The sequence below is a fragment of the Eublepharis macularius genome, chromosome 1 (assembly GCF_028583425.1).
Source record: "Eublepharis macularius isolate TG4126 chromosome 1, MPM_Emac_v1.0, whole genome shotgun sequence".
NCBI classification, from domain to species: Eukaryota; Metazoa; Chordata; class Lepidosauria; order Squamata; family Eublepharidae; genus Eublepharis; species Eublepharis macularius.
The window spans coordinates 197,235,174-197,307,262 of record NC_072790.1 but is presented as its reverse complement, the minus strand read 5'-3'; the positions used below and the strand labels follow the sequence as shown (position 1 = coordinate 197,307,262).

General features: G+C 44.2%; 1 long non-coding RNA gene across 1 annotated transcript; it reads right to left on the bottom strand.

The window, feature by feature from the left end:
• Positions 1 to 36,566: 36,566 nt before the first annotated feature.
• On the bottom strand, positions 36,567 to 58,013 carry LOC129343140 (uncharacterized). The gene is made up of 3 exons (XR_008598277.1): positions 57,910 to 58,013; positions 48,575 to 48,670; positions 36,567 to 36,871 (listed from the first exon to the last, which is right to left on the bottom strand). It is a non-coding gene; the product is annotated as an uncharacterized LOC129343140 (long non-coding RNA).
• Between the last annotated feature and the right edge of the window lie 14,076 nt (positions 58,014 to 72,089).

Below are 72,089 nucleotides of genomic sequence, written 5' to 3'. Positions count from 1 at the left end.
ACCCCTTTAGGAGGAATCATGCTGCAGAACCCTATCAGGGCAAGAGCTGGTTGCCCCAATTTGAGGAGGCCAAGATGTTAAGGGGCCCCACAATCAGAGACTGAGCACCCAAAATGGCCACTGATCCCAGCTACAATATGGCCACTTGTGTCTCCTGCCTAAAATGGCTGCCCATCCATGCAGCTAATGCTGGGAAAATTGAAGCCAGGCTTCAAAGGAACCAGAGAAGGAGACAAACACCCTTTGCGATAGGGCTCCAGCAAGCCCCCAAGGCAATGGGGGATGTTGTACCCGCACTGGTATAGGGCTGAAGTGGCCCAAACATATCCACCTACAGACACTGCAGGTCCTCGATCTGACCTCCTGCTGAGGTAGGAGCTGCACGGGCCGCTAAAGGCGCACCCTCTTACAGGAACTGGGACACCTGCTGCCAACAAAAACCTCTGCAGAGGGTAACTTGGTGCCCAGAGGCAAAAGCCACATTGACGCCAAAAAGCTGCGCCTCTGCAGTTGGCAGAAAAAAGTGGCAGCAGGAGGAGCACCTCCATGGAGGGCGACCCAGTGCACAGAGCTTGGAGGCAAAAGCTGCATCAGCACCACCAAGCCATGCCCCAGCCAAAGCTGCACCAACCAATGCCATCAGCAGCCTCTGCAGTGGTCCAAAAAGAGTGTATTGGGCTCTGAGGTCTCGCCACCAGCTGAGGCCATGCAAGCAGGCTCTGCTCAACCATGCAACAGCAGGTGCTGTAGTGTGCGATCCTCATGTTGGGAGAGAAGAAATGCTATGTGTGACTCCCTTTCCCAAGCACAAGGCACAACTGATACACCATGGAGTGGCCTTATAAGGTCTCCAGCTCCGCCCTCTGTGGCGTACCCAGGGGGCCGTAAAAGCACCACTGCCTCCTCCTCCTCCAGGGAGACAAATCCCGGGGTGGCTGTTGCCACCAGCCGGGAGTGCCGCATTCTTCAATGTGCTTAAAAATTCTATCCTAGGCAACAGTTTCTACTAATTTGCCTAGGACAGGCATTAAGCAACTCACCTATTATTACCTGGATCCCCTCTAGACCCCTGTTAAAAAACTGATGTGACATTTATCACTTTCTAGTTGTCTGGCATGGAGGCTTATTTTAGAAACAAGTTCTACGTACTGGTTAGTTGATCAATCATTTCACATTTGAGTTGCTTAAGACATTTAGAGACAAATCCTAAGTTCATATACTTAGATGTAAGTTTCATTTTATTTAGTAGGGCTTACTTCCAGGAAAGTATTCTTAGGACTTCAGCTTTAGTGTATGTCTTCTGAATCAGAAGCGTTACTAGTTTTCAATTTGGCCAGTAGTCCTGGAACTTCATGTTTTGTTACCTCAATTTGAGCCATTTCTTTGAACACTCTTCCTGAAAACAGTTACTTTGGCATAGGTATGCGTCCCATATTTTCCTCAGATGTGCAGGATTCAGCTGGTTTCTCTTCCATCTCCATGCCTTCCTTAAGACATATTTTAATTCTTTTGTGATTCAAAGGCTCAACTGCCTTCCTAGCTTTTTTGGACAGGCAAGCAGAATTGGGTAAGGCATGATTTATTTATTTATTTTCAATTTTTATTCCGCCCTCCCCACATTTCCAGCAGGCTCAGGGCGGATGAGAGAGAGTCTCTCTTTCAACATGTGTATTACCTTATCCTAGAAAAATGGCTTTATTATTCCATAGGTTGGCTTTGCTCCAATTTCCATTCACTCTGATTTAAGTAGGATAATTTCTTTAAAGGTCCAATCTTTATTGTTGTGTTTTTATTGAGGCCCATACATTCATCAGTAAAATGCTGCATGGAAATAATGTTGATGATGCAATCATACATGGATGTATCAGCAATGTATGTGTGTGTGTTTATGGGGGGTGAAACAAATTAAGCTACAACAGATTGCATTTGCACAGCACTTTATACAAGATTCAGAATTTTTTTTAAATGGAACATTCTGAACAAAACCAGGTTTTGCAAAACTTCAAAATTCTAAGGAAAAGCTTGTATAGTAGCATAATATGAATCACAGAGTACCTGTTCTGGCCAGGGTCTGGCAACAGGACAAAAATATGACACATTTCTTGGTAATTTCATAGCAGGTCAGTACAAACAAATCAAATTTAACTGACTTTAAATTCAATACAGGAGAAAGGCTCCATGGCTTTACAACTCTTCTGCCTTTCCATTTAAATCTACCAGAACATTGCTTTATTAGAATCTTTGGCATATTATTAGAATCTTTGGCCTGTCTTTTCTTGGATGTTCAGAGAGAAGGCTTTGTAATTTTCTTTTATCATCTACCATATTTAGCACTTGCTTCTATGGTCTTTGGAAGACACAGCAACCCACCCTCTCACATCCCCTCCAGCACATGCAATTTTCAGGAAAAATTATGGGCGGGTGTTTTTTTTTTGCTTTGTTTTGTTTTCCTGGCTGAAATTCATGCATGCTAAACCATGCCAACATCAGCTGTGTTGACATCCAACCAAAAAAATAAATCAGAATTAGCCATCAGTGTTCCAACCACAGAATTAATATGTTCTGCATTTTAAAAGTAATAGCCAAAGAACTAAATCAGGGACACTCAATAAAATGAGTATGCACATCGTTTAAACAAAAGTTTCTGTCAACTTAAAAAATAAACTTGCCATTTGGTTGTGGTGGATTTGAGCTCTGTTCCATAAATTTAGAAGTAGATTGTTGGGGGGGAGAGCCCAGTAAAATCCACCAAAGATGAAAAATCATACAATATTGTGGGCCTCCCATTCAACATTCTCCAGGTGCCCCTTGGCCATCCTGATGGGTGCACATGGGGGAAATCTCACCAGGCCTCAAAATGAGGAGAGAGTTGCCTCACTGGGTTCCTCCTTTGGCCTCTGCACTGTCTCTCTCTTGCTATTACAGCCCAGCCACACCCAGCTTTTTCCTCCCCTACCCGTGTAGGTAGTCCCTCTTTTATGGAACCATCCACCTGCTCCCATGTGGCCTGGCCAATCTCTAACCTTCTACCTTTTCCAGCCCCCTCCCCCTATGCTGAAGGAACCTGGCCACTGGCTGCCTGTCTGGCCCTCCCTCAGTAGATCCTCCCACCAGCTACTCAGCAGCACCAGGGGGATTGTGCCCCTGCCCTCCCTCTTTCATGTTCCAGTTGCCCAGCACGACTACCGAGCTGGATGTGCACAGCTCTGGCCTGCTGGGCAGAGCCAGGCTTTCCCTTTCACTGGGATAGTATGTCCACTTGTCAATGGCTGCCCTCTGGGGCCAGCTGAGGATGTCTACATTAGGGAAGGGCAGCACTTGCAGTGGTTCCCTCCTTGCTCCTGTCACTGCAATGCCAGCTCTCTCATGGCCTCCACTGCTGCTGGTGGTGGCTGCTCCTGCAATACTTGCTCCACCAGTAAGTCACTCCAATGTGTGGAGGCTCTTTGGAGCACAGAGTCAGCATCTTGCTTACCCCTGGGAGGTGAGTTGGAGTCTGCCCTCAGTCTGGGGCAGGCAAGTGTCCTGGACACAATAGGCATGAAATTAGTTCAGAAAGTGCTCCGTTCCACCTAGCTAGACATAGGGTGAGGTGTTAGAAGATGGATAAACTAATTCCCACCTCTTTTTTAAAAAGACAAGCGAGGACCAAAGTCAGTTCTGTACTAGGGAACTAACTTTTCCTCTGGACTATTTTTCTCATCTCAGATCCTCCTCCGTAAGTGATATTTGCTGCATTGGGGAAAACATAAGACACCATACAAGTAAATATATTTTCCACAGTGGGGTGGAACCATTTGAATTCAGGAACATTTCTTTCTCTTTACACCATATTTCTGATATAAACTAAGGGTCCCCTTGTCATTAACAACAAGCAAACACTGAGGGCCAAGCTACAAGTGACGAATGACACTTGAACGGCAAGTGGATTGAGTGGAGTGCAAGTGAACAGGGAGAAATACACTTGCCGTTCAAGTGTCATTCGTCACTTGTAGCTTGGCCCTGAGTTTCCAGTTGTAAATCTTTCAGTGTTTTTTCCTGCATAACCTGTGGGAAGGAATGGGCCATCTCTGGGAGCTCTGTTATAAGCTACAACTGCTCATAACATCTCTTAGAGATCACAAAATTGGACATGGGAGGGTTGAGCTGATATATACTAGTCTTCAGCATCTTCTCTTAATACTTGGTTGTTTTGATCTAGCTATTCAGTGAACAGATGTTATTTATGGACCCCTCCTATGATGATGGAGCTTGATTGAAGTGGCTAGTTTGCTGCTTATTAAAGTGGATTTGTTTATTATACAAGAAATGTTTCCTACAGCCTTTGGAGGGCAATTATTATTTGTTATTATTTGTTAAATAGTTTTGGTTAACTAGTTTAGCAAGATTTGAGTTCAGTAGCACCTTAAAGACCAACAGGATTTTCAGGGTATAAACTTTCGAGAGTCAAAGCCATCTTTGTCAGGCATCTGATAAAGGGAGCATTGACTCTCGGAAGCTTATCCCTTGAAAATTTTGTTGGTCTTTAAAGTGTTACTGGGCTCAAATATTGCTGTTCTACTGCAGACCAACACAACTACTCACCTGAAATGTACTTTAGGATTTATTTCTTCATCATTTACTCTCCTTGGTTCCATGTTTCCTTCCTATATAATGGGTTGGATCCCAGAGATCGGTTTTGCAAATGGTAGTGCTGTCCCTCAGATCAAGAGGTATAGGAGACATTCCCCTGATGCAAGAGGCTCTATTAGATTTACAGATGCATGAGATTTAAGCCTTAAAATTGACTCTCAATTAACCATGATACACACCCTCTGTGATCATATGCTTTCTTTCTTGTGGTGAAAGGTCAACCACTGCTCTTTTAATTTCTGTTTTTCCAGCATTTTTCATTCATAGTTGTGGTCTTTCCCACTGGTCAGTTTAAAAGTATCTCTTAATAGACTAAGTAGATACAAAAACAAACACCTACCCGTTCTCTAAACCATTAAACCTTGTTAAAGAGTGTCTTCTTAAAGGAGAAGATTGCTTTTAAAAAGAGAAATTGATTTGAAAGAGAATTATTTTTAATGTTGCTCTATTAACGTTCTCTCCCCATCTCAGTAGTGCCATGTCCTATCCTCACAAATTAAAGGGGAGAATGCCTTGTTGCAGGCATGGAGGATGGGGTCATCTAAATCTTATTTTATAAAATAGAGATGGATATAGACTAACACTGCATTTGCACAGTGGGCAAACAAAAAATAGCAACATTTTATTTTTAATTTAGTGTAGGTTCCTGAAATTGAAGGGAGTAAATGAATTAAAGGAACAAAAAGCTACAGTAAATTAAACATGTCTAGTATACGATACAAAATTTGACTGAAAATGAGAATGATGAAAGATTCCTGATACATCAGTAGAATGTTTGAAACAGATAATCTAAAATTTCAAAATAAAGGGATAAATAATGAGAAGAGTTTCAGAAGCATCCTGACAGTACAATCTTATGCAGAGTTACTCCAGTCTAAGCCCATTGATTGGAATAACTCTGTTTAGGATTGCATTGTTTATTACACCAGTGAAAATAGTTACAATCGGCATCCCAACCTGTTTAGAACCTAATGGACAAAGCTAGAGGAGAGAAAAAGTTAGTTCTTGGTGTATTCTCACAATACACATTACTGCTTGAACCAACTAAAAGTCCATAATTGATTTTCAGTATAACAAGAAGTCAATGTTTATCCTGCTGCATGAAAAGATCTATCTGTTGGGACTTTCTGGCTCTGGGAACAGTTTATCTTTGATTGAGATTCTACACTTGTTTTTTCAATGAAAATTTTGAATGTTTTGAACTTGTATTGACTTTTTGTTATTGTTAAGGAGGGCACAGATTGCATTAATCTGAAAATTTATCTGCCATTTTGCATACTATAAAAATAAAATAAAGTCTTTCCAGCCAGCTGTGGGAGTATGAAGTAAAGTCTGTTTTCTGTTAACCATGCAGTACCTGCCCCAAGAATGTAATGTATTTGGCAGTTACAATCCACTGACCTCAGGTTTAACCTCCCACACAAATGCATGCAGGGATTGGTGTCTCTCCAGACAAGACATAACTATTCAACTACCAAGAGCAAAACATTTAGTCTGCTAATTGCTTACCATCCAAACACCATAATTAAAGTTTTGTTCTGTAATTTTACAACCAAAACAAAGCAGGACTGTCAGGAACCGAAAGAACAGACAAAGAGAAAAATCAAGGAGAATTGGGAGGCAATAGAAACCATGTGCTTTGGAAAAAATTATTTTTTAAAAGTCCAAGTTGCAAGGCAGTTGCTTTAGAACCTTGTTCCTGAAATAGCAGAGTCATGAATAGAGATGGGCACGAACCACATTACGAACCTCAAAACCCCACGAAAATGGCGATCATGCGATCGTGACCCAGCAGTTCGTGCTTGTCCACGGGCAACGAACCAGCGGTCGGGAGAGGCCTGGTTCGTTGCATTCGGGCGCGGTTCGGGAAGCTAGACACTCAGGCGCCAGCAATCTATTACCCTGGCAACGGAGCCAAGGGAATGCCTGAGCTCTGTCTGCCCTCCTTCTGTCGCCCTGGAAACCCGAATGGAAGCCCAGCTTTCCTTGATCAGCAGGGCTTCCTTCCAACCACGGAGCTGAAAAGCAGTTACAAGTTGGGAGAAGACAGCCAGGGGAGGGAGGAGGAAGGGGGTGTTCTGTAGCCACAGGCACTCCAATCTCATCCCTGCAAACCCTGATAGGCAGCTCTGATGGCCAAACACAGACCTCCTGTGTTGCTCAATGGGACCTGTGCTTATAAATAGCCATGGTCTCCCAGGTTGGGTTTCACTTTCTGCGAGCAGTGGAGTGGGACAGAGCTCTTGCTTGCCACTTGCTAGCCTTCGGGGAGAAAGACTGAGAGTACAATTGAGCTTGGCTTTGGTGGATAGGGATCTATCTCCTCTGGTTCCAGGGCTGCTGCCTGGCTCTGGGGCCAAGCTCAGTGGGCACCTCGGCTGAGGGCTCACATTGATTATTGATCAGAGCCTGATCTGGTCAGGTCTGTGGGAGTGGTGGGCTAGGGCTCTAGTCCCTCCCTCCCTCTGGTGCCAGGGCTGCTGCCAGGCCCAAGCTCGGTGGGCACCATGGCGGAGGGCACACAGAGTCATCTCCTTTCAAATCCTCCTTAATTCTAGTTTTGTGTCACAATGAGTCTTCCTCTTGTGTTGGCCGCCAAGGGTGGTTGTGGGGTGAAGTGTGATGGCAGTCCTCCTGGTTCAGTTGTGGAAAACAGTTTTGGGGGTGGCTCGGGGGCAGCAGGGAGTCCTCTTGCTCCTCCCAATTCACCTATGTGGGCTGTGGAGGCCCAAGAGGTCTTTGCGCAGGGGGGGGAGAGAATCTCAACATTTTGAGGAGGGGTGGGTGGGCGATGGATCCCTGGAGGAATGGTATATGTGTTATGAAAGATCCCTCCCGACCCCAGCCCAAACTCTTGGTGGTGTCCCCTCCTGCAATCCACTCCTCACCCTGTCATCCATGTCCAGCCCCGCAGCGCAGCCTGTAACCATTCGTCCTCCTTCCCCTGGGACTGTTAGCGGCCGGTGTTACAATGCCTCCATATGGAGGCATTTTCGGGCCCTTCCTGATGACCCCCATGTGGTGTGGTGCCGTGCCTGTGATGTCCTGCTGTGCAGGGGCAAAAACCTGAAGCACCTGTCTTCAACGGCCCTGACTTGGCACCTTAAGAGGCACCACCCGAGCCTGTCTCCCTCGTCACCCAATGAAAGATCCATTGGGGGGAGAAAGGGCGCCACCCGCTCTTCTTAGCGGGGGTCAGTGGGAGGATCACTTTGCCCTGAGGGTGATGCTGGTGAGAGCAGAGTGCTCCCGCAGGCTGCGCTGGCAGAGGTTGTACCATCAGTGTCTGGGGCAGCGCCGCTTACAACCTCGAGGCTGATGGCTCAGGAGGCGGCTGCCGCCGCAGTGTTCCTCAGTGGGACCCTCTGGTGAGGATCCGCAGTGGCTGGCGGATCAGGCCCCTGGTCCGAATGACACATCCTCTCCCTCCCACGCCGGGAACACCAGCGTGCTCCTCTTTGGCCTGCCGGTGATGGGGGGATCTTCACACTTACCCCCCACATGACAGGTCCTCTCCCTCCCATCCTTTCCGGCAAGGCAGGAAGGTGGGTGATGCTGCTGATGAACGCCTCCTTTGGGCACTTGCACAGCAGCTCAGGAACTGTTGCACATATAGTTCAGCTGCACTGTGCCCCCCATCCATCGCAAACGCAGAGCCCTCTGAGCAGGGAGAAATGGTTCACTCAACTGATGTCCTTTCTGCAAAGGTAGGAAGGTGGCCGATGTCAGCTGCTTCTGCTGCTGTCCCGTTTCTGTCTCCCCCTCTCAGGACCCACTCTGACCCGTCCAAACAATGCCTCCTGTCCTGCCCAGTCCCTACTTTCCTCAAAGGCAGGACAGCGGATCAGGTCAGCCCCTGCTTCACGAGGGACTATCTTGTTACTGTTCCCTCCTTGGTTACACAGCTCGGTTGCATTTGTGCAGCCAATTGTATTGTGTACGGATACAGTCAGTTAACAATGTGGCGGCATCCCTGTCAACGGGACTAACGGGACCTCTTTCAGCTGGGTGGGAATGTGTCCCACAACTCCTGTCCTTTCCATCAAGGCAGGAAGGTGGATACTGTCGGCTGCCTCCATCGCACTGTTCCTCAGTGGGACCCTTGGGTGAGGACCCACAGATGCTGGGGGATATTCCCCCTTCCCCTCCTCATGATGACATGTACTCTCCCTCCCATCTTTTCTGTCAAAGCAGGAAGGTGTGTACTGTTGGCTGCCTCTGCCACACTGTTCCTCGGTGGGACCCTCGGGTGAGGACCCGTGGATGCTGGGGGATATTCCCCCTCCCCCTCCTCATGATGACATGTACTCTCCCTCCCATCTTTACCGTCAAGGCAGGAAGGTGTGTACTGTTGGCTGCCTCCGCCACACTGTTCCTCGGTGGGACCTTTGGATGAGGACCCGCAGATGCTGGGGGATATTCCCCCTTCCCCTCCTCATGATGACAAGTCCTTGTTGGCGCAGCATGGTTTGAACTGTAGCTGAGCTATAAATAAGGCTTCCACACACTTATACTAGTAAAAGTGTATGTACATTTATTTTACAGTGACATATATACAGGACTTTGTTCTCACTGTCAAAGTGCTTCGCCAAGCACTTAATGGAACAAGCTCCACACTTACACCAGACACAGCTGGCTTATATACATCCATAGCACACCCCAGTGTCCAATCCCTGTTGAAGTTTTGCTTATGCTTGTGAATTTCAATGGCTTCCCTGTGCAGTCTGACAAAGTAGTTGGAAGTGTTGTCCAGTATTTTGGTGTCCTGGAATAAGATACTGTGCCCTGTTTGAGTTAGGCTATGTTCAGCCACTGCTGATTTTTCAGGCTGTCCAAGTCTGCAGTGTCTTTCATGTTCTTTTATTCTTGTCTGGATGCTACGCTTTGTGGTCCCGATGTAAACTTGTCCACAGCTGCAGGGTATACGGTATACTCCTGCAGAGGTGAGGGGGTCTCTGCTGCACAGGGAAGCCATTGAAATTCACAAGCATAAGCAAAACTTCAACAGGAAAGAAGAAACCTTAAGAATGAACAGAGCATGGGCTCCAGTTCTGAAAAACACCAGGCCAACAAAACACTCCACACCCGACAATAGCCCTGCAGAGAAGATTAGCACATCAAGCACCAATCCATATGCAAAAGAACCTCCTCAGGATACAGTGAAGCCTCCCGCCATTAGCATTCCACACCCTGGGAAACTCTTACAGAATGACTCAGCTCAACCCCACCCCTCCTGAGTAGATACAAATGACCTACATCTTTTCCACACTGTGACACTGAGAGATCTCTGTCTTTTGGTGCTACACCTCTGAAGATGCCAGCCACAGCTGCTGGCGAAACGTCAGGAACTACAATGCCAAGACCACGGCAATACAGCCCGGAAAACCCCCAACAACCATCGATTATAATATGTTTACTTCTGGCACGTATTGTTTGGTGTTGTGCCAATTGCTCTTCAGCAGAACTGTCACACTTTATTTTCACTGGCAATGGACATTGGATATTCAGATCTCCCAATAACTTTATTACCCATTCCAGTTGCAGAATACAATCACTTAATGAGGCAAATTCGGCCTCACACGAGCTAGTTGCCACTAATGTTTGTCTTTGTGATTTCCAACATACTAGTGCTCCTAGAACTTGTATAAGATACCCAGAAGTAGACCTTCCTTCATCATTACTCCATGATGCATCACTAAAGGCTACCACTTCAGTACTTTTTGTAGTGTTTAGTACAAGCCTGTGTTCAGAAGTTCCCTTCAAATAACGTAGCACCCTTTTTGCTGCTTGCCTGTCCCTTTCACCGGGATCTGCACACTGCCTACACAGCCACTGCACCACATAACCCAGATCAGGGCGGCTCCAGCAGGACAGATACAGCAGTGACCCAACTAACGATTGGTATTTTGTTTTATTTTCTAAAGGAGTATTCCTTGGCTCCTTAAGACACCCAGCAGACATGGGAGTTTGCACTTCTTTTGCCTCTGACATTCCATGCTGCTTCAGCAACTGTTTTATTTTATTGCTTTTACTCAGCTCAAAACACCCTGAGCTGTTTCTGGTGATTTGCATACCTAAGTAGTTGGATATAGGTCCCCAAAACCTTGTTTTAAACACACCAGTTATTGCTAGTCAGAATTCATCCAATTCCTCAGTTGACTTACAAAGAAAACAGAGATCATCCACATAGCAAAGTAGGTAACATTGCTTCTTACCACTCTTCTTTGTGTATAAACATGGATCAGCCTCTGCTTGCCTAAACACAAGGCTAGCTAGTGCCTTTGATAAACACAAATTCCAGCACCGTGCTGTCTGTTTCAACCTGTAGATGGACTTGTGCAGTTTTAATACACAACCTTTTTGTTCAGATTCAAAACCTGGAATTTGTTCCATATATACCTCTTCTTCCAAGTTTGCATTCAGAAAGGCAGTTTCTACATCAAAGTGATAAACAGCTAAGCCCTCTGCACTTGCTTTGCACAGAGCAGCTCTGAAGGTTTCCCCCCTCATAGTAGGTGAAAACACTAAATCATAATCCTGCCCCTGTATTTGGGCGTATCCCTTTGCCACAAGGTGAGCCTTGCGCTTAAAACCTCCGTTAGGGTCATATTTCACTTTATACAACCACTTACAGCCCACTGGGCTTTTCCCTTCTGGCATTTCAGACAGAGAGAACACTTTGTGATCTACGAGGGACTCATATTCCTGTCACATAGCAGCGAACCAAGCCTCTCTTTCAGACCCATCTAGCCACAAAACCTCTTGATAGTCAGCTGGTTCTGGCACCCACACAAAATTTACTTGCGGCAGATCTGGCTCAAAGCCCTATCTCACAGGAGGCACTCCTTTTGTGGAGCGTTGTGACACTCTTGGAAGTTTCATACCATGACTCTGAGACTGTGTAGGAGATTTCTCTTCCCTTTTAACCTCCTGCTCATGAATCACATTCTGTGGCTGACTTTTGTTACTCTGAGCCTCCTTGTGCTCTGTTAATGGCAGAAACACCTGTGATTTCTCCTCCTTACCATGGAGTCTTTCCCAGCCATTGTGTTCGTTAAAGCTTGCGGATCTGCTAAAACAAACCTTTCTGTCTGCTGTGACAAACCTGTAGGATTTCATACCAGTCTGATATCCTACAAATACATGTTGAATTGCCCTGACAGATCCCTTTCTCCTCTGTTTCAGAGGCACATTCACCCATGCTTTAACCCCAAACACTCTGAGATACCCGAGCTTTGGGTCCTTTTTATACAACACTCTGTAGGGAATATCATTTATTGCCCTACTCCAAACCCTGTTGCTGACATAACAGGCTGCTCCCAATGCCTCAGCCCAATAAGATACCGGCAAGTCTGCATCTGTCAGCATGGCTTTCATTGTTGTTTATACTTTACCACCACTGCATTCTACCACGCCATTTTCACTTGGAACCCCTGGGTGTGCCATTCTATGAACAATTTCCTTTTTATTCAACCATTTGGAGAATTCATTTGTCTGGAACTCTTCACCCATATCTGTTTGAATGGCACAAAGCTTTTCACCCAGCTGCAACTCAGCTCTTTTGTGCCAGTACTTCACTGCTTGAAACGTGTCTGACTTGTGCGTCAGCACATACGCCCACAGATAATGACTCTTATCATCACAGATAATTAAAGCATATCGTTTCCCTGAATGGCTTTGAGGGTACGGCCCTATCAGATCCATGTGGACCAGCTCCAACGGCTTATTTGACACACGGCTACTGAACTTAGCCACAGGATAAGCATGACTCTTTACCTGTTTGCAGACCTGGCAGTCTAGAAAATGCTTACATGGTTTTTACACTTTTCCCTCGTAGCAGAGCCAATGTTTTCCTTAGTGCTTCATACCCAATATGACCAAGCCTGTGGTGTAAAATATGAACACACCCCTCATGGTCACACCTGTTGGACACAACCTGTGCCCTTACTTTAACATCCTCAATGGAATAGACATCATTACGCAATTCATCTTGCATCAGAGGCTTTCCCTCTTTAGAGATCGTGCACCCACTCTGGGAAAAAGATACGTTAAACCCTACTCTGGTTAGAGCACACACACTTAACAGGTTGCTTTCTACCGAGGGTACACATAATACATCCCTGAAGGTGTGTCCTAAGGAAGAAAAAGTTAATTTGCCCTGGCAAGTCACCTTTGCACACCTCCCGTCAGCTAGCCTGACGTGAGGCAGTGTTGACTCGTGGACGTCCTCCAGCACGGACTCCTCCCGGCAAATTATTTTTGAAGCACCCAGATCGATGATCCAAGAGCTCCCAGTGCCAGCTGACACCACCAGCCTTGCTTCTCCGCTCCTGGAATCACCTCGGCTGTTTTTGGACTCCGGCCTCCTTCCTTTCCTTTGATGTGGGCACTCTCTACGAACATGGGATCTGCTTCCACAGGTCCAACACTTTCTGGTTGCCAGCAAAACTGGAGACATCGGAACAGCTTGCCTGTTGTCTCTCTGTAGTTTGCTGTCGGTCCCCTCAGAACACGCTGTAGACTTGGCTGAGTTCCCAGATTTGGCTGCATGCCCAGACTTGGCTGCATGCTCGGACTCAGATAACAGCTTGTCTTTTTGCCTCCTTTCATAATCCAGCAGTTTAGCTACGACATAGCTCCATGTTAATTCGTCTGCTTGCACCATTTCTAATGTTGTCAGGAGAATTTCATACTCATGTGCTAAGCTGGAAAGTAAAATATACACCCGGTCCGGCTCTGAGAAAGTCTTTCCTCTTAGCTCCAAGTCCCTGAAGCTCTGCATCTATGCGGCTATGTGTTCTTGCACTAGTTCTCCAGGCTTCTGAACCCTTCGGTACAGGGCTCTCGTTAAGGCTATCAAGACACCTGCTGACTCACGCAGGTGCATGGCCTTGAGTGCCTTCCAAGTCGCCTGAGCTTTGTTTTCGTTAGCTACATAGTTTAGCTGGCTGTCGGCTATGCTTAACACAATTATAGCCAGTGCCCTTTCATCTTTTGCCTCTTCTGCCAGCATGGGGTCATCTGGAGGGTTATCAACACAGACCCAAAGACTTTCCCTCTTAAGGTAATGCTGCATTCGGATGGACCATACCTGGTAGTTCTCATCCGTAAGCTTCTCCACCGGCAGGGCTGTTTGGATTTGTGCCATCTCTGGTATCTGGACTGACCCCAGGAGAATGTTTTACTTCTCCTCCTCCTCTGCACTGCTTCCCTGCGAGGACAGCTTGCCAGCTGCTGTTTTTCCTCACCAGCGCAGAATAGTCACTCCTGGACTTCACCGTCCACAGCCTTCAGCTCCAAGCCTCTCGGGACTTCACCGCTCACAGTTCCTCGAACCTTCAACGCCTGCCACACAGTTCTGGGCCCATAACCCTGTTGGCGCAGTGTGGTTTGAACTGTAGCTGAGCTATAAATAAGGCTTCCACACACTTATAGTAGTAAAAGTGTATGTGCATTTATTTTACAGTGACTTATATATACAGGACTTTGTTCTCACTGTCAAAGTGCTTCGCCAAGCACTTAATGGAACAAGCTCCATACTTACACCAGAGACAGCTGGCTTATATACATCCATAGCACCCCCCAGTGTCCAATCCCAGCACATCAGGTGAGGTGACTAAGCTGTTTCTTCGCTCTTGCATCATCCAAGGACCTGTCAAATAGATCTTTTACATCAGTTATGACAGACAGACCTAAACAGCAAGATGTACACATGCTTCTTGGCTCATTATGTCAACAGTCCTCTCCCACCCACTCCAGGAATACCAGCGTGCTCCTTTTCGGCCTGGCAGGCGGGCACATGGGGGTGTCACTGGCGAGCGCCCAGACCCCCCACCCCCTGAGGGGAGGCAGCTCATCGCCATCTCCCCATACCCGCCAGGCCCGGCGGCCACCCCCAGTACACACCTTCCGGCCTGTGCCGGGAATACCAGCGTGCTCCTTTTCGGCCTGGCGGGCAGGCACATGGGGGGTGCTGTCGGCGAGCAGCCAGACCCCCCACCCCCTGAGGGGAGGCAGCTCATCGCCGTCTCCCCATGCCCGCCAGGCCCGGCAGCCGCCCCCAGTACACACCTTCCGGCCTGCACTGGGAATACCAGCACGCTCCTTTTCAGCCTGGTGGGCGGGAAAATGGGGGGTGCCGCCTGTGAGCGGCCAGACCCCCCACCCCCTGAAAGGAGGAGGCTCGTCGCTGTCTCCCCGTGCCCGCCAGGCCCAGCGTCCGCCCCCAGTACACACCTTCCGGACTACGCCAGGAATACCAGCGCGTTCCTTTTCGGCCTGGTGGGCAGGCACATGGTTTGCTTTTCGGGCCCGGCAGCACGGTTTGTGGGGCCATGGCTCTGTTCCGCTTTGCTGAGAGCGGATGCGACGGGGCTTCAGCTCTTGGCTGCTCGGTGTGCTGGGCAGGCTGCCTCTTTTTGACGGAGGCGTTGTTGGGTGGCACCTTTGTGGCTTGTTGGCGGGGTGGCTGCCTTGGGGGCCGTATATTACAGCGGGCCATTGGGAACCACCTTTTCTGCACTCCCCCCCCCGGGTTGCCTGCTGGTAGCTGTGGGGAGTTGGGGTGTGTGTTTTTGTTCCTTGTGTGGGTGGTGGCTTTGTCAATTAACCCCCCCATCGGTTTCTCCATTTTCTTTTGGGGCCATAAGGGTCAGTTGGTGTAGTGGTTAAGAGCCCAGATCTCTTGTCTGCAGGCTTGGGTTGGTTCTTGCCACTCTCCCTGTGGGTTATCTGGTGGCCATTTTGTTACCTCTTGGGGAGGCAGCCATTTTGGGTCTTCAAGTGGGTGTGGGTAACTTAACAGGGCAGTAAGCAGCCCTCCCCCCCTTTTTTGGGCAAAAGACCTGTTGTGGGATCGTGGCTTGTACTATGCCCCCTAAAAAGGGTAGTGGCCCTCCTAAGGGTAAGCAGCCTGGTATAAAAGCACCTGCTAAGCGTCCTGCTCCTGCACTCAGCTCTTCTGAAGAGGAGGGGGAGCTGATTAACCAGCATGAGATTTTAGAGCAGCTAGCAGCACTGGAACGGAGTAGGGGTGTACCTTTGGCAACGACAACTGGTAATGGCAGGGCTCGGCCCATTAGAGGGGCCTCTAGGGACACTACGAATAGGGAAATTCTTAGACGTCTCTCTGTTTTGGAAGATGTTGCAGGTTCCGTGCCGGGTAGTTCCAGTGGGACTCAGCCAACAGCAACATGTGCAGAGTTGGAACCGGAGTTGGACCCTGAACAAGAGGTGATTTTGGACCCTGCACCCATGACAGTGGCAGTGGATCCTGTGGAGCCTGTAGGTAAGGACCCTACACTTCAGCCTGGATCTTCTTGGCCATGGGGGCCATTGGGTCACCATTCTACACAGGGCGTCCCAGGGGTGGCCCTAGGGGTCCCTCAGCAGTTTCCTTCTGCTTGGCCTGCCCTTGGCCAGCACCCATGGCAGTCACAGGCTGTGGAGTGGGCTGGGGTTCAGCAGGCAGCGCCATCTCAACCTCTGTGGGTGGGTGTTGATGGCTCATGGGGACAGGGACAGGTCGGTATGTGGCCTGGCTATGTAGGAGGGCTTTGGGGTTGCTACCCCTACTCGGCCCTGGCTTATGGGCAGGCCCCCTTTAGTGCCCTCCCCTTTGGGGACACTGTGCTGCCACTTGGTGACCATTTGACTCAGGCCACTTGTGACAAGATCCTCAAGGGCGAATATGTTGATGTGTTTACCCTTCTTTTTCGTGAATTGGAAAAGGATAAAGATGAACTTGATGATAGGGATAAGGAGCGTCTTAAGCGACGCCATGTGGATAGGACCTGGGCCAATTGGTTGCCAGGTTTCTTGATATATGCAGGGGTGCTGGTCAGGGCACAGCCTCATAGGGCTGCGTCCTTGCTACAGTACCTAGACATCATTTATAAGGGTTACACTGGCTTCTTAGGTGCTGCTTGGATGCAGTACGATGAGGAGTTCAGGATGCGGGCTGCCCTTAACCCTAGTCTTCCTTGGAATCATATTCACCAGCAAGTGTGGCTGCAGGTGATGTCTCCAGCAAAGCCCAGCATGGGTGACCATTCCGACAGTGGTCACATTGTACAGCGTTCTGCTCCGGCCTCTTCAACCAGCACTACCCGCCCCACGGCGGGGCAGCAGGTTCAACCCCGGCTGCTTTGCTGGGAGTTTGTGTTTAAGGGACAGTGCATCCGAAAGCCCTGTAGGTTCAGGCATGAGTGCCCGTTGTGTGCCGGGTACCACACATACAATGCCTGCCCCAAACTTAGACAGGGCAGTGGGGGTAGGAGGCCTGGAGGAGGGGGTGCCAGCAGTATGCAACCTTCTGGTAAAGGGTCCCAGCCCGGTAAGGCTGAAGGTCCTTGAGCAGCTTCTGCAGTATTATCCGAGGAGACGTGATGCCCTCTTCCTTTTTCAAGGTTTTAGTTTAGGTTTTAGGATCCCAGTTCAGGGACCGCATTCACCGTTTATGTCTAATAATTTGTGTTCCATCCAGGGTATGGAGGAGGTGGTTAGATGTAAGATAGCCAAGGAGTGCTCTGAGGGCCGGGTTTTGGGCCCTTTTGATTCACCCCGGGTTCCTAATCTCTGGGTGTCCCCATTGGGCATAGTGCCCATGAAGGCTGCGGGTGAGTTCCGCCTGATTCACCACCTTTTCTTTCCCAAAGGAAGAGTCAGTGAATGATGCTATTCTGGAACATTTATGCTCGGTTAGATATACTTCGTTTGATCAGGTTGTTAAGGCGGTACGTCGCTGTGGACGGGGGGCAGAACTGGCGAAATGCAACATTAAGTCTGCGTTTCGTCTGCTCCCTTTCCATCCCGATGACTTTGAGCTCTTGGGGTTTGCATTCGAGGGGAAGTTTTATATGGACCGTGCTCTTCCCATGGGCTGCTCTATTTCTTGTCATAGATGCAGAAGTGTATCAGGCATCTGACGAAGAGAACTTGATTCTCGAAAGCTTATGCTACAATAAAATTGGTTAGTCTTAAAGGTGCTACTGGACTCTTTTTGATTCTATTTCTTGTGTGGCATTTGAACACTTCAGCTCATTTTTAGAGTGGGAATTACAGTGCAGGGCACGTACTCGCGACTCTGTGCATTATTTAGATGATTTTTTGTTCATTGGGATGGCGGGGTCAGGGCAGTGTGCTTGCCTATTTAATGTTTTTACCCATTTAGCTGATGAGCTGGGCATTCCTTTGGCACATGAGAAAACTGAGGGGCCCTCTCAGGTGTTGATGTTTCTGGGCATAGAGCTCGATACAGTCAAGCAGTGTTTTAGACTCCCCCCTGAGAAGGTCGCTGACCTTAAGAACAGGCTCTTGGAGTTCAAGTCTAAGAGGAAGGTGTCACTTCTAGAGCTGCAGCAGCTAGTGGGTCACCTGAACTTTGCCTGTAAAGCAGTTGCCCCAGGTAGGGCTTTTTTACGGAGGTTTTGTGATGCCATGACATCACTTCGGGCTCCTCATCACCACCTTAAGGATACCAGGGGGATGCATGAGGATCTGGACGTATGGTCCGAATTCCTCAGTGATTTTAATGGAGTTACTTTTTGGAGGGATGACCTGCTGCTCGAGGCCGAGCTGCAGGTTACATCTGATGCGTCTGGCTCTTTGGGCTTTGGAGTCTATTTCCGAAGGCATTGGTGCGCAGATCAGTGGCCACCTGACTGGCATGCTTGTGGGTTGGACAAGGATCTGACCTTTTTGGAGTTTTTTCCCATTCTTGTGGCTGTCCACCTGTGGGGAAAGGAATTGGCTAACCATGTTGTCCACTTCTGGTGTGACAACCTGGCGGTGGTACATGTGGTCAACTCCTTGACTTCGAAATCTTGCCGTGTCATGAGGCTCGTCTGAGCCTTTACGTTGTTGTGTCTCCGGTGGAACATTTTATTTAAGGCCAAGCACGTTCCTGGGGTGAGTAATGGTGTGGCAGATGCTTTGTCTAACCAACAGATGGAGCGGTTTTGGCAGCTTGCCCCAGAGGCCGACAAGGTGCCAGTTCAGATGCCCCCGGAGTTATGGCAGCTTGGAAAGCTGAAGTATCCAGGGCCGTGAGGCTGGCGTTGGCTCCCAGTACTCAGCGTGCCTACAACAGAGCAGTAGGCCAATTTGGTGGGTTCAGGGAGGATATGGGCCTGCATCAGCTGTGGCCCATTCCTGTTGAGCACTTGTTGCTATTTTGCATGCACCAGAAGGGTCGGGGGTTAGCGGTCAAGTCTATTCAGGGCCAGTTGGCGGCTTTGGCATTTATAAGCAAGGCACGGGGGTTTTCTGAGGCCACAGGAGACTTCCAGGTTTGCAAAATGCTAGGGGGCTGGTCACGTGAGGCTGTGGTACGTGCTGACCCTAGGGAGCCTATCTCTCCTACAGTCCTGAAAGGCTTATCAAGGCCTGGGGTGATATTTGCACGTCCGGTTTTGAGGCTAAGCTCTTTCATGCAGCAGCCTTAGTAGCATTTTTTGGTGCACTGAGAGTTAGTGAACTGGTGGTCCAGTCGAAGATAGATACATCTGGCCGGGCCTTGATGTCCGAGGATGTGAGGTTGGGGGATGATGGAGTTTCCCTCACGATTCGTAGATCCAAGACTGACCAGAAGCAGAAAGGGGCGGTTGTTAACCTTGGGACCTGTGTGGACCCTAGTTTGTGTCCAGTTAGGGCCCTTCGTAAGTACCTTTGGGTGCAGGGTGACAATTGCGGGGTTTTGTGTCGGCACGAGGATGGTTTACCATTGACGCGCTACCAATTTTGGGCAGTGACTGAGAAGGCACTGACCAAATTGGGATTGGCAGGCATCAAATTCAGCACCCATTCCTTCAGGATTGGGGCTGCCTCTATGGCAGCGGGCATGGGGTATTCGGCGCAGGCCATTCAGGGTGTTGGCAGGTGGAAGTCATCTGCCTATCGATCATATGTTTGCCCTCTCAACCAGTTTTGAAGGTCTTACTAATGATGTTTTCTTAGGTGCTGTGTCCTGCATGGAGAAGCGTTGGATTTTGATCTGCGGGCACAGTATGGTGTTTTGGGCTGCTCTTCAAGCTAGGAGGACGTGAGTCGGGTCCCAGCTTGGCTTGTCTGAATGCGCAATGGTGGAGTGGCAAGGTCGTCGCGGCCTTCGGTGGCCCGGTTTGTTGCCATTCTTATTTAAGGAGTGGCGGGGCCCTGTACCCCATATATTAGTCATTCATTTGGGCGGGAATGACCTGGGGCTTATTCATGGTAGGGCTCTCTCTCTTCAAGCAAAATGGGATTTGCAGGAGATTCTCCAGCATTGGCCTGGAGTGCTGGTCAAGTGGTCCGCTATGTTGCCTCAGAGGGTTTGGCGTGAAGTGGAAAACCGCCAGGCTATTGAGCGGGCTCGGATGAAGGCCAATAGGGCCATTCAGAAATATCTAGGCTTGGTTTTGGGGGTGTATCTACCACACCCCAGGATCAGGGCCGAATTTGCCGACCTCTATCGGGGTGATGGGGTGCACCTGTCGGAAACTGGCAATGAGATATTCCTCAGCAACTTGCAGCTAGGGCTTAGGTTGGTGCTAGGCCATTAGTGGGGTGCTCAGGCCTAAGCAGAGGCTTGGCTCTTGCGTTGGTGGGATGGAGTTTGGTTAGAAATAGTGGGCCAGTGAGCACCCTTGGCGTTTCCCTATTGGTAGGGAAGAGGGGTCTGCTAGGAGCAGCTGGTACTGCTTGTGACGGCTGCCAGCACGTGTGGGCAGACTGCTTGGGGGAACCCCACGTGCAAGTCCTTACCTCACTGCTGTACGGCTGAGGCTTAGGAGCTTGAAAGGGGGGAATCCATTTGCCTGGCTGGCCGGGTCTCCTAGCCATCCACATGGAGGGCTCACACCCGGGCCTTCGGGGCTCGCCCAGGCAGGTCAAGGCGGAGGTCTAAGTAGGCTTGGCCTGTACTGCTTGACCCTAGCAGCAGTTTTGGTTATGTTGTTGTTGAGGTTATTTAATAAAAGTGGCCCTTAGATCCAACACCTGTGTCTGTCTCTTCATTACGACTGGGAGGACAATCAGTATATCTCCTGAATGTGTAAATTGTGTCAATTGATGCATAAATAATGACTAAATCCTTGGGGAAAAAATAAATGTGACACTCCTGCACTGACTACAAATCGTTTGTCCAGGACTGGGCACACGTATCCCTTACTCACCGGAGGCAGCAGTGAAGCCCTCTCCCAAGGCAACAACATCACAGAATCACAGAGTTGGAAGGGGCGATACAGATCTTCTAGTCCAACCCCCTGCCCAATGCAGGATGATCCTAAAGCATCTTTGACAAATATACATCCAGTTTCTTCTTGAAAACTGCCAGTGAAGGGGAGCTCACCACCTCCCTAGGCAGCTGATTCCACCTTTGAACTACTCTGACCATGAAAATTTTTCCTAATGTCCAGCCATTCTGCATGTTATTTAAGCCTGTTGCTTCGGGTCCTATCCTCTGCTGCCAACTGGAAGAGCTCCTTGCCCTCCTCCAAATGACAGCCTTTCAAATATTTAAAGAGAGCAATCATGTCCCCCCTCAATCTCCTCTTCTCCAAATTAAACATTCCCAAGGCCCTCAGCCTTTCCTTGTAGGGCTCAGTCTCTAGACACAGTAGCAGTGGAAGAGCTGGAGAGCAAGAGGGAGCTGGACCCCAAGAGCTGGACTCTGAAGACCCCCATGAAGGCACCCAGGTGACTGACAGTGACAGAGATAGCTGTGGAGGAGCCCAAACAAATGGCCACAATGGGGATGCTGAGAAAACAGATGTTGCGTCCTTTCCCGTCCACATGGCCTCCCATCTGGGAATAGGACAGAGTTCAATCAAAGGAGGTGCCACAGGCTTCATTGCAACTTTGTTCATGTCTGCAAAAGTTGCTGTGGATTGCACCCTTGGCTCTCTTGCTCATGCAGTCCCAGTGCCCAGCAGCCCTTCTAGGAGGAGCAACTGCGGGGGGTCTGCTAATGCCTCCACAAAATAGCTTGGAGTTGGCAGGGGATGTAGGGCTCAGGCTCACTTGGATGCCAGCCGGGTGGCCTGGCAGGCCTTCACCCCCTACTTAAATAATACTCAAACCACCATGCAGCCCATCAGATTTGTTTTCACATCCCATACCTTGGACTTCGCATCCCAACCGATGTTGCCAATTTGAAATCAGCCAGGAATTTTCCTCATGTGGTCGTGGTCATGTTGCAGAAGGAGCTGGCTGCAGGCAGGGTAGTGGGACCTTTGTACTCACCTCCCTTGCCAACCCTCAGGATTTTGCCATTGGGCATCATGCCCAAGAAGCCCCCTTATACCCAAAGGGCTCTTCCATCAACAAGGGCATCCTGAAAGAGGCTTGTTCTGTTCAATATGCCTCTTTCAACCAGTTAGGTGCAGTCTTGAGGGCCTGGAGCACTCATGTGATATACAATCTGCCTTCAGGATTCTTCCAATACATTCCCACGATCACTGCCTGCTGAGTTTCAGACACAAAGCCATGCCTGTTAGGTCTCAAATGTGATCGTTATTGGTATGTGCACAAAGCCTGTAAGTTGCACTGTTGACTGTGCAGCCTTTGAGACCTTCAGCATTTTCAGGGAATGGTGGCTAAGAACTGCTGCAGGTCTCCACACATTACACACTATCTGAATGATTTCTTGTGTTCTGGTCCCAAAGGGAATCAACATGTGCCATCTGGCTCTCGGCCTTTCAGAGGCTGGCCAGGGAGTTGAGTGTGCTTTTGGCCCCCGAGAAGACCAAGTACCCCTCAGCATGGCTCAGTGGCCAGGACCTTCAGTTTACTGGCAGACAAACTGACAGCCCTACAGGACCTGATTGACAAATGATCACAAAATGCATCTCAAGGGAGATCTAGTCCCTGCTAGGACACTTGGATTTTGCCTGCAGGGCAGTGGCCTCCAGGAGGGCCTTCTACACCTGCTCGCCAGGGCAACCACCAGAGGTCAGTTCCCACTATCACATTAGGGTCACCAAAGGGATGAAGGCTGACTTCAGTCATTTCAATGGCACCTCCTTTTGGCTGTCACTGTGTGATGTGGGCATTGCCTTCCAGGTGCATTCATGGGGTTTGTACCTCCCTGGATGGGAGGTGGTTGTCGCCTGGTTGGGGATAGATATAACCAGGGACCTGTCATTCCTGGAATTCTTTCCTATACTGATCATAACAACATCATGTATTCCTTATCTCACTTTCAGGAGAGGAGAGTCAGGTACTTGGCATCAGGTATGAGAAGCTGCTTGGACCCCTTCCCAGAGGATCTGAAGGCATTTGGGAGTATTTAATGGAGTGGCACCATCCACAAGGTGGGATTATGCTGCTGTGGTCACCTCCTTTCTAACTTTTTGCATGAGATTGGGAGGCACAGTGCCTTACTGACATCAGAACCCATAGTACTGCAGTAACTGGCCTCACTGTGCCAAAGGGGCTGTGCACTTAAGGGTCTGTGCACCTAAGACTATGTCCCTCTAGTGTCCACATCCAATCCATTGGGCACTGGGCTTCCTGGGCCTACAAAGGGTACATTCAGGGCCAAGCAAGAGATAACATTTCTCTGTTCTAGTTGCAGGTGCCATGGAGGCTTGGAAGGCCTGGCAGCCAAGTGAGTTGGTGGAGCCAGATGGGCACTGGAACTCCCATCTGTGGACAATACTGGGGAAAGGTCTATGCAATACTGGCCAAGGTGATCTTTGCTCAGCTGCCCAGAGTGTCACTGATGGCCACTTGAAGGGGCTAGGGAATAATTTTGACCTACTGGGCCAGATTGGCTGAAGGCCCAAGGAGATTTCACCTTCCTCTAGGTACCAGGCAAGGGTGGTGGCTCCAAGTAGGCTACAACCAATGGAGCATTGACTGGAGCCACGAGGCACACCTGCCTCTCATGGTAGTTTTGGGGCATTGGGCCATACCCACTGGGGTCAGTAGTGCTGATTGGGTGGCTCACCCCTCCTGTTTTTGGAGTCCCCTCAAGAGATCTGGGGAAAGCTGAAACTTGGCTGACTGTTGCAGGCTTCACCCTAGGTGGCAGGTTACTTCCAGGGTCATGCCCTACGCTGCGCCAATGCTCCAATGGCTGTAATCGATAAATTTTTGGCATTTCACCAAAGATCTGTGCATATATCTCTTTATAGTCTGGAGCCTCATATGGAGCCAATACAGCTGCAAAGATATTAATGATTACAGGAAATTGTTTTCTAGATTTAGTATATTTTCCCTCATCTAAACATAAAGAGTTAACCAAAACAATACAGACTCTGATATTGTTCTTTGTTTTAGAAAGCATCTTTGGAAGATGAGCATAATTTGAACAGAAGAGCACTGAGGGTAAATTTATTTTCCCAGAAGGCCATGTTTCTCCTGAAAAATTGCTTTTGTTCTCATGGGGTTCCAGGTTCTGTTTGTTTTCAGACTGGAAGAGTTTAAACAGCAGTTTGAAGTTCTGGCAAGAAAGCTCTCAAAAGGGAGCATAATCTCTCTCTCTCTCTCTCTCTCTCTCTCTCTCTCTCTCTCTCTCTCTCTCTCTCTCTCACACACACACACACACACACACACACACATTTAATTACATTGCTTTGCTCTTCTGCATCATAGACATTGTCAAATATTGATACATCCCTGAAGAGTAGCTGTGAGATACCACTTCAGCCAAAACAATGAAGAGTCTTGTGGCACCTTAAAGATTAACATGCTTACCATGGTATAAGCCAAAAGATACTGGGATTTACCATAAGGGGCATGCTCATTTCATGTTGCCCATTGCCCAAGGTTGTTGTATGTCAGTGTCACTAGATGTGCACCTTTGAATCCAGCCAACAGTCTAATGCAGCTGTGCATTGCAGCAGAATATTGGCAGAGGAGCGCAAGTTCATCTGACATTACTGACCTTCCTTTTGAGAAACCCAAATAAGGTATCGAAGAGCTGCCAAAACAACATGACTTGCTTCAAAAAAAATTCTGCTTCTTATATCGGAATAGTAGCTAAACAGTGGGAAAGATTTTTTAAAATATAACCTATGAAACAGTAATGCTCAACTTTAAAAATCACTAGTGAGCAATTATCATTTTTATTGGCTTAACATAGTAACCATGCTCTGACATTTAATAACTATTAAGCACCTTGGTACAACTGGAATGCAACCAGATGTGAGTTCAAACAATTTTCTATAGTTCAAGGGTGGGGGAGAAACACCTTCTCTTTTATTGTTTAGAAAATAAGACTTCATAAACTTTTCCAAAAAAATATTATAACTGGGAAAAAAGAAGTACCCTGTATCCAACAAAAGGCATTTTAAAGACGGAAACTTTTAAGTTTGTTTTGACTCTTGACTACACCTGAAAAACAGGAATGTAATAAAAATTACAGGGCCTGTAACTTAAATAGGTTTAATGGTAATCTTATGTTGCTCCTTCTCCCTGTTTGTATTTTAAATTACAGTTTAACCTTGCAAACACTACCCTTGAAAAGAAAGAACTTTTGTGCAATTGAAACTATCTTTACATTTTCATGACATGGTTTGTGGGCCTGCCCTTCTGTCAATTTTTAAAAATTTAATTATGAATTAAAGGCTTTCTTTCTTTCTTTCTTTCTTTCTTTCTTTCTTTCTTTCTTTCTTTCTTTCTTTCTTTCTTTCTTTCTTTCTTTCTTTCTTTCTTTCTTTCTTTCTTTCTTCATGGATGGAACAGGGGCTTACAGAGTTTAACACCAGTTTGCACAACTACTACTTATTTAGAAACTTGACTGAACAATGACCATGCTGAGTTTTGTAAAACAGGTTAGGGATGTGTAAATGATCCCTATTTAATGCCTTTTATCTTCATTCATACTGTTCTTATCTATTTCAGTTTTCCATTTTTCACTGTTGGTTTTGTAGTTTCATTTATACATCACACACATGTAGTTAGATTTTTATATGCAAAGTATACAGTACATGTGGTGCTGGAGGAGAGTTTTGCGGATACCATAGACAGCCAAAAAAAAACAAATAAGTGGGTACTAGATCAAATCAAGCTTGAATTCTCCTTACATGCTAAAATGACAAAACAGAGGCTATCATACTTTGGCCACATCATGAGAAGACAAGATTCTCTGGAAAATTCAATAATGCTAGGAAAAGTGGAAGGTAGTAGGAAAAGAGGAAGACCTAAAACAAGATGGCTTGACTCAATAAAAGAAGCCACATCCTCCAGTTTGCAGGATCTGAGCAAGTCTGTTAAAGTTAGAACGTTTTGGAGGTCTTTCATTCATAGGGTTGCCATAGGTTGGAGGTGACTTTACAGCACATAACACACACACATACAGTACATCATTATTATGTATCATGTACTTGTTTAAGTATTTAGATATTTATATCCCACTTTTCTTTCCAAAGGGAAACCAAAACAGGGTCCTGAAGGTCTACAAGAAACAACATTTCAGGGCAGGAACTCAGTGGTTTGGAGCGGGAGGGAACATCAACAGAAGTTGCCAACCCCTGTATTGAGAACACATCAGGGGCCTACAGTGAGAAGGGAGAATCAGAAGAAATGACAGGTTTATCACCATTATTTGTATATGCATATGATTTTACCACAATTTCTTTTATTCTGCATGGGTAAGATCTCTGGGTGTAGATTGCTCTTCTGAATCTTCACACAGGTACATAAAAAGCGTGGGGAGATAGGCACACATTATTATTCTAACATCCACTATGCCTTTGGAAGCTAGGGTTTCCAAGCTCCAGACAGAGCCTGGAGTTCTCGACTTACCACTGATTTTCAGACTACAAAAATCAATTCCCCTCGAGCAGGGCTTTTTTCAGCTGGAACGCGGTGGAACAGAGTTCCGGAACCTCTTGAAAATGGTCACATGGCTGGTAGCCCCGCCCCCTGATCTCTAGACAGAGGGGAGTTTAGATTGCCCTCTGCAGAGCAGTGCAGAGGGCAATCTAAACTCCCCTCTGTCTGGAGATCAGGGGGTGGGGCCACCAGCCATGTGACCATTTTCTCCAAGGGCAACCCACTGAGTTCCACCACCTCTTTTCCCAGAAAAAAGCCCTGCCCTCGAGGAAATAGCAACTTTGGAGGGTGAACTTTATGGCATCACATCTCCACTGAGCTCTCTTCCTCTCCCCCAACTCCAGCCTCCCCAGACAGTGCCCCCAAACCTCCATGAATTTCCCAAGCCAGGGTTGGAAACCCAATTGTTAGCTCAGTCCAGAAACCACTGCTCCCCTAAGATGTCATCCAATGACAAAACTGCAAATATTTTCTGTTCAAAACAATTATATGTGCTTCTGATTACTCACAAAAAGAGGCTTGTTTGATTTCTATAGTTTTGTATCACCTTTCAGCCAAACTGATCCCTAAGACAGCCTATCACAAATTAATAGTGCAACAAAGTTAATTAAATCTTGCCCTTCTATTGTAAATTATCTGTGGTGGCTCCTGCCTTGTGGAATGGCCTGTTTGAGGAGGTATGGTAGGCTCCCTCTCTTCTATCATGTCTGCAAAATAGAAATACTCAAGAAGGCATTTATATAAGAGGATTAGATCCACAGTAGTCTGGCACAATTCAGGCTGCACCTTTCTAATGGCCTAAATTTGTAGTCTGCTCTAATGATTACTGTAGGTATCACCTTCGTTTTACTGCACTATATTCTACCTTCCACATTGTGCACTGTTTATATCATACCTTCCCTTAGGCAGTTTGTTATTCGTGTTTAGGTTTGCCAACCTCCATGTTGGGCCTGGAGTTCTCCCTGATTTAAAACTGATCTCTGGTTCCCCTGGAGGAAATGGCTGAGGGTGGGCTTATGACATTATAGCCCACTTAGGTCCCTCCTGTCCCCAAACCATGCTCTCCCTAGCTTCCACCCCCCCAAACTCCAGGAATTTTCCAACCCAGAGCTGGCAAGGTTATTGCAAGGTTCATTTATTGTCTTATGATGTCTGATTCCGTCACTTTTATTTGCCTTGAGGCTCAGAAAGAAAGGCTGGCTATAAATAAAGTAAACAAACAAAATACTGAAGGCACAGAAGAAAATAAGAAAATATTCTTGGAGGCAGAAATAGGATTTGCCTTGGACTCTTTCCTCATGGAAAGGGCTCAGAGGGTTGCTATTAGGGAGCAGGTATACTCAATGTAGAAATTATCTTGTGGGGTTCCACAAGGCACAGTCTTAGGCCATTTTCACACATCTGAGCATAGTGCTAAACTCAGGGAATGAGGGCGTCTTCATGGCGCAATTTCTGACATCATCACACCATGAAAACAGAATTGTGGCACGATGACATCAGAACTGGTGCCATGAAGACACCATTGTTTGGTCATTGGAACTGGGCCTTCTGCTGTTGAGCTAAATCAACAGCTGCCTGAATACATGTTTTCTCTGTGGTAGCCCCCACCTTATGGAATGGCCTGAAGAGGTCACAAAAGCTACCACTCTTCTGGATTTCTGCAAAATATGTAAGAGGCACCACTCCCATAGCCCTGTTTTGCTGTTCCTCTGCAGTCCTGCCAGGTGCTTGAGGAGGATGCCCCTAGACTTCAGAGTTGGGCAAAGGAGGGGGTTGCTTCACCTGGTTCCTTGTATGGTTTTCTCAGAAGTACCACACTCCAGCCTTCCCTTTCTTAGCCCAATAGGGATGTCTCACGTTTATAGCACCCTTGCTTCACCCTTGCCCTGGGGCAGCCAATCCCCCTTGACTCCAAGCTCACTCTGGTCTCATCCCATTGGAGAGGAGAAAGAGTGACTTGGCCAGCCACCTGTCATTCCTGCTTACTCTGCCCCTGCCCCTCCTTTCCTGCCATTTGGGCTGCGTTGGGAGCTCCCCATTTTCATTCCTCCCCTGGCCACTTTCCACCTCCTCAGCCATTCCCAGGCCAATAAACCACAGGGGTGACATTCCTAAGTCACCAAGGAGAGATTGGGACAGGTGAGCCCTTGCATTCTGGCCCCACCTCCGGCCCTCTGCTCATCACACTCCTTGGTGTCTCTCCAAGGCACTGCTGTGCCGTCTTGGCTTTCCTCCACCCCCACCCTGCCATGGCAGTGGCCACATTTCATCACTAGGCCATGCCTCTCCAGGAGTCTTTGTTGCAACTGGAGCCTTGGGGCCCTGCTTCCTGGCCACCATCGCTTCCCCCGACGTAAGTTGGTACTGTGACTCAGCTGCGCTTTTTGGCTTGTGAACCTTACTGGGGAGGGGGTGGGAGATGACATTGGGCTTTGCTGCTGGAGGGAGGCTGGTTGCAGCAGCTGTAAATACTATGCAACACTCAGGAGGACTTTCTATTCAAATTATAGGGCTGTGTCATAAGAAATAGCTGAAAGAGATACCTTGGTAAGGGATAGGGACTATAAACTATGCTATTGGGTACTATCTGTTGAAGTAGATATGTTCCTACTGGGTAGTTCCACATTGCTAAATATGTTGTTAATTAATTACACTTTAATTCAGAAAGGTTTCATCTCTGTGTTCAACTTTATGCTAGTTTTCAAATTTTGTGCTACCATACCCTATTGTATATGTTTTTACTGAATGTTCTATTGATCATATTGTATTTTGCCCCGTGACTGTCCTAGCTAGAGATGGGAACGAGCTGCATTACAAACTTCAAAAACGCATGAAATTGGTGATCGCGCGATCCGGCGGTTCGTGATTGTCACGGCTAACGAACCAGCGTTCGGGAGAAGGCCTGGTTTGGTGCGTTCGGTCACGGTTCGGGAAGCCAGACACTCAGGCGCCAGCAATCAATTCCCCTGGCAATGGAGCCAGGGTAAATGCCTGAACTCTGCCTGCGCTCCTTCTGTCGCCCTGGAAACCTGAATGGAAGCCCAGCTTACCTTGATCGGCAGGCCTTCCTTCCAACCACGGAGCTGCAAAGCGGTTACAAGTTGGGAGAAGACACCCAGGGGAGGAAGGGGAAAGGGAGTGTTCTGTAGCCATGGGCACTCCAATCTCATCCCTGCAAATCCTTATAGGCAGCTCTGATGGCCAAACACAGACCTCCTGCATTGCTCAATGGGACCTGTGTTTATAAATAGCCGTGGGCTCCCAGGCTGGGTTTCACTTTCAGCAAGCAGTGGAGTGGGACAGAGCTCTTGCTTGCCACTTGCTAGCCTTTGGGGAGAGAGACTGAAAGTATAATTGAGCTTGGATTTTTGTGGGTTTCCTGGGTGCCTTGGATTGGAGAGGGTATAACTCCAAGATCCCTTTTGCAATCTTGTCCAAACTTGGGTGATGGCTGTAGGAGAGCCTGCAAAAGACTCCCTGGGAATATGGGCTCTCTAAGTGCCATGGGGGCTGTTCTGCGCCCCACAAACCACGAACCGGTTCGATAATGGAAAATTTTCATTGCGGTTCGCAATCTCGGGATCATCATTGGCACCGAACCGCGAACCGCTGGTTTGTTAATTTTTTTTGGTTCATGCCCATGTCTAGTCCTAGCTTTCTGCTTTCTGCACAAAATTCACCTTGAAGCTCAGTGAAAAAGGCAGACTAACAATAACAATAGTACTGCAATGTGCCTTCATTCACTGTCCCATAAAAACAATAAAACTCCACATATTTCAGTTTTGTCAGAATTATCAAATTCTGAAAAAAATCAGGAAGTTTAAAGCAATGGTTTATAACTGTGGTTTTGTTATCCACCATTGTGAGAAACAACGTATATGCCATTCCAGATTTCCAGGCAATCCACAGGAAATTTTTCTGCTGCAGAAAATGCTTCAAGCAATTTTAAATCAAATAATGTAACATCAACAAAATGATGAGAAGAAGTAAAACAAACAAACAAAAACCTTTTGTTGATTATGAAACAATGAACATTATTGGTTGCTTTTATTCCCTGAGTTCTTTGTTTATATTACAATGTGGCTCCCCCAATCACAGAATATTAATCTTAGCGTAGAGTCCAAGTCACACACATCAAAGACGACACCCCACAGAATACAAGATGGTCATTATTACTAAGTAAGCTTACATATGTTCAGTTTTCCTCTTACTGGATCAGTTTGGGCTCTGATTTTGAAGCAATGGAGTGATTTGGATCTGTTAAGTGAGGGTCACAGTGGTCAGGCTTAATTCTAACCATGTGGAATCTAATGATAGCTAAGGGAGAGTTGTGATGGATGTAAAAATAAAACTAAAGATACAGGCCATAATCACAAGTGACAAATTACATTTTTGATGTGTCAGGTTCAATATTAATTATTTTCAGCTGTTCAGCTTTTTTCTTTTGTCTTCAAGAAAGCAGCAGCAATCTGCTGACACATATGAAAAAAGAGTTCAGGTGCAGATTGACCTCAGTTCAGCATGCACATGTACAGGAAAACATCTACTATCCTTAGAATATTTAGTATTGTGGAGTGTGGAAATTCTGTGGCTTACAGAAGTAGAAATCAGGTTTCTCTCTTTTAAAAACTTTTCATAGAATATAATTAATGCTTTGGGATATATAGATTACACATTGATTTTTAAAAAGATAGATTTCCTTGGGAAAAACCCAGCAAATTTGGCTTTTCAAGAAATCAAATTGTAACGTTTTGCCCTTTTGTTAAACCTTTGGCTTTGGATCTTAAATTCAGCTCCTCCTTACATTACCTTAAACTTATAGCTCCAGCAGATTCTGGTCACAGCCAACACTTTTTAATTCCATTCATATGTAGCTTTGGTGTCCTCTACTTTACCCAAGCTGTTACCTCGAGAACACCTCCCTTTTGTGTTTGTTTGACTTATATATTGCTGCCTCCCTGACTTTTTAAAAGGTTTTTGCTGCCACCAAAGGCATTTTGCCTTAGACCTCCTTGGTTTAACTTGTAATACGGGAGGCTTGTTATAGACAGGAGTTTGACAGAACAGTCATCACATGAAGGTGGTTGTATGGTTAAAAACGGATCTTTTTCCCCTTAAAAAAAAGTAGAATTTATTTGTAAGTACATAAGGGTGATGGCTGCAGAGTTTTGATAAGAATATAGGTTTTAGAATAGTTTTAAAACTTAATAGTTTCAAAGACAGTAATATTCACAAACCCAGTCAGACTAATTTCCCACAAAGATCTTTTCACTAACAGAATAAACTTTCATCTAATCCACACAGACAGAGATTCACTCAGGCCTTCCTCCACAGTTTTCTTGACCTATATAGAATAATTTCTGTCTCCGATATACACAGACTCTTTCGCAGGCACACACAGTTTGCCTGACTTAGAGTTTCTCAGAACACCATCCAGATTTGCTGAACTTGGCAGAATAAGACCCCTTTCAGGCTTTCACACAGTTTGCTTGACTTAGCTAGAACCTCTTCCAATTCACACAGACACCTCAGGCCCCACGCAAGTTGCCTAACTTAACTAGAATCACCTCTCTCTAATGTGGGAAATGGATTTAATGAAAGAGATTTTATGTACCTTTATGTGCCTTCTATGACTCTTATGCACTCTTACTATTCTAAGGAGCTAATGTAGTATTTGTAACACAACTTGCAAGAAAATGGAACTTGAAACAAAAAGACCAAAGAAACTTTCTCAAGGCTGAAAGAAAACCACAAAGCAGAGAGATTCTCTGCTTAAAGCCCACAAGGTTGCCAGAAGTGACAACAGGGTGCCTTTACTTAATGTTACATAGACCAAAGGAATGGACATGAATGAGAAGCCTATGAAAGAGATGTGTGGGAAAGGAAGGAAGATGTTCCTTTCAGAGATAGAACCAAGAACAGATAAGAAATGGCAATTGGGTGGTTGTAATTGTGCTGTTGACCTAAGTTGCTTCTTCCAATAAGAATACTCTTAGACACTTGTATCATGAGAGGTCATCACCCACTTGAGCCAATAGGGGCCACTGTATTCTCTGAGCCAATAGAATAACAAATATTATTATTAACCAAAAGGTATTAATTGCTTTGTACTCCTATTGTAGCTTCGATGAGCGTTGGGCATGAGGGAACTTTTTACCCTTTGTGTAACCATCATTCCTCCATCGTTTAATAAATGGTTATAGATTGCTTCATCTGCAGGACTCCGCATCTGTCTCTTATTATGATTGGCTAAAGGGACATTTGGGACACTGGTTGTGTCCAACACTAAGATATACAAAAGGTGACTCAAAATCTTTCCTTCTGCACTGACTAAAAACTGCAGTTCACTCAGCCCTCTAGGGTACAGCTACTATCCAATCAGATTGCACTCCATTCACCCATATAGCCTCCCTCCTTTCTTCAGAGGCCTGCTTCTAAATTCAGCAACCTTATTCTTCCCCTGTGCTGTATCCCACCCCCCACTGGACAGGTGAGAGGGGCTGGGGGATGGCATGCTTATTCTGAACACACATTTCTGCTGTGTAAATCTAAGGGCTGGAACATATGTATCCTATTCCTGATTTGCAAGCAGAAGGGACTGTCACATGCATAGCTTGTTAGTGTCCTGTGGTAACTATAGATAGACTGCTCATGCTAATTGGATAATTGGATGTCCCAGCCTCCAAACCTTTTGCTTACGGCCTTCCTTCCAGCAACTTCTTTCTGAGCTTCTTCTCTCCCATCTGTGATGACTGACCCATTTTTTTAGTATGGGTATTTTTTATTAGGGCATTTTTAGTAGTTACTCACATTCTTTCAAATGAGCTTCCATTAGCATTAAGAATTGCCCAGTCACTGTGCTTTAAGGCCCACATGTAAAGCTGTACTATTCCGGAGAGTCTTTTCTTATTAGAGTGCTGTTTTTATTGAAATTTGGGTATGGATTCCTGATGTGCAGATCCTATGGATTATAAGACTTGCTTATTGTTATTGTGGATGATGTGGATAGTATTGGCATTGACCTGCTCTAAAATAGTGTTTACTTGGTGTATTCTAGTATTATGAGGAATATATGATAAGAGAGCTTGGTTTACACTTTTTGCACTTGCACTTTCAATAAATTTAAAGGTTAAAAATTAATGTATTGTTGAAGGCTTTAAAAATTAAAATTAGAATTATTTAATTCAGGTCTCTTAGGACTTGGTGTCCTTCTTAGTATTGTTGGCTGTATGAGGCCTGCCCTTGTGGTTTCTTAGAGCTTAGTGTTCTGGGGGATTATGGATTATACTGGAATGTTCACTTATTCTAGAGAGGAGAGAGAGAGGATATTATCTATAGCCCTGTCTACTTCAGATAGCACTTCTGTGAGGTTGCCTGATGAATAGGAAATCCATTCAGAATGGGCATCCATTCTGAACTGTTGTTCTTTTGACCTAATGTTGCTGTTAATAGAGACTGCCTTTGCGGAGGCTGATAAATTGACCATTGAAATTGATGAAATTAAAGAAAAAATCAAGGGTTCTGTGGCAGATGAGGAGTTTAAAATTAGAACTAAGGATTTGGAAAAATTAATCAAGGATTCTGAGTTTAAACTAAAGGAAATTAAGAACAAGAAACTGGCAAAAGATAAGAAGGATTACAGCACAGGCAATATATATATGTGGGAGGATACAGCTAGGAACATCAAAAAGAAAAGAGTAACTTGGGCTAGATCCAGAGAAGCAGGTTCTGAGTTTGAAACAACGGACCCCTCGGATAATGATCAATCTGGCGATGAACAACAAACTGTTTGCATCCTTAGAAATAGAACAGTGTCTTATTCCAACCCTCGGGATTTTTTAAGACGGCATCACAGACCCAAACAAGGGAGGTTCTGAACCTAGTTTTCAATTTGTCTAATTGGCCACTCTTTAACACAGAAGATAACGTTTTGAATGAGGGATTGGGTTTTATTCCCTCCCCTTAATATAATGCCTTTCGAACTAGAGTGGACCTTTTCAAATTAATTCATTTTATTAAACTCAAGAAACACTTTGGAGTTCAAAATGTATGAACTAGAATAGGTGGGTTGAAGTATAGATCTACTTTTTTCCCGCAAGTAGCAGATGGACTAATTGATACATTTGAGAAATTTACTAATCAATAAATACAGAACTAGAAAAGTTGGAGATTACTAACAAGAGACCATGGTGCAACTTATCTATGGAGGAATGGAAAGCCTTGAATATTCTCAGTAAGGATAGCATGATCACTTTAAAACTGGCAGATAAAGGCGGGGGAGTAGTGTTTATGAACATGTCCAACGACCTTAAAGAGATCAATTCACAATTTAGTCACAGGGAAAATTATAAACCTGTAGCTTGGGATCCCCTACCTGATATCCAGCACATTATTAAAATTGTATTAGAGGAAGCCCATGTAGCAGGGGACCTTGATGAGAGGATGTTTAGGAGCTTAATTCATGAAACACCACGAACACCCATTTTTTATGTGCTTCCAAAGATATGTAAAAATGTGAGACCTCCTCCTGGCCACCCTATAGTATCAGGGACTAGCTTGGCTTTGAAACCATTAGCTTTTTATTTGGATTATGTGTTGCAACCTATGGTTCAAAGTTCCAAAACTTATATTAAGGACACAACTTCTTTTATAAACTTTTTGGAAGCACTGACTGTCCTGCCATCTGCCTACTTCATGATGATGGATGTGGAGGCTCTCTACACATTCATTCTTCATGAGGAGGCTAGATGTGTTATTGAGCATAGCCTTTGGTCCCGAACAGAACAGTCACCACCTACTCCATTGTTACTTAGCCTCTTGGATATAATCCTTGAAAGAAATTATTTTTTGTTTCATAGCCAATTTTACTACCAAGCGAAAGGTGTTGCCATGGGTTGCCCAGTGGCTCCCAACATAACTAACCTATATATGTCTCATCTTGAGGATTCAGCTTTCTTGAACCCATCTGTCAACCCATTTTTTGAACAGATCCTTTATTTTGGTAGGTACATTGATGACGTGTTCATTGTACTGAAGGGGCAGGACCATGTTAATGACTTGGGAAACTGGATGAATACAGTGGACAGAAATATAAAGCTATCCTGGCAAGCACATGAACAATGTGTCAGCCTCCTAGATGTAGTGGTGTACAAATGTTCTAGCTGTAACTTAGGGGTCAGACCATTCAGGAAAAGCACAGATAGATGGGCATATTTACATTATACCTCGTTCCATTCGGGAATTTTAAAAAACAACATACCGTTTGGACAATTCCTCCAGATTAAAAGGAACTCCTCTAAGGAGGTTGACTTCCAGAGAGAAATGGATAGAATGGGAGAAGCGTTTACTTCTAGAGGCTACCCGAAACGTGTAATAGACAGGGCTAAATCTAGGGCCACATGCATTCAGAGGGAGTCACTTTTTTCATCTAGGAATAAGGATGGGGGGATAATATAAAGTAGTCTATTGATTCTACCCCCTTGGCACCACGGATTTCTCGAATAATCAAGGACAATTGGCATATCATACAAAGCATCCTGGGATTTGAGACCCGCCTCCCCCTACGGTGGGATATAGATGTACTAGCAGCCTGAAGGATAGATTAATACATTCTGATTTTAAAGAACAAAGAATTAAGCAACAGTTGCCACAGAGACATTTTCCCTGTGGCCATTTTAACGTATGTTCACTAGCTGTCAATACTAACACCATTAAAAATCCTATGACGGGGAAATTCTTGTTTGCAAAACATTTTTCTACCTGTTCCACACCCAGAGTAGTTTACATCATTGAATGCCTCTGTGGTCTTCAGTACGTGGGTAGCACTATGAGCCCTAGCAAGGTTAGAATTCAGGAACATCTTTCTAAGATAAGGAACAAAGTTAGCGATGCCCTTTTAGCACAGCACTTTAGTCAATTTCACCAACAGGAACCTGAGCTCTGGTTTTCTGTATTACAAGTCTTTGAAACTAACCAATAGACTTCTTTACAAAAACTTTTATTAGTCTGAAGCACAGTGGATTTTTAGACTCAGATGTCTTGCCCCTCGAGGCTTAAACCAAGAAATTGATTTTACTGCTTTCTTGTAAATGGGAAAGTATAAAGCATCTGTCACTTTAAGATTATCTGTAATTTGATTGTATAATTGAAGTACATAAACATTGTTTGACCTCTGATTAAGAAAAGAAATGACTAGAAGAAACACCAATGCATGTTAAGAATTTATCTTGGATTGTAGTAGTGAGTACTATTAATATTTATTGTATCAACTATTTTAATTGTATTTATTGTATCATTTTCATTGCATCGTTATCTAATTATTGTATTATTAGTCCAACATTTTATACATTTCAGGAAATTAATAAAAGTTGGCTGGTGAAGAAGCAAGGAACTAAACGGGATGTTATAAAGGCTGGCGCACCCATTGCCAACTTCCCTGGAGAAAGTTTCCTCATTCTGGATTCTCCTCAACGGGTTTTGCCTATGAAAAGAAAGAACATAAATACGATTATGGATTATGGACTTGTTCTATGAACTATGATATTTACCTGATGAATTATTCACTTGATTAATTTTGATATTTCTTTGTGACAAGCATTGGCTTGGATTATATGTGGCTAGTATTGGCATTGACCTACTCTAAAACAGTGTTTTCTTGGGGTATTCTAGTATTATAAGGAATATATGATAAGAGAACTTGGTGCAGAAACAGCAATGAGAGGCTCTTTTGGCATCTGAAAAGGGGTGGGGGGAACAAGAGCTCCTGGGGCTGCCATACTATGAGCACAAACCAGAGCAGGATCCCTTTGCAATATTTAAAGAACTGCTGCTACTTTTAAAATGGCATCGATGACCATGGGTTGGACCCATTGCCACTGTCACTTGGCCCTGAGAGCCATGTAACACCGTATTTCTCATCTCACTGTAGCAAGTTTGCCAGGGCCACCGTGTATTTGACACTTTCTCAGACAATGGTGGAAAGAGAGGAGAAAGCTATTGTGATGCTTTTACTTTGTGAACTGCCTCAAGCAGGTCTCTGGATAGGCAGCATATACATTTTCTGAATATTTATTTAATTTGTTCAGATTTTTATACCCTACTTTTCTCCCCAAGGGGAACCCAAAGGAGCTTACAAAATTGTTCTTCCTTCTTCTATTTTACTCTCACAACAACAACCTTTCAAGGAGTATTAGACTGAATAGGAGTGACTGGGCCAAGATTACTCAAATAGCTTCCATAGCACAGTGTGGATTCCAGATCCATAGCCAACCTCTATACCATGCTGGCTCATCCATTAAAAGTTAATATTTGAGCAAATAAGACAGCATCTATTTTTTTATTTCCTACTTATAGTTCACTGCTATTAAAATTCTTAATTCATACAAGCAAATATATATAAAACAGTCATTCATTTAAAATATTTGTAATTCAGTTTCTGTTACAAGGATTTTATTTAATTTAGAGAAGTTTTCATAGGTCTAAGAAACTTCCTGAACTTCATTAGACACATAGATGAATATCCATATTTTTAATACCAACAGTTTATAGATAAATTCACAGATTTTAAATACAAGTAGACACTTGGGCTTGGCTCCAATGATATATAAATATTGGTTGGTTGTGAAGTAAAGATTATCATTTTTTAAAATCCTACCCTGAAAATATAGTGGCCAATCAAGGAAGGCTGACTGGGTGGGGGGCTATTTGATGGGAGCAAAACCTCCCCAGTGATCCCCCCTTACATCAGATTCAGCTCCATTTATTGGCATAGCCCCTTCCAGGGTTTTTTTTCTTGATTACAATAAGGTGTGATGGACTTTTGAAAAATCACTTTTGCTTATTGTCAGGCAGGCATGAAAATAAGTTATTAAAATATGGTTATAAAATATATGGAATGAAAACCTCATCTAACTATTATATAAAAAGTGATGTCATATCTTCACTCATAAAAAGTAGCTCATAATAGTGGGCACAACCCAGCCACAGTTAAACTATACTGCAATGGAAATGAATTCAGAATGTGTTTAACTCTCCCATAGAAATCCATTGATGTTGGCTGGGTCATGGCTGTTGTTTCTACTAAATTATTGTAGGTTTATTTTAGGACACTGAAGGGCATTAAACCTGTGCAATGTGTTTATTAATTTTTTATGGTTGCCAGTTCAGATCCATGTTGTTGAATTATACTGAACAGAGTGCATGAAGGTTCACTTAAGATTTACAATGCAATCCTATGAAGAGTTACTCCAGTCTAATCCCATTGAAGTCAATGGGTTTAGACTGGAGTAACTCTCCATAGCATTGCACTGTCAAACAAGACACCACAAGTTGCTTCACAAAGATCTGCATATTTTGGAGAATGACCATTGACCTACCAGAGATATACCGAAGCCATTATTCTTTTAAACCTTTTTATTGAGGGCTGAAAATAAATTCTTCTTAACAGCACACAAGAATTTACTAATCTGACATCTAGTTTAGTAGATTAATAGGAGATTTTCTTTGATCATGCTCTGAAACAATGTGAAACAAGTCAGACCAATCAACAATAATTAATTAGTAGAACAATGGAGACCAGAGGTTACTTGCTTATGAATGGCATACTTCACTTGCAAGTTATTAGTCTGCAGATGAAAGGCTGGACCACTGTGGCCAAGCATGATAAACGGGATGTATCAAGAATGAGCATTTCTCTAGAAACTGATTGAAAGTGAGTGGGAGCTGTGAAAAGCACCAGGATGCCATCACAAACATTTACCCAAGTAAAACTAACATTTCAGTGGGAAATTACTCCAAGAACCTAACCCATGGTTTGCCCAACAATCTAAATGCAGCACTGATTTAGTCCATTGTGAAGTGCTCCTTTCAGCTCCTCAGTGATTTGAAAATTAAGACAAACATCTCAAAAGATCTCCAAAAGAATCCAACTACCCAAATAGAACCATATGTCTATGCAACATAATAAAATAATTTATGTACAGTAATCTCTGGGATAACTAATCTAAACACCATGATTATATTCTGACTGTGGGTGTCTATCATGTTATGCAATGTCAATAAACTCCATTATAATAGGATTATCACACAGTCATAATCAGAGGGCTTAGACTGGAGTTACTCTGCATGAGATTACCATGAAAGTTGTATTCCTTTAGATATATTCAAAATGCTTGAATAACAGCTGCAAAGTGTAAATGATTTTCTGCTTTTCAAAGCATGTTGTCAGCTGCTTTGAGCTATTGGTTCAATTACTCAATTGAAGAGTAATTTAAAACATGTATCCTATTTATCAGGTAAAATGCTAGTACATACAAAACCATTGACACAGCACAATCTTAGAAAAGAGTTTCCGCTTCTTTCTGTAGAATGGACTGCTTCTTCAAATGGCTCTCCAGATATGTTGCTTGCTATATCACTAATGTCCATCTCTCAACAGCTGCAGGCAACAGTACATGAGAACAGTAGGGATGCCTTTTATATAGCTATTAGCATATATGAAAAGTTTAGATGTTTTTCTCCATCACACATTCGACATTACATCAAATCTAGTCTGCCTTTATGTTACCTAAACATGGACTCTGGAGAGATTCTTTTGAAACTTTTCATGTTTGAAAACTTGAATATGCCACTGTTTGTTATTTTATTTAATTATTTATGAAAAAGTTAAAATACCACAGTCCTAATACTAATCATATAAGGGACTTAACTTTTACTTCTATCTTCTGAACTCTGATACTTCCTTATCAGGGCAATTTCTGTCTATACGTTTCTTTTTCCAGTAACCATGATCTACCTTTTCCAAATCCTGCTCTGCTTGGCTTTTCTAGCAAATTCTGCACAACCAATGTTAACCTAATATAATGACTAGTGGTGGGCACGGCCCGAAAAATTGACCAAAATTTGATACAAACCAGCCTAGTTCAGTGTTCAGAAAGTGGCGGGTCATGGGATGGGCGTTTTTCACAGATGTGACAACTTTTGGGCCAGTCCATCAGTCCATTGGGCCATGAAACCAGACATCCTGGTGCCGAGCAATCAATTCCCTAGGCAATGGAGAAGACATCCGCAGATTTTCTCTGGCTGTTAAACAGAGAGTTCCCATTCTTCTCTATGTGAGAATAAGGAGTAAATTTCCACCCACTTCTCAGGTAAATGGTTTCAGTTTTCAGCAGGTAGTAAGACCAGGAGGAACTGCAGGGTGGTTTTTTTCAGTCACAAAGGGAGGTATTTGAAGCTTTTGCTTGAGATTCTGGCTGCTTCCGTTCCACAGACATGCCCAGGGACTAAGCCTGAGGACTCACAGAATACTTTTATATATTATACTGATTAACAGTATCATTATTATTTAGAGCACTTGTCCCAGCTGCGAAGGTGTCTGGGTGGGTTATGGCTCTGGACCACCCCCTGTCCTTGCCAACTGTGAATGTGCCCTCCCCCCACACAAGAGGAATTTTAACCTCCTTCTCCATGGGTCCTCCTGTTTCTGGAGAATTTTTGGGTGGAACCTGAAGAAGGCAGGGTTTGGGGAGGGGAGGAACCTCAGCAAGGTATAATGCCATAGAAACCTCCCTCCAAAGCAGCTGTTTTCTCCAGATGAACTCATCTCTGTGGCCTGGAGATCAGTTCAGGGAGATCTCCAGCCACCACCTGGAGGCTGGCAACCCTAGGCCCAGAGCAGAGCAGTGCATCTGAGCTTGTGCAGAAATAACAGAGAACTGCACCTCTGCAGAGCACTTTCTGTTCTCAGAGGAACGGTCTTTAACTCCATTCCATGTTTTCATTGCAACTTTTTGGTGCTGCAATATATCTCAATGGAGCCAATGCAAGTCAATTGGCATTTGTAGCTCCTATGATATCTAATGGAACTTTTCTGGGTCAGCCACTTTGGGTGTCTATAACTCGGACATCCAAAATCTAATCTTCATCAAACCTGGAGGGTGGCTGGAGGAGACCTACTGAAGAGTCCCTGTGAGTTTGGCATCTCTGAGTGTGAAGGGGGTTGTCCTATGCCCCCCAGAAGTGACAGACCACAAACCGATGAACCAGTCCACGAACAGACGCAGATCCGTGAAAAGTTCATGGTCCGTGGTACATGAAACGCGACAGACCATGGACCAACAGTCTGTGTTTTTTTCCCGGTTTGTGCCCACCTCTAATAGCGACCTTATTCTAGTAAAATGACAGGTTAATAGCTCTCTTTAATGTGAATTCATTGGTACATCTCCACTGCAAACTTACTTTTTTCCCTAAAGAACTATGGGACTGTTGAGAGTATTAAAAAATCTCCCTCGGCGATCTTGACCCACCTCCCAAAATTATGGATTGCAGGTTCCCCTGAATAACAAAATAATAAAAATAAATCATAATATTAAGCCTGTTCCTCTATTTCAAATAGTATGTTTTTAAAATTTAAGTAACTCCATGGGACAATAATGTTATGGCAGAAACACTTTTGTCCTCCCATTAATGTTAATAATACCCTACAAATATTGACTAATTAATAGTTAAACTTCTTCAGTCTCAATCATTGGTTCGACTTCATCTTTGAGATTGTTAAGAAGGTGAATAAATTACAATTAAAGTGAAATAACTTTATGATGCTTGTCTAATTTTAACCACGACATCTATGGAAGCCTTAGATTTTTAGATCAAAGATTTATAATGTCAATCACTTGAATCATCAATAAAAATGATAAATATGTTGTGGTATCTTGCTTCCTTTATGAGACCTGTATATTGCTGCCTCTCCAACTTTCTTAGTGTTCCCAAAAGGTTTTCACTGCCACTAAATGCCCTCGCCTTAGTTCTCTCAGAGCCAAGCTACAAGTGACTTTTTTCACATGGAGAACACTTGATTGTTTTTGCAAGTTTTCCTGGGAACTGAAGTCCGAGTGTCCTTCCCCTCTCTGTTAGAATCGCTGCCTGAAGAACCAGAGAAAGCTGGTGGCAGCAGCAGCTTTTGCAAATCGTTCCTCCAGTCACAAGCCTGCTAGACAAGAGGGCTCTCAACGATCGTTTGGGGCGCGGGCAGCTGCTACTTTCTCCCTGGGCATCCTGCTCCCGGGGAGCTGCTCTGGAGAAAGTTGCTGTGTTGGTGAAGCTCCAGCTGCAGCGACAGTGGAAGAATCTGCTGCTGCTCTAACATGCCATTCCCCTGCTCCTGAGCTCCTGGAGAAAAACTGTAATGAAAAACTGGAATGCTCTCCAGAGCAGCTCCCTGGGAACAGGACTACCAGGGAAAAAGTAGCAGCTACCCACCCCCAAACGATCGTTGAGAGCCCTCTTGTCCAGCAGGCTTGGCGTCCCAATAACCTCCCTACTACCCCTTTGGTAACACAGCCTTCTCTCTAGGAATGTTTACCATTGCCCACTCTGCAAGTGATAATTTTAATGTCTTTAAAAACTGGAAGTATTTCTCCTATGCGCTTGAAAGTTTGCATGAGAATCTGTTGCATGAGGATGCTGGGAAATGTAATCCCAATTGGCTGGAAAAATAAAGGAATTACTGTCTTGGTGATTTTTTCCCCCCATTGAAATCAATGGCAAAAATGAATAAATAAGGAATAAAACAAAAATGAATAAATGCAGTTTAAAGCAAAAATATCCAAATACGTTATAGGCTTCAACTTTTAGTTGTTTCATTAAAAAACAAACTGTGCATGAGAGGCTTTGGCGAGGCAAAAGGGTATAACTCCACATTACTTCCAAATGCATACAATAAAAGTGGATTTATTTGACTTGGCAACCTGCATTGTGCCATTTCCTTGCTTCTGCTTGGTTGTCAGGAACATATGATGTTCGTTCCAGAAGGTATTATTTGTATTTAAATTTCCACTAAGTGTAAATCATTGCCTTTCATAATTCTTACCTCAGCTTCACACAAGTCATTCAAGTATAAGCATGTTATAAGCGTATAAAATAAAGTATAAGCATTAAAGTCTAAGCATATACAGTAATGAAAAAATAACATGCCTCAATTCCAAAAAATGCCTAAGTTGCATTTAGAAGTGAAACACAAATTTCATAATTATTCAGCATTTTATTGACTAGACAGAATACAGATACAACAGTGTGTAACTTGGATAATCATAGGTAGATAACTGTGAGCTATTTCTGGATGTGAAATTGCATCATGAAAAAGGTGGCTTCACAAAAAAATCTTATCTCCTCTTTTTTGTAAAGGTCAAAACATTCTGCCTCTTGCTTTTTATCACTAGAAAAGAGCAAGAGTCCAGTAGCACCTATAAGACTAACAAAATTTGTGGTAGGGTATGAGCTTTTGTGAGCCACAGCTCACTTCTGCCATCCTTCTTGAAAGTATTCTTTAATTTTTGTGCATTTTTGCTCCTCAGAAGCTACTTTATCAGCCCTAAAAGGGGAGGGTGGGGGGAGACAAAGAAGATGTGCATGAGGCAGTGGAGGATTACCGACAATCATATGTAGTAGGCAACCCAGGCATATGTGTCGGCCAGGGACAGGTTCAATTCAGCTGTTTTGGGGAGCTTAACAGAGATGTTCTTAGTATTCTGAAACCCTGGCCACTCTCAACTTCACTGCCGTTCCCTTCACAGTGGTTGACGATTTCAGAGCAGTTGTTGGGTCAGCTAGCTGCAGGGCAGTGGGGGCTCTCAGCATGACCCAAGGGCCTGGGGCAGTTGCTCTGGATGCCCTGTGTCTACAACTGCACTTGGAGCTTACTCAAATATGGACTGCACAGCTGTACCTGCAAAGACTGGAAAACCACAACAAGGGGCCACTGTGTGTAATACACCAAATAAACCAAGAACAACCATGTTCAGTCTTAAATACTAGCCCCCAAATAACCTTTAAGGGTTATTTGGCAAGTGCACTGTTTTCAATATAGCGACATCAGTCACATACAGCAGAAGTTATATTATTTAATTACAATAATCTTTTGACAAAATTTAGAGGAAACCCTTAAAGGCTAGTATTTAAGCCTGAACATGGTTGCTCTTAGTTTATTTTATGCAGAGATTGGGGCTTGCTGAGGGGTTTAGTACCCACTATACTCTGCAGCGAGGCTTATCACTATAGTATAGTGATAAGCCTCAGTGTCTTGGCTTCAGATTGCAAGTAGACACTCATGTGCTTGAAATCCATTTTCTGCACACAACTAGTATGCCACAAAGAAGACTTCTTCTGACATATAGTTTACTCTGTAGAGGCAATTACCAATTTTGTATGTGGGACATTCATCGCTAAGGATTGTCCAGCTGAAAAAACAACTTGCACAAAATATCCTTAAACTAAATGTAACTTGCACAATATTTTTCATGATTGATTTTGTATTTAATTTAAGGGGAAGAGGAAATACAATTATATAGAGAATCTAAGAGAAACCACACACAAAAAAATTGTAAAACATATTCAGAAGTCTTCATGGAGAAAAGCAACGGTAGGAACTGGTGAGACCTGAGCATTCATCAGTCTTCTCTGATGCTAGCTTTCCTGTGCCCTTCCCTTGTACTGGTAAGTTTGTGAAAATATGGGAAATGAGGAGAAAGAAAACTGGCAGCATGGAAGGTTGGCACTGAGTCATTACAAGCCAAGACAAAATTCAGAATAGAGTTGAGCTCATCTTGTAATGACCTGGGGCTTTCCAATGAACCATAGCCTCTGTTTCTGAAAACTGCTTCCATCACTAGCTAGAACTCTATATCTGACATTAGTCTTCTGTGTGCAGGGAAGTGGTTATTTTATATATTTTATATATATATATATATATATATATATATATGTATATATATATATATGTATATATATATACAGAGAGAGAGAGAGAGAGAGAGAGAGAGAGAGAGAGAGGGTGGTGTATTCAGTGTATGCAACCCCCCACCTTAAGTGGTACAATCCAGAAATGTCTGTAGTCACCTCATCTTCTATTTGTAGTAGAGATGCCAGGGATGCCTGACCCCTGCTGGGGATGGGGAATCCCCCGCCCCGCCCCCCACACCCTGCCCCTGCTTACCTGGCGAGCGGGGGGAGCGTGCCTTCCGTGCGCACTCCCCTGCAGTTCTGCGCACTCCCGTGTGCTGCTGCCACCCAGATCAGGCCTGTTTTGGCCTGGATCAGGGCCACGGCAGAATGCAGCAGTGCTCCTGCCCTCCGCAGGGGCCCAAAACGCGCCCATTTCAGCCCAGATGGGGCTTATTTTGGGCCCATTTTGGCGTGGATCGCGCCCATTTTGAGCCACTGCGGAATGCAGGAGTGCTCCTGCGGTCCACAGTGGGCCAAAATGTGGCCATTTTTGCCTGGATCGAGCCCATTTCTGGCCACTGTAGAGCGCAGGAGTGCTTGCACTCCGCAGCGGCTTAAAACAGGCCTGATCTGTGCCAAAATGGGCCCAAAACGAACCCGCTCTGGGCCGAAATGGGCGCGTTTTGGGTGGGTGCACACCCATGGGGTTGCGTGATGACATCACTTCGTGCGTGCACACACACACACACACCCAAACAGGTAAGTGCCAGGCTTCAATACCCTGCCAGGAAGTTGAGGGGGCCTGGCAACCCTAATTTGTAGTACCTAGGCCTTAGTCACCCCCACCCACAGTGCATGAATGTGATTATGAGGTAATTTCATCATCTGTGTTTTAAGATGAATATTTCATTAAAATGTATTCTAGTCTATGATATGATTGCCATATTCCAGGAGGGATCTGGCAATACAAATGATCTCCTGACTACAGAGATCAGTTCCCCTAGAGGAAATGGCTGATGTGGACTCAGAAGCATTACAGCCCACTGAGATCCCTCCCCAAACTATTCCCTTCTCAATTTCCATTCCCAATTCCATACATTTCCCAATCCAACCTTGGCAAACTTAGTTATAGTGTAGTAAGATCTACCACAGCAGAGCAAACATTAGTACAGTCAATGTTTTCTTTTTCCTGACATAATAACAAGTTCCATCATAAATACCTTAAAACAAGCCATGATTTAATTACCTTGTGATAACTTGAACCAGAAGTCCACAAGTAACACAAAAACTAGGCTTCACTTGAACAATCTGAGGACCCCTGAGAACTCATACTTGGTAGACACTATGACTGAAAAATGGAAATGTTGTCCCATTCTCCTCCTTCCCCTCCCCATTTCTTAAACATCTTTGTCAAAAGAGAAAATATTCTGAAGGGCAATTTTGAAGCTGAGCAAGTAGTCACATGAAGTAATTTGACTGTGTGTGAAACATCTCCAGTAGAATAGAATGTAGAAAGGATAACCATCTTTGATTCAGTTTTCCATTGCATGCATGTGTGTATGTGTGTGCTTTTCCCAAAGATAAACATCTGATCAGAATAGCTTGTGACTAGTAACCGAAAATCAGAACCAGAGCTAATATGGCATCTGCCAGCAGATCCCAGATCGTTAACTATTGTTTACTTTCTCCTCGTGTTCAGACATCATACTAGAGTGATGGAAGATACAGTCATTAATCTGGGAGCTATTTCAAGATGTTCCCATAAACACTGAATCAGGACACTGGCAAGATGCCTACACATGCTTGTTGACAAAACTCTTTCTCTTTTCTTTTTGGAGTCATGACATACAGCTGGTGGTATTACTTCTGCCTTCTAATCTCTCCAATAGACCAAATGCAGGTAGATCCTTAGACTATCCTGGTTCTCATTTTCAGCTTTTTATTCTTTGATTTGTAGCTACACATACATACACAATGGGAGTGCATTTAGAAATGTTATTCACAAAAAAATCAAGAAATTTGTTTCTGACTTCTATCATATTGACAAGCAGGCAAAAATGTATTTTTTTTAAAAATGAAAATCTGTTTTTCTTTACCGTCTTGGAATCCTATTAAAATGATGTGAAATCTGTCAGAAATAATTAGAGTTGAAATGGGTTGTACACCTTCATATAAGCAGTTCCTCCCTCCCTAGCATTTGTCTTAAAATATCCGGTGATAAAAAGGGAGGGACAAAGGACCCCTACATCATGCAGAGCTGCACAATATTCTGGAAATCCTAATAAGTAGGTCTGAATGTCCATTTTCACAAAGTTCTTTTCTATGTAGGAAAAATAAATACAGCTTGCTCCAAATTGCACTCTCTTCCCTGCATTTCATAGCTGAACCACACCAAATACATTTTTTAAGGAATAGTCCAAAGTATAGTAGTAGGTAGGGTATGGGGGGCAATGGAGTAGAGGAGGATTGCAATCTCTAGGTGAGGCTTGGAGTCCTCCTGGAATTACAGGAGATCATTTCCCCTGGAGAAAACCGCTGCTTTGGAAGATGGACTCTATAGCATCACATCCCTGCTGAGCTCCCTCTCCAGGCTCCATCCCCAAATCTCCAAGAATTCAGAGTTAGCAAGCCTAGCGTAGAGGCTGAAGAAGAATACCACCATCTCAACAAAAAAAGACCCCAGGACAGACAAGTGCTGATATTATCTATCTGAATAATGGTTGCCTAAGACCACCTAGTCAGCTCAGGTCTGATTCAAGCTTTGGACTTCCTGGCTCTCTCCTAAAAACTCTGAATTGCTCCCTTATATCAGGCTGTACAACTCAGATACCTGTAGCGAATAGGGTTACCAGCTCCAGGTTGGGAAATTCCAGTTTGGGAGATTGGGGCGGGGGTGGGGTGGGGTGGAGCCTGGAGATGGCAGGATTTGGGGAGGGGAAGGACCTCAATACAGTATAATGCCATACAGTCCACCCTCCAAAGCAGCCATTTTCTCCAGGGGAACTGATCTCTATGGCTGGGCATCAGTTGTAATTCTGGTAGATCTTCAGCCACCACCCATAGGCTAGCACCTCTTGTATCAAAGGTTAGCCTTTCCTTTAACTTTGCCAACCAAAGCTTCTAAGGCCCAACACAACCATGCACAGGAAAAGTGATAATAAACAATCTTGAAGTATGGTCTAAGCACAAATAAAACCCATTTTACGCTTGTAGCAGAATGAGGTTAGAATGAGCCAGAGTTCCAATGCATGGCAGAAGGGACTATACCACTTCAGATTGCCAGTGAGACATCACTTTGTTCTGCTCTTCTCCATGAAACATTCCCTTCAAGTGGAAAACTGGCACATGAGGGTAAGAGGTGAACTAAAACCTTTCTCCTTGTGTGCTAGGTTTTTTTTAAAAAAAAAAAAGTAGGGGAGGGTTTAAAAAAAACCTTGGACAAGCTTTCACAAATGGTATCTCTTACCAATTATCTGAAGTTGAGCCACCTCAGAATTCGACAATTTCATTCTTCCGGACGTGTAGACCAATCTCCAGTCTTACTCTTTTGTTTGCTTCAAGCCTGTTTGAAAAATCATTTCCAAATGCTTGCTTGCATTATAACTTCTATAATTAGGGTCATGGATGGACAACAATGATAAGCCACTTATGAAATGCTAAACTTTTTGCCATCACAGGTGTAGTATATAGAAAGTCTTTGTTTTTTTTCTTTAGCATGGAAATTAATTACTACTGAGAAAACAAGCAGGAAGTCATTAAGACACAGTACACTCAATGCTGGGAACCATGCAGTGAACAGTCAGGAGCAGTGTTCCCGCTAATGTGAGCACATGAGCAATTGTTCACAGATTCTGACTCCTCTGCTCACAGATTCTCAGCTGTAGCTCACAGGTATTAACTCTCAGGTGGTCCTGCCCTCCCACTCAGCCAGCGCCAGCTGGCGTGCCCAATAGGGATGAAGCCTTGTCCCACTTCTCTCCTTCCTTCCCAGCTGTGGCTGGCTTAGCCCTCTGGGCAGAGCCAGAGAGCAACTCCAGTTGCCACCAGCTCTCTAACTGGAGAACAGAGAGCTGAGCAATGGGGCTCAGCTTGACCCCGCTGGGATCCCCTTAGCCCCAGAGAGCAGAGGAGAGGAGGTGGCACCTCAGCCGCTGCCATGGTGAAGGTGTCGTTTAACTTGGCCTTGGTGCAATAGAAGGCTGGAAAGAAGAAGGATGAGGAGGGGAAGGAGGGCTGGGCCATGTGCTCATCATGCCTGCTGACGGCCAGATGAGGAGAAGACCATTGCGATGCTAAAGGAGGCTGGTTGGACTTTACCGTTGATGAGGCCAGCATTTCAAGGGCTCTTCCAAAGTGACTTTTACAGCCTGAATGCAGACTTGGCCAAGAACTGGATTTGGCTGCCCTGTCTCGGCAAACCAAGCATCTCCATCTAAAATGAAATCAATGGATGTAGATCAGAGTAACTGTGCATAGGATCGCGCTGTTGGGGGTTTATTTTAGTGCATCCACTTTGAGGCTGGCTCCAGCTCAGCTCTCTCATTTTCTTTTTTTAAGCCGCCTTCTTCTTTGCAGGCTCACAGGCTCACAGTCCTTCTTTGCCCCCCACCCTAAATCTGGATCTGAAGCTAAAGTGAGCCTCCAAGGGCAGCTGTGCCTGACTTGCCTTCTCTCCTGCAGTAGAAGCTGAGGAAAGGCCTCTTTGTTCACAGAGGAGTCTGTAGGAGCAGAATTAAACAGGAAGCCTCAAAGATTTTGCAAGGTTTGAGTCCAGTGGCACCTTAGAGAACAACAAGATTTTCAGGATATGAGCTGTCCAGAATCAAAGCTCTCTTCTTCAGATACGAAGAAAAAGGGAACTTTCATTCTCAAAAGCTTATACCCTGAAAATCTCGTTGGTCTTTAAGGTGCTACTGGATTCTGATCCTGCTGTTCTACTGCAGAACAAGATTGCTACCAAACTGAAACTTTTTGGTGCCACAAAGTCTCCTCTTTCACTTTGTCCAAAACCAGTGGTTACTGGCCACTTCCAGGGGTTTAAGTTTTGATCCTGTTCATGTTAACTTGGCTTGCAACCTGCTGATGGGCCCAGTTTTAGAGTATCCTAATGATAGAGTGAAGCATTCTTGACATTTCCTCCTGTCATCCTGACTTCTTAAAAATGATGTTGTTTTCTGTTTGCGAGCCACCTGAAGCAGGTCTCTGTACAGGTGGTACATAAATATTCTAAAGAAAAGTCAAAGCTTACAATTCTGTATTTGTACATCCTATCCCTCTGAGCTGCAACACTGTGCAGATCTTGTTTATTTGTTCCAGAATGGACTTCAGGCTATTGAAGTTGCATGAACAAAGTTACTAAGGCACCAGGCTTGCCATTCCTCAGTTTCTGTCTAAAATGAAAGGGGTAGATGAGTCACATTTTTTTTTGTGACATGGAGAAGAATAGAGAGATACTGTATTTATGTCCCCTTCTTTCTCCCCTCTCTCCCCTCCTCTTCTGTATTTGACCAGTTCGGATCATGCATCTGAAGAAGAGAACTTGATTCTCGAAAGCTTATGCTACAATAAAATTAGTTAGTCTTAAAGGTGCTACTGGACTCTTTTTGATTTTGCTACTACAGACTAACACGGCTAACTCCTCTGTATTTATGTATTTTGTAATTGTCTAAAGCACAATTGTTCCAAATGTTGTATGGTATCAGATTTCCAGGTGCTTGTATATAGTAATGGCTAACTGCCTGAGCTGAGAATCCCACCTGAACCACAAGAAAGCCGATCAGCATGAATGTAAAACAAAAGTCCAGTGGTGCCTTAAAGACTCATGTTTATTTCAGTATCAGTTTTTGTGAGTCACTGCTCACTTCTTCAGATGTGGAAATCAAACTTAGAATCCTTCTTATGGGGCAGATTGGGCGGGGTGGGGATTAAGATCAAGGATGAATTCTGTCATGAGTCTTTCAAGTGCAGATTCATTATGTGGAAAAAGAAAATGTGAGAATGATTCTCAGGTTGATTTCATAGATTTCTGAAGAAGTCAGCACTGATTCACAAAAGCTCATCTTGAAATAATTGTGCTAGTCTTTAAGGTGCCACTGGGTGTCCGCTTTATTTTGCAGCAATGGACTAACACAGCTACCTTTTTGCAATCAGAATGAACATATCCATTTTTATACAGAATTATACTCTGATTTTTGTGGCCCTTTCATCTAATGGGACTGGATAGTCTTGGACATCTGGTTTTTATTGTTAATTTGTTTTGATTGTAATCAAAATGTATTACATGTTTTTTGTTTTTGGATTCTACAGAGGCTAGAAATCAATGAGTTTAGCCTGGAGTAATTTTGTACAGGATTATACTGTAAATCTCTCCGCCTACCTGCTGCAATCTTGTTGGAATAGAGAAGGCTAACATGTGCCCAGGATGGGATGCAGACCCTAGCACATGTTCTCAGATATATTTATATTTGTATATCAAATATTTGGGAAGGAGAAGTAATAATAACTTTACCCGCAGAGTAATTTAGTTTGATATTTAGAATCCATGTTTGAATGACTGCTCGAATTGTTGTTTCTTAGCGAGAAAAACATACAAATTAAAGTAGTTTGTAGTTTGTTTGTGTTTTGTATGTTTGTAGACTGAAATAATTTTTTTTAAAAAAGGAGGCGCGCTCAAAACTTCAATGAAAATTGTTGTTTTAGCTCACAAAGTAGATTTTTAGCTCATAACACTGCACAGCTTAGAGGGAACATTGGAGTAGCCCTTTCAGACACAGTTGCTTCTTTAATTGAGATCTTTAGTTCATCTTATTAGATTTCTATTAAAGGAAGCACAGGGGAATTTGTCATAACCCTGTACTCTCATCTGCTGTTTAGAACATGCAGCATTTGAAGGGGGGGGCAGCAGATGTTTTTCTACTCATTATCTCATGCCAAGGGAAATCAAAGTGTTTTTCTTGTTTTTTGAAAACCTGTTTAAGGCATGCTGGTCACATGCATAGTTGGCCAGAGCCTTTTTAGTAGTTAGATAGGATGCCTTCTTCCTTTTTCACCAGTAGAAAAGGTGCTTGAAGGTTGACATCTTAATATACTACCTTGGCTTCCAGGTAGTTTCTGGGGCCAATCCAAAGTACTGTTTTTGACCTTTAAATCTTAGATAGTTTCAGACCATCTCTAATCTAAGCCTACCATATTCTCAGATCATCAGGAGTACCGCGGCTTGTAGAGATTTATAAGGTGGCTGGTTACATTCAATAGAGCTCCTCCTCTGACATTCATCTGGTGTCATCCTTGCAGTCTTTAGGAAGATTGTGAAAAAAATGCCTTTCTGTAGGACTTTTTATTTGTTACTTGTTTTCATAACTAATAGTGACAACCAAGGAGGTGATCGAACACCTGCTTTGTGCCAGGTTCAATTCCCAGCACTTCCAAGGAAAGGATTGCAGTTAGGTAGGTGGTAAGGCAAACCTTCTCTGCCTAAGATGATGAAGAGCTGCTGCTAGTCACAGTAGACAATACTGAGGGAGTTGGACCAATGGTCTGACTCAATAGAAGGAAGCTTTGTATGTTAACAAGACTATATGGGATATTTTTCTTGGCATGCTGGAATTTCCAAATAAGCTAATTGACAATTTGAAAGGTGTCTTTACTCTCCATTTTATACAGCTCTTTCCACAAAACCTAATAAGCTGTAGCAGTAAGTAATATTTTCCACAAGCATCCAAGAAGAAAATAATGTGTTGCCTAATGAATGTAATAAAGTAATATCTCTTTTAAAAATTAGGATTATTTCTGGACATTGTGTGAATTACTTCATTTATCCACTTGGATGATTTATTATTTTTTTAATTCTGAAGTACTGAGTCTGCAGCCTGGCTTGAAAATTGGCCCTAAGTCTTAGAGACTTAGCACTGATTCTCTATAGAGTGCATAATTGGCCAATATCACCCATAAGGTCTTTAAGTCTTAATTTAATCATGGAGATCCTCATTTATTGCAAATAAACATTGTCAATGGAAATTCATTTAGAACATATCCATGAATTCGATATATGATTAATTTAGTAAATCTTTAACCTGCCATTCCTCCAAGGGCCTCTGGGTGGTATACTCCAATCCTCACAACAATCCTGTGAGGTAGGTTAATCTGAGAGAACCTAGCCCAAGGTCACCTAGTGAGCTTCATAGCATAGTGGGGAATTTTAACTTGGACTCCGGGATCCTAGCAGACCCGTATATTTTTGCCTCTTTTAGTACAGATCAAGTTATTTTATTAATATGACTACATGGAGAAAATGAAGCTGCATTATACTGAGATTACCACTGGTTTGGTACAGTCTTTCTAAACTTGCTACGTATGACGCTTGTACCTGAAGATGATGGGGACTGGGTGCAAGGCACATGCTGAGGAAGAACAGAAGCTGGACCAGTGAACTATGGAGCATTCCTTATAGGTAGGCCTAAAGCCTCAGAGTTAATGCTATTTATTTATTTTATTATTTATTTACACCATTTATATTCTGCCTTTCAGTCCATTAACGGCCACCAAGATGGCTAACAATTGAAGCAGAACATTATAATGCAATCATAAAACAATTTAATACCAAGAGTAAAATGCATATTAAAAAACCTTGACAGACCTAGCAATGAAAACACAGGGCAGGAATGAGGGGCCATTGAGGGAATGCTGGATGAAGCAAAACAGCCTTCACCTGCTGGTAGGACAGTGATAGAAATTGACAAATAGACATCCTTGGGGAAGGAGTTCCACAATTTTGGTACTACAATCAAGATGAAAACAAGACTCAGGTAGCACAGAAGGAAGAAGGCATCTACTTCAGTTCACTTTTTGGTATGTGCAGACCCACTCTTTTCCTTTGGGGGAGCATTTATGTGATTTCCCATTCAAAAAATACAGATGAGGACTGCCTAACCTGAATCTTATTCTTCCCACCACCACTCGAACGCATGAGGAGTAGATGAAGAAGCACCACAATACTGACATCAACAATAGTGAAGGAGGTTAGTCCTTAACTTGTTATGTAGAGGACAATGCATGGCATTGATAGCAGCTCATGTAGTAAGACAAAAGGAGGATCTTTGCTCCCACCAGTGAGAGCTGCTGAAGGAACAGAGGTGAGTGATGCTTTTATCTGAAGGGAAGCAGGGACAGAGCAACAGAGTTTTGACCACATCACCACGCATGTGTGCAGCTACTGAATGGGCAGCAGAACATGGTACTGAAAACTGAGATTATCAGTCACATATTTGTGAGCTTGCACTGTGCTACAGCTATGGCTCCTGGCATCTCTGAGATACAGTTTGGTGTAAGAGTGGCAGGACTGTAATCTGGAGAGCAAGGTTTGATTCTTCACTCCTCTGCTTGAAGCTTGCTGGGTGACCTTGGATCAGTAACAGCTCTCTCAGAGCTCTCTCGGCCCCACCTACCTCACCAGGTGATTATCATGAGGATTATAATAACATACTTTGTAAACCACTCTGAATGGGTGCTAAATTGTCCTGAAGCGTGGTATATAAATTGAATGTTGTTGTTGTCTACAGCTTTCTACTAGTACCACATCTAGAGATGGGGCACGAACAGCTATACGAACAAAAAAAAGCCACAAACAGCCCAATCTGCTGTCTGTGAACAAGCTGTTCATGAGGCCCCATTCTAAATGAACAGGTGGTTGTTGCAAGCCTCATTCATTGCTGTTCATCAAGTCAGTCTGGCACCTGCAATCAATTCCCTTGGCAACTTAGGCAGGGACTGTCTGAACTCTGAACTCCTGCTGTTGCCCTGGAAACCCCAATCTAAGCCCAATTTAGCTTGATAGGCAGGTCTTCCTTTCAAGTGTGGAGCTCCAAATTTGTTACAACAAGGGAGCAAATAGCAGGGGGGAGGGGGCTCCCAGCTCTGGCTTTGCAAACAGTGGAGACACAGCTGCTGTTGGCATTTTGATAGAGAGAGTGCATTGGAGCTTGAATTTTCTTTGTGTGTGGTGGGATAGGGATCTACACCTTCAAGTTCCAGGGCTGCTGCCAGGCTCTAGGCCAAGCTATTATTTATTATTGGTACCTTTCCTGCTGCCTGCTCAGGTAAGGTTTCTGGGAGTGGTATGGTAGGGATCTTCCTCTTCAAGTTTCAGGGCTGCTGACAGGCTCTGGGGCCAAGCTATTATTTATTATTGGTACCTTTCCTGGTGCCTGCTCAGATCAGGTTTCTGGGAGTTGTACAGTAGGGATCTTGACTTGGACGATGGCTGGAGGAGAGCCTGCTGGCCCCCACGAACAGCCAACCATGAACATGTTCGTGAACAGGTCCATGTTCGTGGTTGTTCGTGAGTCCCTGTTCATGGATGACAACAAACAATGGACATCATGTTCGTTTTTTTTCTGTTCATGCCCGTCTCTAACCGCATCCACTTCTCCTTCAGTGGTGTTCAGTGGTAGGACTGGGAATCCTTTTGTTGCTCCAGCATTTGAGTTGCAGCCAGTAGAGGATGTTTGTGTAGAGGTCCAAAGGGAGAAAGCTTTGGCTCATCTGATTGGCTGCCTCTCCTCTCTGTGTGTGTATTCATACTTTTATAAGCACAGAGAACAACACATTAATACAATAGTTTATATTAAAGGCCCAATAAAAAGAAACCAATTCTTCACAAAAAAATTCTTCACAAACAGCAAATTGTGGATTTTGTTAGCCCCCCCCCCCCCCGCAACTACAGTAAGACATGAAACTTGGATCTGTCATTTTCTCCCAAGAGGTTGCATTAGCATCTGAATGCTTCACCCACTATACTGTATTGGCTCTGCAAGATGTCCCATGATGGCTTGGCTTTTCATTCCTCCAGCATTGCCTTCAGAGTCTTCATTCTTGCTGTGAATTTACAACTAAACCTTGCTTGATTATGTTCTTCATGTCATCTTTTTACTTGAATACCTTTTCCTCTGGCAGTCTGCAGGCACTGGAGTAAAAGGATCTCAGGTCGATAACGCCAACACATCTAAATGAAACATTCTGATAACTGGTTTCCTTTAAGCTATACAGTTTTAACAAGCAAGGCTGATTACTGCCCTTGGAAATACAATTTGGTGCCTGGAGTACACATGCTAAAATTTAACACATTCCCAAGGCAGTAATGAACAAAGCAGCCCTTCCTTTCAGGAAAATCCTGCACTCTCATTCCCCAGGTCCCTGAACAGTATAGAATTTAGAAGAAAAACAGGAAACACATGTGCAAACCAGATAGAACTGACCAAGATTAACTGTTTAAGAAGCCTGGCCAGGAGTTTTAAATGAGCGTTCACAGCTATCTATTTTCTGTCTCTGAGACTTTGAGGAGAGACATTTGACTCAAAATGTTTAACCCTCTCCAGACCCAAATATATTTACCTGAAAGCTAAGATGGATATGGAGATAAAATTGTCATGCTGCATGTCAGTCTTTCTCTGTGTGCATCTGTGTGTGTGTGTGTGTGTGTGTGTGTGAGAGAGAGAGAGAGAGAGAGAGAGAGATGCCATCTTTAAGCTAGTTCCCAGTGGGTTCTTTACAGTTAAGCTTGGATTAGCTTTAAACAAAGAAAGTTAAAGCATTCCAGGAAATAGCATTCTGATTCAGGCTTCAGTGAGTGAAGGAGCTTCAGGGCAGGGAGGGCATCCATAAGATGTTTTGAAGTTCTGCTTTGGGATATATTTAAGATTAAATGGGGGGGAGGAGCCTTTCAACAGCATTTGTTGTGCGTGTGGGAGGTTTATAACAAGAGAAAGGAATACTCATATACAAGCAAGGAAAGGGAGCCCTTCCTATGTGATGGCTATGTTCCAGAGGAACTTACTGCCAAGTGAGTTTACTTGACAACATTATGCCAATCATTTAGCTGTTTAAAACTCAGTTTTAATGAAGTATAGATTATTACTAGATAGACACCTATCCATATATGTGTGTTCTTTAACTCTTTAAAGTTCCAAACTCTTTAAAGCACGTATACCTAGCAGACAGGATGTTATCAGATTGGTTACTCCCAGGACTTCAGCCTTCCTTCTTTCCTGTTTCGACTGTGCAGTATTTCTTCCAACAACTTCTTAGCTAACAATTGTATTTATTTATTTAAACGTCACTTTTCTGCCAATAACAATAAGGTTTTTATCCTCACAACAACCACCCAGTGAGGTTAGTTAGGCTGAGTGAGTACCCGGCTTAAAATTACTGAATGAACTTCCATAGGGGGTCTCCCGGTTCCTGGTCCAACACCTAAGCATTATACCAACCTAGCTGTCACTATCTCAATTTCTTTGGTCTCCATTCTCAACAACCTGTCCAAACATCTTTGCCAACGAGATTGACTGAGTGACTGGTTGACAAAGGTCTTTTAAACTTATTTCCAAAAAATGTGCAGTCTTTTGCCATCTTTGTCTTAAGAAACAGCATTCAAAAACCTTTAGCCCATGATCTCTACCTCCCCCCTCCCCCCTTTGTTTTATCCTGTGCTTCTCTGTTCCTGCCAGTTGTGCATAGAGTGCCATAAGGATATCAACTCCAGGTTGGGAAATTTCTAGAAATTTGGAGGTGGAGTCTGGGGTGAGAGGTGTTTGAAAAGAGGAGGGACATCAGTGTAGTATAATGCAATACAGTCTACCCTCCAAAATAGCCATTTTTTCCAGGGGAATGAATTTCTGTTGTCTGGAGATCAGTTATAACTCTTGGAGATTTCCAGGCCCCACCTGGAGGTTGGCAATAGAGATGCCATTCCCCCTTGGGGGCAGGGGAACCCCCACTCCCACCCTTTGCCCCCCCACCTCTACTCACCTTGTAACCAGTCGACCCTGGCCTCCACACATTTAATAGCTGTTTAATAGCTGCTTGTAATATAAAAATCACAGAGCCCCTGGATTAACGCAGCCTGATCTGCATCAGGGAAATTCCAGCTGGTTGTGCAAAGCGTTGCTAAGTCCCGCCCTGGAGATTAAGTCATGAATGAAATGCTGAATGCAAATGCAGAGTGACCAAGGTGATTGGATTTACTGCCTCTTCAGCTACAGACATGACTGCCGTGACAAGAAAGGGTCTCGCTGAGTCACCCTACTTAGCACATTCCAATCTTCCCTCCTTCCCTGATTGATCCTATCCTATCACTCTATTCCAATCTCTGGCTAATTTCCTAGGACTCTGTATGTATACCAAATCATTTTAGTTGCCTCTTGTGTGTATGTTTATTTTCCTCTTTGAATAAAACATAACTCTTTGACTTAAAAGCACCAGTCTCGTCTGCTACCTTGGGGAGGTGGAGTACTGGAGGAGTTATCCTGCAGTTACCTCTCTTGCATAGCCTTACTCCTTGCCGCTAATTCCCCTCCACTAGCAAGGAGCCATTCCGGTAACAACCTGGTGCCTTCACGGGGCAATGTGATGATGTTACTTCTGGGAGTTATGTCATTGCACTGCCCCTGAGAGTGCTCCTGTGCTTTTCAGCAGGCCAATTGGGCCCCAGATGGGTGGAGCAGGCTATTTGGGGCCCAATTGGCCTACTGAGAAACACACACACACTTCCACACCTGCGCGATGACATCAGTCCCCTAAATCTGTGGCCCCACAATTAAAGCAGACAAAGGAGGAGGAAGTGAATTGATTGGATTTCTAGACCCTGGAGTATTTCTGTAATGCCAATATCTTCTGTTTAATCACTGCTTTTAATTGAATTCCTGAGCCTGTGGATATCCAGAAAGAAGAAAATGCAAGTGCTGGAATATTGCAAAGGTTACAATTCTGCTCTTCCATTTCCTTACTTCTGTGGTCACTTCACTTTCCCCTTTTTTGTTTATCAAAAGGAAAGAGTGATTAGGCCATTAGGAATCAAAGCTTTGAGATTGTTTTTAGCTTATCCCAATATAGGACTAGGGTTGCCAGCTCCAAATTGGGAAATTCCTGGAGATTTTGGGGGTAGAGCCTGTAGAGGGCAAATACATTTTACAAGCAGAGGCTTTGTTGCTTCAGCATAAGAAACCTTCTCTTGATAGACAGAAGAAGCAGTACATCAAAGGCCCAATTATAATTAGCAGAGTAATTACTGGGCATTTAGACCTTTGGAAAATCAGTCCACTTTGGAACATGGCTTGCCAAATCTCTTCATAAAGAACTTGGCACATAAAAGTAGTCATCATTTCCTCTGTGTCAAGAACCCTACATATGAGGCACACATACAGAGAAACTTTGGGTAATGGTTGGCTTGGCAAACAGGGTTTTTGGACGAATAAAAATTCCCAAGGCCTCTGTTTATTTATATAGTTCTTGGAATAACTCTCCTTTCAAAAGCCTGTGGGCCAGCTGCTGAGACAGCTTTCCAGCTAATATATTCCCAATGCAATCACGACATTTTGCTTTTTCCCATCATGATATTCCCCAAAGCTGCTTTTGGTTAAATCTCATGACTGGAATGTAGGAAAATTCATATTATGTCCGTGGCCGTGCTTACAATGCTATAATCTTTCTTCTTCATTTTACATTTTAAAAAAATAAAATCAGGCTTCTCTCAATGGAAATGAGTCTGCTTTGTGTGACTCTGCCCCTGATTATTGCAACACAGCTAGCATGAAAGGAAATATCTCTGCCCAGCCACCCATAGAGACAGTTTCTTGATTAACCTGTTTGGAGGATAAGCATCATGTGAATTGTTGTAATGGACAATGTCCTGCTGGATCCTACTGATTTTGCTGGACCTTTCCTCAACTTTGGCTGTTATATTCCATAATGCTCCACCTACAGGCCTTGTCTGTGGTAAACATTTTTCCCAGGCTTCCGTAACAGGTGGTGCCGAACAGTAGCTCTTCCATATCCTGATTGTTGTGTCCAGAAATTCTTCATACCTCAGTGAAATTTAGCAGGTTTGGGTCTAGTCAGTGCCTAGATGTGAGACTTCTTGAGTACCTGTGTATTCTACCTTGGGTTTCAGAATAGGTTAAATAAATGTAATAATAAAATACTACAGGGTTTTTTATTGTCTTATTTGCATGTGCTCATTTCATGGTACCTATGCCATTGTTCAACATGATCATCAATGCATAGATTCATAAAATAATAGTATCAAATAGAATACAGAGACTCTGATTATCTTAGTAACATTTTTTGCACTCACTTTTCATCATTGTGGATTCATATCACGTACTCTGAATATTGCCAGCAGACAATATTCAGTGTATGTGATACGAATAAAATAGAATTCTAAATGCAGCTTTTCAGTGACTTGTATGCAGAGACAAAGCAATCTATTACAATAATCTGTGCAAAGAACTAGAAGAGAACAACCAAAAAGAAAGAACAAGAGATCTATTCCACAAGATCCAGGGAATCAAAGGGAAATTCAAACCATGGCTCAAGATGCTGAAAGCCAGTCAACATGGAAATACAGTATCCAATCAGGACAAAGTAAAGGAAAGTTAGAAACAATACAGTGAAGAACTATACAGAAGAGATGGAATGATGACAGTTTCCTTCAAAGAAGAATCTTTTGACGAAGAACCAGAAATCTTAGAAAGTGAAATGAAAGCTACGCTCAAAGCAATTGGGAGAAACAAATCACCTGGAGTACATCGGACATCAATAGAGGTATTTCAAGATACTCTGAGTCCATCAAAATCTTAACAAGAATCAATCAACCAGTATGGGAAATAAAACAATGGCCCACACACTGGAAATGCTCAGTCTACATTCCAATCTCCAAAAGGGGGGATGCCAAAGAGTGCAGCAACTATTGGACTATCTTGTTATTTTCCCATGCAAGCAAAGTGATGCTCAAAATTCTACAGCAAAGACTTACCAACTATACACGGAACAAGAAATACCAGATGTTCACGCTGGATTCAGAAAAGGAAGAGGCACTCGAGATCATGTTGCAAATTTACGACGGCTAATGGAACATTCCAGGGAATTTCAGAAGAAAATCAGTCTGTTTTATAGATAACAGCAAAGTTTTTGACTATGTGAATCATGAAAAGCTATGGGTGGTGTTAAAAGAAATTAGGATGCCACAACATCTGATTATTTTGATGCACGACGTGTACTCTGGACAAGAGGCTATAGTTAGGACAGAATATGGGGAAACAGAGTGGTTTCCAAATGGCAATACCTGTTCAACCACTCTGTAGAGTATATGAACAGGAAAGTCAGATTAAATTTAGAAGAAGGTTGAGTGAAAATTGATGGAAGGAACATAAACAATTTGAGATATGTAGATGACACCACGTTACTAGCTGAAAATAGTGAAGAAGTGACTATTGATGAAGGTTAGAGGAAGCGCCAAAGCAGAATTACAGCTGAATATCAAGAAGACAAAAATAATGACGACTGAGGAATTACACAATTTTTTAAAGTTGACAATAAGGAAACTGAAATTGTTCAAGATTTTCTGCACATAATACACACATTCTGAATATATCTTCTAACAGACAACTGGGTTGGCCAGCCCTTTTGGTATGCAAGTATGCAAAAACCTAGCCCCACATGTGAGAAAGTGTCTTCTAGTGGTTATAACTGTACTCATTAAGTTCTTGGTGCCCTAACATAGTTTTCACTCTGCATTGCTGTGCTAGGGGGCTAACAGCAGTACACCACTGAAGAGGCTAGTACATAAACTGTAGCAAGGCCAAGTCAGTGTTAGCTGTCCAGTTATTTTACTGATTGCTCCCAAGCTGAAGATTTCACAGAGTATAAATACAGCGTGTTCCTATTGTTGGTAAAAACCTTCATATTACCTTCATTTGTTGGAAATGGCAATGTCTGGTATACTGCAGCAGCCAGAAAGGAAGAAGTGCCTTCTATGCAGGGGGCAGCAAGGGTCACTTAGTTTAGACGGTGAGAGCAGCATCTCTCTTGTTTCCTGGGGGTCATTTCCTTGTCTTGTCTCCTATTGGGCTAAACGGCAATATCCTGCTTCTTCTCTCTCCTGCCTTATTCACTCTTCTACAAGATGTAGTCAGATAGCAAGGACTCTATCTCTCCACTTCACTCTCAAGTATGTATTTCTTAAATAAACTTTTAGCCTCTTTAATCAGCACAGCGTAACTTCTCTGCTCTGTTTGCACTCTGCCAACACATTTAAATTTGTATTTATATCTACATCACCTGATGACATGGACCAAAATTAGTAATCCAAAAGATAATTAATAATACCATTCCCCTCCCCCAGTGATTTAGATTTCACGTCAGAGTAAGAACTTCTGTATTGATGAAAGTTATAATTTCATTCAAAGTCTTACTGTGCCCTTGTTTCATATTAATTGCTTACATGTTTTATTGGGAGAGAAACAGGCATTCAAGCCATTAAGTGACTTGCCCACATACACAGAGGAGATGTATGCCAGGCTTGTGGGAAGACAGTGTAGTCTCTCACTTCCTGATTTATATACTTTCTTTTTTGAGCTTGCAGGGCAAATCGTAAGAGCACAAACACATAAAAATGTTCTGGTAATGCATTTTAATGAAAAGGGAGGGGGATGAGATCTGAACCAAACAATCTGATCCAAACAATCATTCGATCATTTGTGATGACTTATGGCAGTTACATGCACCAATGAAAACTCTCAGGGTTTATGCATATGGTAATAATAAGAGAATATCACACAACTCTAAACCCAAAATATCTTTCATACCACTGTAGTTTAATCCATCACAGAGCGTATCGGCATAAACATCAACTGTAACTTAATTATGTTCAGGCCAAGTTTAAATGAAACAATATTTATAATAGTGGGTTTCTTTTTTTGCTTTTAGATCCATACATCACAATACTCTGGGAAGTAGTGACTATCCCTCTTCCCTTAATGAAGTTTATTGAGCTAAGTGGACAAGGAGTGATTCAACACAGTATCACACAGGATGTGAAAAGGCTTTAGACCAAAGATGCTATGGCTTTGTTCCCAGTGTCTCTGAAACCAGATTAAGAAACTATTTTTTAAACAAAAGAACAGAACAATAAATTTCCATTTTAATTATTTTAGCAGCAATGTCTCTTGAGAGGAAACTATCTAGGGCCCAAGAATAATACTTACACTTCAGAGAACATACAGGCAAACTAAAATCATCTAGCCAAATTATACTGTCAAAGTAACAGAAAAGGTAAAGTTTCATAAAAACTTATGAACAGACAGAGACTAATGGATTTCAGCTGCCTGAGAGAACAAGATCCATGGCTGATAGAGGACCCATGGAGATGCCTAGATTTCCCTCTCAGAGAAACCCCTATCACCCAGGGGCAATTTGTTAAAAGGAAAATGTTACCACACATTAGGTGTGAATGTGTGGTGTAATGTATGCTAAAACAGCCTTTTCTTATCATGAGATATATAATAGATTTTATTGTTGTATTCTGATATATTATCTATTTGTTAAGAGAAGTGGCATATGTAGCAATGATGGAAGTGGCATATGTAGCAATAATGGAACAAATAATGCATTTGTCAAACAGATTCGTTATTAAATTTGAAACTTAAAATGTTGATTATAAGTGTATCCAATATAAGTAAGTATAAAGATAGTGTCTTAAATTTTTTTAATGAAGGAGATGTTAGGGAGAAACATTTCCTGTTTTATATATTCTGTTATATAAAATTATGTTAGGTTTATACAATCATGTTATATAATCCTCTTTTTTTTCCTTTCTGTATTCTCTCTGTTCTATAGCTTTTTTCTTAAAATAAAAATATATTTTAAAAAAAGAAAAAGAAAAACCAGAAGGTTTTCAGAAAAGGAGAAATCTACATTATGCTGACCAATTAGAGAGGTTGCCCTTAGTAATTTAGAAAAATGAAGGTGAAAGGAAGTATTACTGGACACATAACACAGAATGGAAGATGAGAATTATTTAGGTGAAAGAAATTTGTGGGACCAGAGAACCAGTGTCTCCAAATAGTCAGTATACTGAGATTTTAAAAAAATATATCTATCTTATTCTTATCCTGTCCTTCCTCCAAGGAGTTCAGGACAGTGCAAGATTCTCTGTAAGTATGTTTGGGACACTCCTTAGACAGTTTTGTTGTTTTATTGAAATATTTCTTGTTTCCCTTGCCCAAGCAGGACTCTTTAAATTTTATTTGAAATTTCATTTTAAATGAAATTTGATAGCAGCTCATTTTTAGTGATAAGGCTGCCAGATGTCTGAAGAAAAAATGTCCTGTCCCTTTAATAGAAGCTTAATAGGATATTATTTGCCAAATTATTATATTTATCTCCATGCCATGAAAAGTTTCAGCTGCTCATTACCACACAGTAAGCCTTTATTAAAGATATGGGCCATTTACACCCAGGTCTGTTGACACTTGGGAACTCTGTTAAGGTAACTGCGTGGCTGTGAAGGATCAGCAAAATCAGGGATTACATTTCAGCCAGGCCTCGCCCAGCCTGAGGGCAGCCCAAAGCCTTTTGATTCAGCCTACTTTATAAAATTCCCTTACAATGTGTAATCACAAAGCAGAAATTGCCTCTTTGAAGGTGAAAAGAGTGTGGTCCTCTTACTAGTGAGTAACCATAGTCCTCCTGTTCTACCATGTCTGAGTTTCAAGGGTAAAGATTCAGTGCTTTTTTTAAAAAAAAGAAATCCCTATTAGGTTCAGCTCCCAATCAGATTCACATTAAATAAGCCTTTGGACCTATAAAGTTTCTGAAGTTGTAGGCAAGGGCTCATTATTATAAAGAGATTCGCCACTGTGATTACAAGTCTTCTGGCCAAGCAACTCTTTCTCAGGTTGGGTATGGTCTTAAAAAATATACTATATATGAAGAAGTGGCTGCAGATTATCATAATCACAGAATGTAAATGCCTGGTTTACTCAACAAAGCACAAATCTGTATGGGCAATAAAATCAAAGTAGGAGGTTTGCAGTAGAGGAAGGGCAGCACAGGGCTAGAAGGAATCAGCCTGAACCAGGTGGGGCTGCCTGAGGCCCTTAGTAGGGAAAGCCAAGGCAGCCAGCAAAGCAGGTGTGGCTACCTAGGACAGCCAAGGCCATGGCTAGGGTGCTGGGGGTGTGGCTGGCAGGTGGAGCCAGGAATGGGTGAAGGGATATAAGGGAAGTCCACCCACAGGGTGGGGTGGGTTGTGTAGGAGTGAGGAGGAGGTTAGGAGAGTGAGTGGGGGAGAATGTGTTAGGTTCTGCCAAGGGCGTCGCCCTGTGAGACGCTGGCCTGCCTGACTTCAGCCTTGAAGAACCTTCAGGGAATATGCGGGGTCCCACTCCGTGGAAGGAGGGGGGATAAACCTCAACCTCACACCCTCTCAGTCCACTCGCAGATCCCTTCAACCTGAAATTGTCCCAGCTGCCTTCCATGACAGCTGTCCCCATCCAGCTGTTGGTCTTACTCCTGCTGCTCTGCTTCATCTTCTTTCCTCCACCTGCTCTCTGTTGCTCTATCATTCTGTCTCTCCTCCACTCCACCACACTCCTACACAACAAGACACCTCGCCCTGTGGGTGGACTTCCCTTATATCCTTTCCCTCATTCCTGGCTCCACCTGCCAGCCACACCCCTTATTTTCCCTCTAGCCTTGGCCTTGGCTGCCTCAAGCAGCTGCACCTGGGGTAGTTAGTCTGGCTGCTTTGGGCAGCTACAGCTGTGCTCTCTTGGCTGGCTGCCAAGCCTCCTCTGTTCTGAGCTTCAGGCCCCTGGGCAGCTACAGCTGTACTCTCTTGGCTGGCTGCCAAGCCTCCCCTGCTCAGAGCTTCCAGCAGCCTCAGATGGTCCCTATTATTCCCTTCCTCCCTGTTTGCAGGTTGGGGCATGGCCCTGTGCTGCTTTTGCTGCCTTTCTTCCCCTGCTGGTAAGGTTGCTGGCTGGATGGCTGATGGCTGGCTGTCCCTGTCTCTTGTGCCTTCTCCTTCTGCCCTGGTCCCATCCTGGCTGTCCTTACTCCCCCTGTTGGGGCTCTTAGCCTCCCACTGCAGGGTGGGGCTAGCTGGCTTCCATCTGTCCCATCTGACCCTCTGAGGCTTGGGTGCCTCTTTCCCTCTCACTGTTGCTGGCAGGTTCTGGACCTGGGTGTCCGTTGGGGTGGCTGGATAGCTGTCTCCTGGCCTGTCTCCCCAGACCCTGGACAGGATGGAAGAGGAAGAGCTAGAGAGATAAAGGAGAGAAGGACAAGCAAGCAAGGAGGAGGCAAGGAGGGTGGAAGCCACGGAAGGCTGGAAGTAGGAGGATGCTGCAGGAACCCTGACAGATTGAGCAGGCACGCAAGTGGTAGAGAGGAAGCAAGGGTGATGTATACCTTCCCTCTTTTCACAGAGTGGTGACCTGGGCAGTCCCTGTCCACAGCCAAGGACTGCAATTCAGGCACACCGATGCCCTGTGTAACTATGCCCAGCCAAAGCCTGACAATAACATAACATTCTATTTATATACCACCCTTCAGGACACTCAGAGCAGTTTACAAAGTATGTTATTATTATCCCCACAACAATCACCCTGTGAGATGGGTGGGACTGATAGAGTTCTGGAAGAGCTGTGACTGACCCAAGGTCACCCAGCTAGCTTCAGTTGGAGGAGTGGGGAATCAAACCCAGTCCCACCACTCTTAACCATTACACCAAACTGTGCTCTGAGTAAACTAGGCATTTACATTCTGTGAGTTTTGCTGAATTTGTGACATACATGGACAGATGCTGGACGTGTATATAGAATCTTCTCCTTACAGGACTCCCTTGTGGGATTATTTTGAAATGGAAGGTGATGATATAATCAGTGCTGTTTGAAGGGGTCAGCCTGAAAGGAAGGGACTAGGGACTTTTTAAAACTGGAAATCAGGCAAGGCAGCTCCAAGAGGAGTGTGGATGTTGTTGTCGAGTAAACTGTTAGCTCTGGACATCTTTTCAGGTAGCATCTTTCCCTCCTCTCTTTCCCATGTGCAAGAGCACATGGTGGAGAGCTGCTGCTAGAAAGTAAGGGGTTGTTGTCTTTCTGCCGTCTGCCCTTTGCCTTTCCTAGCTACTGTGTGAGAAGCTGAGGGTGAGTGGTTTCTGTGTAGCTTGCTAGAGAGTGGTTCTGGTTAAGTTCTGTGTGGGGCTGTTGGGGGCTGAGTGAATTGCTGTTGTTTGCTGCTGGTTGCTGTTGCTCCTGGTTACAAGCCCCGCCCCCTAGTGTCCTGGGGCCCTGCTGGGCTAGGCAGAAAATGACCTTTTGAAACAAAAGGCTCCTCCTTGGCTGAGGGCGAGAGCTAAAGGGCTCTTGGCCTGTGGCTCTTAGCCTGGGATCTGCCTGGGGGACCTGAAACTCTGCTGGTATACTGGTTCTGCTGGTACTCTAGGTATATATTTGGAAGGCAATAATGTCTACTGAAGCCCCCTTCGCAGTCACCTGCATGGAGTGTGCCTTGTTTGTTTTCCTCCCAGAAGAGAAGACAGAGATCACTTGCCAGAAGTGTAAGCTGGTCAGACTTTTGGAAGAAAAGGTTCAGAGCCTGGAGGAGAGGATCACCACCCTTCAGGAGATCAAAGAGGGAGAGGATTTTATTGACAACAGCCTGGGGGCTCCGCACAGCCAAGAAGAGGAAAGTCAAGGAGGAGGAGAGTCGATCTCCCTTCTGAGCCTCCTCTCAGATCTACAGTACAAACCCGAAGGCGTCAACGAAGAAGATGCTCTGATCCACTTGAGCTCAAGAATCACTTTGAAGTGCTAGAGATGGTGACAGAGGTGACAGTGGGAGGAGAACTGCAAAGATCTGGAAGAGGGAGTGCAGAAGATATGGGGCCACATGGAAGTGGAAAAAAAACGGAAGGTGGTAGTCGTCGGGGACTCCTTGCTCAGGGGTATGGAACGCCATGTCTCTGGGCCAGATCCCCTATTCCGAGAGATGTGTTGCTTGCCGGGAGCCAGAATTCAGGCTATTACCGACCGGCTCCCAAAACTCATCAAGCCTGCTGATAAGTACCCGTTTGTGCTGATTCATGTGGGAACGAACTACACGGCTTTGAATACTGTTGCAAGAATTAAAGAGGATTATGAAGCCCTTGGAAGGCAGTTGAAGACATTGGGGGCTCAGGTGGTATTCTTTTCTATCCTTCCAGTCACAGGAAGAGGAGCACGCAGGGAGCGGACCATACTTGAGGTGAATCACTGGCTGAGATGGTGGTGCCGGCAGGAGCGCTTTTGGTTCTGGGACCATGGGATAGGTTTTCTTAGAGAAGGCCTTCTAGCACATGATGGGCTTCACCTCTCAAGGCCAGGGAAGAAAATGTTTGGAAGGAACCTGGAGAACTTCATCAGGAGAGCTTTAAACTGATGCCGCAAGGGGAAGGGGACAATTGACATGGCGATTTCAATGACTAAGTGAAAACAGTGGGGACCCACCTGGGTAGGAAAGGTCAAACAAAGGTACAAGGCTACAACTGTCTAGATACCAATGCCCAAAGTATGGGCAATAAGAAAGAAGAGCTTGAGCTTCTATTACAAACAGAGGGCTACGATATAGTAGGAATTACTGAGAGTTGGTGGGATGATTCCCATGACTGGAATGTGCTAGTGGATGGGTATGAGTTGTTCAAGAAAAAACGAAAGTGTAGAAGAGGAGGTGGAGTGGCGTTGTATGTGAGGAGAGGGCTTGATTGTCAAGAAGTTATGGAGAATGGGGCGGACAGCCCAGTGGAAAGTATATGGGTAGAAATAAGGGGAGGAAGGACAAAGGGTATTATTGTTGGAGTCTGCTACAGACCACCTGACCAGCGAGAAGAAGCGGATGCTGCCCTCTTTGAACAGATTGGTAGAGTATCCAGACATCAGAACCTTGTAATGATGAGTGACTTCAACTTCCCCGACGTGTGCTGGGAGACAGGCTCAGCAAAGCGTCATGAATCACGCTATTTCCTGACCTGCCTGCCCGATAACTTCCTTTTTCAAAAGGTGGAGGAAGCTACAAGGGGCTCAGCCATACTAGACTTGATATTAACCAACAGGGAAGAATTGGTAGATGAGATGAAGGTGGCAGGGACCTTAGGGGGAAGTGACCATGTCCTCCTTGAATTCCAGTTTCTGTGGGGGGCCAAGGAAGTTCATAGCCAGACTCGTAGGTTAGATTTTCATAGGGCCAACTTCGATGAACTCAGAGGCTTGATAAGAGTCATTCCGTGGGGGAGTGTGCTGGAAGGGAAAGGAGCGAGTGAAGGGTGGGCCCTTCTCAAACACGAGCTTTTGCAAGCTCAAGCCCTCACTATCCCAGCAAGACGGAAACATGGTAAGGGCTCCAAGAAACCTATGTGGATGTACAGAGAGCTCCAGAATAAGCTAAGGGAGAAAAAGGAAATGTTCAGGAAATGGAGAGAAGGACAGACCTCTAAAGAGGAGTATATGAGGGTTACTAGGTACTGCAGATCAGTCATCAGAGAGGCCAAAGCTCAGTACGAGCTGGGTCTGGCCAGGAGGGCTCGCTACACCAAGAAAAACTTCTACAGATATGTGAGAAGCAAATGCAAGGTAAAAGAGGCAATTGGACCACTGTTGGGAGTAGATGGAGACACTCTGATGCAGGACAGAGAAAAAGCAGACAGGCTCAATGACTTTTTTGCCTCTGTTTTCTCCCTGAAGAATTCAGCCACATCTAGAGATAGTAGAAAATGTGGCAGGACACCTGAGTGGCTAATTGACATTGACAGAGAGGTTGTGGAGAGGCATCTGGCTGCACTGGATGAATACAAATCCCCTGGGCCAGATGGGGTGCACCCAAGAGTGCTGAAATAACTTTCTAGAGAACTTGCAGAACCCCTGTCCATCATCTTCAAGGCCCCCTGGAGGACTGGGGATGTGCCACAAGATTGGAGAAGAGTGAATGTTATCCCAGTCTTTAAGAAAGGGAAGAAGGATGACCCGGGAAACTACAGGCTGGTCAGTCTGACTTCTGTTGCTGGGAAGATATTAGAACAGATTTTAAAGGGATCAGTCTGTAAGCATCTGAAGGACTGCTCAGAGATCCGGGGAAGTCAGCATGGTTTTGTTCCTAACAGATCTTGCCAGACCAACCTGGTTTCCTTCTTTGATCGAGTGACCAGCTTACTGGATCGGGGGAACTCTGTTGACGTGATTTATCTGGATTTCAGTAAAGCTTTTGATAAGGTCCCCCATGACATTCTGATGGGCAAACTGGAAGACTGTGGAGTGGACTATAGGACAGTTCGGTGGATAGGGAACTGGTTGGAGGACCGCACTCAAAGAGTGGTGGTCAATGGCGTTTCATCAGATTGGAGGGAGGTGTCCAGTGGGGTGCCGCAGGGCTCAGTTTTGGGCCCAGTACTTTTCAATATTTTTATCAATGATCTGGATCATTGAGTGGAAGGGCTGCTCATTAAATTTGCTGATGATACCAAATTGGGAGGGGTAGCAAACCCCCAAGAAGATAGAGTTAAAATTCAACAAGACCTGAATACACTGGAGAAGTGGGCAGCTGTGAATAGGATGCAATTCAACAAAGACAAGTGCACAGTATTACATCTGGGCCACAAAAATAGGAAGCACAAATACTGGATGGGGGATACACTTCTGGGCAGTAGTATATGTGAAAGGGATCTTGGGGTAAGAGTGGACTGTAAACTAAATATGAGCAGTCAGTGTGATGCAGTGGCAAAAAAAGTCTAATTCAATCTTGGGTTGTATCAAACGGGCCATAGCATCGAAATCACAGGAGGTCATAGCCCCTCTCTATACTGCCTTGGTCAGGCCACACTTGGAGTATTGTGTACAGTTCTAGAGGCCTCACTTCAAAAAGGATGTGGACAAAATCGAGAGGGTGCAGAGGAGAGCAACAAGAATGATCAGGGGTCTGGAGACTGAGCCCTACGAGGAAAGGCTGAGGGCCTTGGGAATGTTTAGTTTGGAGAAGAGGAGGTCGGGGTGGGGGGACATGATTGCTCACTTGCTGGCATTTGGAAGAGGGCAAGGAGCTGTTCCAGCTGTTCCCTTTCCTGTTTTCTTCTATCCTTCCTATTCACCTACCAACCTACCTTTATTTCACTCCCCATCTCCAGTTTTCCCTTCTTTCTTACCGCTGACACCTTTTACCTGGCAAAACTATGGTCCAGGTGTGTAGTGCCAGTTGCTGGGCTGGGCCCACTTGCACAGTGAAGAGCTATGGACTTGTAAGGGGCACCTCACTTCCCCTCTGTATCTCCTTCTCCAGTCTTTCCTCTTTCCCTTCTCCTGGTACCCTCTTTAACCTCACCTTTCTCAGCTTCCTTCTCTCCTTCCCACCTACCTACCAACCTACCTTTGATCCGCCTTGCATTTCCAGCTGTATTTATTATTTATTACTTCATTTATACCCCCATCTTTCTTCACAATGGGGACCTTCAACTTCATGGGGACCAACTTACTTCATTCTTCTCTCTTCCATTTTATACTCAGAACAGCCTTGTGAGCAGAGGTGGATTGGGAGTGAAAACCCTGTGAAAGAGTCCCTCCCCAGCCTGCCCTGGTCCTATCCTTCAAATGAGAGAGTGAGAGAGTAAGAGGCAGTCGCCTTTCAAAGGAAATAGTGAAGGAGGGAGAAAGGAAGAGGCAGCCTGTCTAACTTATTGGCTGGACTCTGCCTCCATGGCTTGTGCAGGGCTTAGAAAGACCCCAGGTGCACCCTTCACCTTGAATGTGTCTTACGTGCTGTCCATCTCTCTGAGCTATGGCAACCCTCTGAATGAAAGACCTCCCAAACATCCTGTCATTAACAGACTTGCTCAGATCCTGCAAACTGGAGGACATGGCTTCTTTTATTGAGTCAAGCCATCTTGTTTTAGGTCTTCCTCTTTTCCTACTGCCTTCTACTTTTCCTAGCATTATTGAATTTTACAGATAATCTTGTCTTCTCATGATGTGGCCAAAGTACAATAGCCTCACTTTTGTTATTTTAGCTTCTAGGGAGAATTCAGGCTTGATTTGATCTAGTACACACTTTTTGGCTGTCCATGGTATCTGCAAAACTCTCCTCCAGCACCACATTTCAAATGAATCAATTTTCTTCCTGTCAGCTTT